General features: G+C 37.1%; 1 protein-coding gene across 1 annotated transcript; it reads right to left on the bottom strand.

The window, feature by feature from the left end:
• Positions 1-33830: 33830 nt before the first annotated feature.
• Positions 33831-35009, bottom strand: LOC109135229 (uncharacterized mitochondrial protein AtMg00810-like). Its single transcript, XM_019249962.2, has one exon. The coding sequence runs from the start codon at positions 35007-35009 to the stop codon at positions 33831-33833; it is 1179 nt and encodes a 392-aa protein (XP_019105507.2).
• Positions 35010-72089: the final 37080 nt, after the last annotated feature.

Below are 72089 nucleotides of genomic sequence, written 5' to 3'. Positions count from 1 at the left end.
GGTAGCTGAGTATGTGTCTAAGTGCTAACCTGTCAGAAAGTGAAGATAGACCATAAGAGACCATGGGAAAGTTCAATCGTTAGAGGTTCCTGGATGGAAGTGGGATTCTATTTCTATGGACTTTGTGACTGCCTTACCCAAGACGAGAGTGGAAATGATACCATTTGGGTTATTGTGGATAGACTAACCAAGTCCGTCGTGTTCATACCTATTAAGGAGACATGGAAAAAGAAGCAACTCGCTAAGACCTATATCAAGCATGTAGTGAGATTGCATGGAGTTCCAAAGGACATTATTCTCATCGTGACTCTAGATTTCTATCTAATTTGGAAAAAGGTCCAATTAAACCTTGGGACAACATTAAAATGAGTACCGCCTTTCACCCTGCGACCGATGGTCAGACTGAGAGGACTAATCACTATGGAGGATATGTTGAGAGCTTGTGCATAATTTTCAAGGAAGTTGGGAGGACCAATTAGATTTGATTGAGTTTTCTTACAACAATAGTTACCATGCGAGTATAAAGATGGCACCTTTTGAGGCTTATATGGACGGAATGTAGAAGTCCCATTTGCTGGAATGACTTAGTGAAAATATGTTTTGGGGACTGAATTTATTGAGGAGACCGTCAAGAATGTCAATTGATTCAGGCTCGAATTCAAGCTGCGCAAGATAGGCAGAAAGTTATGCAGATTTAAAACGCGAAGATGAGTTTGCTGTAGGTGATAAAGTATTCTGAAAGTATCACCCACTAAAGGCGTTATGAGATTTGGGAAAAAGGGCAAGCTAAGTGCTAAATATGTAGGCCCATATGAGATTTTGGAGCGCATTGGGAAAGTAGCTTATAGATTGGCATTGCCAATGGAGTTTGAAAAGATGCATGATGTATTCAATTCTCCAACTTAAGCGCTATATCCCTGATGAGCGTCATGTGTTAGAGCCTGAAAGAGTTCAGATAGATAGTAGCCTCACATATGAGGAAAGACCTGTCAAGATTCTCGACAGGAAAGTGCGTAGTACGCGCAACAAGGATGTTCATATTGTCAAAGTTCTTTGGTCTAACCAGAGTCAGAAGAGGCAACGTGGGAAGCCGAAGAGGATATGAAGAAAAAGTATCCAGACTATTCCTTGAGGTGAGTTACGAGGGCTAACTCGTTTTCTTTAAGGGGGTAGAATGCGATAAATTTCGCGCTTTTGTCTATTTTTATGAGATTTTCATGCATATGTATGCCTATGTGGGCAATTTGCACATGTTAGTGCAAAAGAATAGAGTCTCCGCATAAGAAAAGTGTTCATAAGTAACACAAGTGTTTTAAAAATGGGAAAGTGCACAGAGGCACTACCTTTCTTCAAAAGTTTTGAAATGTTGAGTTCAAACTTTTGAAAGTACGAGGGTTTTGTGTTAAGTTTCGGGACGAAACTTCTTTTAAGGGGGGTAGACTGTAATCCCCCACAATTTTAAAGGATTTTCATAAATATGTTAAAGTATTTATGTAGTTATATTTAAATCCAAATGAGTTTGGAAAATGATTTGACTTTTAAAAAGGGTTGACTATTTTAAAAGTCAACTAAAAATATTTTTCATAGCTTAATAAAATTTAATTTTTAATTAAGCATGTTTTAATAAGAGTTTAATTATTAAAAGTATTTGAAAAGAAGCTTAATGGAATCGAAAGCCCAAAAGTGATAAAAAGGGAAAGGTATTTGATGACTAAAGTCCTAATGAGCCCATCTTATTAGTCATCAAAGTTTTATTATTGAAATCTCTTTTCCTAAGCCCAAAAGGAAAGCCTTATTTAAATATCCTAAAAACCCAAATTTTACCCTACACTTATTTCTCTCTCCTCTTCACGTGATCTCTCTCTCACTCGCTTTTCTCTCTCTCTTCTCCTTTGTGCGTCGTTCTTTTTTCTTCTCAAAAGTTGTTTCTTCTTCTCGCTAAGTAACGTTTCTTGTTAACAAGAAACGTCACAAATTCTTTTCAAGAACCAGTATTGCTGCCGCCGGTCCCTTTTGCTGCATGCTGTCGCGCCCTTCCTTCTCCATTGTTTGGTTGTTTTTTCTTTCTCCTCTCTAAGATTCCATTAAAGTAATAGTTTTATATTATTTTATTATTATTAGCATGTTTATGATTTAAATTATATTTTAATGCTAAAAATATTTCGGCATTATGTTATTAGTATAATAAATTTCAGATTTATATTTAAGTTTATTTAGTTTTTATCATGAAATTATAGTTTTTAGGGTTTTTAATCACTAGAAACTATATTTATAATATAAATCATGAGATTGGTTAGTATATAATTTTATATGTATTAAATATATTTTAGAAGATTTATAAATTTTATAAATGCTGTAATTCCAGAAAATAAGTATTTTAAGGGTTTTAAATGATTTTTAATCATTAGAATAGTTGTACTATACTAGGGATTAAAAATAACGAAAGTTTGTACGTAAAAACGATTTTAAAACACGTTTAAGGGGTTTTGATCGTTTTAAAGTTGCTGTAAATTTTTAGTTCAAGATATTTATTTCATTATTTATTTTCTAGGCGGAGATTTCATAGTAGGAGACTTTTAGAGCGTAAAAGTGGCCTACAGATTTGTTTATACAAGGTACGTACATGTCTACGTGCTATATGATTTAGAACATGCTCTAAGATGTTTTATTTATTAGTATCATGTATAGGACTCTATTTGTTCATATTATGATTTACTGGAATTGTTTTACATGTTATTTGCCGTGTGCTACATGTAAACTAGAAGTATTTATGATATAAATGTTTGTATGGAAGTTTGATGCAAGCAGAATAAGTCAAGTTCATTTATTAATTCGTGAGTGAATTAATGTAAGTTAGATTGAATCATGTTTACATGGATTCTTGAGTATTATTATTATCTTATAAGAACCGTGGATCTTATTTGGTAAGTGAAGTTATACCTATATAAAGGTAAAGTTTACTGTTGGCTAGGTTCAACAGGTAAGTTAGTAAAGTATAAAAAGAAGTTAAAGGAGTCTTGATTGATAAGTTGTGAACACTTGTTAATCCAAAGATAAAAAGGAATTCTGTTATGATTGTGTGATTATTAGTTATGTGTTATTTTCTTGGTTGGTGTCTACTCAGATAATAAAATATATTCAACGTAAAGTGAAACGAGAATAGGTTATAGACTTTAGACTGATGCACGTCTAGAGTTGGACACTAAGGGTCGGAGTACATGGTGGTAGTCATGGCTTTTCTGGATTGGATTATCACCATTCCTCATTAGTTCAAAGGTTCCTCGATATCGCAGGTCATTTTGGAATATGTGGTAGCTCCCTATTTCCTATTTTCAGGTTGAGACAACTCGTCCAATAACTATTGCATTTAAAGAATAAATAAAGTTTAGAGTCTAGTTCAGTAAGAGTTGTCTGCAGATTATTATATGTTTTATTATTGTTTATTCCTGCATGTTATTTTGTAGTATCATGTTTAGGATTATGTATGTCTGATATGGAGTACTCAGCTTTGCTGATTACGTGCTTGTTGTGTTTGTGATCATGGCTTTGCCTATTGATCCTGTGGTGACCCTTCGGGGGAGCAGAGTCAAGACAACATTGACATTACAGGTTCGCAGATGCATCTCATTGGGAATCTGGAATGGAGAGGCTCTTGTATTACTAGTATCATTTATGTTATTTTCGTAGGAACTTATGTTTTTAAACAATAGTTTTAGGTTTGTGTGTGTTAGTTTCTGACATTGTTTTTGGTTTCATAAGTTTTAATAAATCTGTTTTAGAAAGTTGTTTTCCGCTGCAAAATTCTGAGTAAGCCGAAACGTTATCACACGGGCGATAATGCCTGGGTAATTCTCTAAGGGTTATTATAAAAGTATTTTCTAGAAAAGAGAATTATCGGGGTGTTACAGAACTTGTAGAAGCAAAGCTCATGGTGGGCTTGGGTTTAGAAATATCCATGTTTGGAATGTGGCTAGTATAGGGAAGTATGTTTGGGCTGTGGCTCGACATGCTGAGAACCTTTGGGTGAAATGGATTCAAGCTGTGTACCTGATGGATGCAGATTGGTGGGATTACTCTCCAAGAACCAGTGGCAGCTGGTATTGGAGGCAAATATGTGCAACTAAACAAACATTGCAGCAGTACTTTAGTAGGGAAGAATTCTATTCTATGAATACTTACTCTACTAAACAAGTATACCTTAAGATGATGGAGCAGCTGGAGCTGGAGCATGTTCATTGGGATCATATGGTTTGGAATAGGATTAACACTCCAAAACACACGTTCTCATGGCTAGCTATTCAGACTAGACTATGCACAAAAGAGAAATTAGCTCAGTTTGGTGCCAGTAACTCAAATACCTGCAGTATATGTGATATTGATGTGGAATCCCATGCTCACTTATTCTTTAAGTGTGAATTTAGTAGAAGGCTAGTGAGTGAAATTAAAGAGTGGATGGGGATTACAACTAGAACTACTGATCTGGTTCGCCTTCAGCAATGGATTCAGCATATCCAGAAGACAAAGTTCAGGAGGAATGTGTGGTATGTTAGCCTTGCTGCTGCAATATACTTCACATGGCAATGTAGAAACAAGGCTTATTGGAATCAAACTGTTCCTAATCCTAGGCATGCTTTTAATTGTGTCAAACAAACTGTTAAGCAAAAAGTAATAGATGTTATGCCACAGAAAGTTTCTAGTGTTGATCAGAATTAGTTTGTAAGATTGTAATGGATAGTCTTTGTTGCTCCTCTAGGCTTAGGGGTCCAACCTAGTTGGTTCACTTTGCCTTGAGGGTGTTGGATGTATTGTGTTTGAGCAATAATAATATTACACTTATCAAAAAAAATTGTACAGGAAAATAACAGTTTGGAATGTAAAGTGTTATATGAAATAGTGTAAAATGTGGTTGTTCATGGTTGCGTAAATTCAATGAAATGTGTATTGTGTTTTTCTTCCCAGCTCAGCCGCCTTTAAATAACCTTGCTCCCTATTTCAACATGCGCCCAAGAATATCGGATGCAGTTACCTAGAATCTTGGGATGATATCCTTGCTCCTTTGACACGATTATTGACCATTTCCATAATTCGACTAGACTAGATAAACTAATTAGGACTTAGTCATCCTTAATCTTCGGCAGCTGGTTACTCTCTAACCGAGTTCATGCGTCACAACAGGGTTGCTTGTGTCAACGTTACTTGTTCGGAGTGCTAAAGACATCCTGTAAAATTCAGCCATAACAGTTTGACCCCAAGTGTTAAAATAGGGAAAACACAAGGAGTCATGAAACAATTACAAGAGTTTCTAAGGGATACCCTACATACTGAAAACATTTGTTACCACGAATTGTTATTCAAATAGGATAGTTGTCATAAAGATAAGAAAAAAGGAAAAGCGAGTAAATCTGCTAGAGATATCTCAAGAGTCTCTAGAGAAAAATAAAATTTCCTACAAAAGATAGATTATAAACCAACAATCAACATTTTTCCATTTCAAACTAATGTATCACATCTGTTGTTAACAAAACCGTGCGAATTGTGTGTAAAGTCAAGCGCAAGATTTTCTCTCGAAAACTACACAAACGCTTGAGCTTCTCTAGAAATTTTCAAGAACCCTTGGCCGAACAATTCTCCTTCACCAGGTAACTTCTAATGCTCTTAGCTCCGAATTTCGTAAATTTCATTATCTTCGTCTGAATTAGTGGTTCTGAATAGGCGTAACATTAAGAATTATGTCACGAACCAAGAGAAAGCTAAGACAAAAGCGAAAGAAAATGTAGTAGAAGAAAACGCATATATAGATCAAGAACAATCTACCATGTTTGAAGATGATCTGGTGCTTTTTAGACTTAGGGAACTTACTCACTAACAGCATATTAACAAACGATTATCCTGAAGAACGCCCTAAAGATTGTCCTAGTGACTAGGTCGTGTTATACGGATACCCTTTCAAAATTGGATTTAGGTTGCCCATTTCCCCAATAGTCAAAGATCTACTACAAGTTTTTGGGATAGGTCCTGGGCAATTGATACCCCAAGTGTGGAGAGTTTTCAGCGTAGTAGACAGAGTGACAGCAAAGTGGGAGCTCCCTTTTACCCTTCAAGATTTACTCTACTGTTAAGAAATTAGGGTTAATACTATGAATCGTTTGGCGCTTCACGTAAGGGTGAAAATAAATGCTCTAGTTGATGGTATGCAATCAAAAGACAGAGGCTTAAAATATCACTATCTACTGTTAAGACTAGATCTGCTAATGCTGCTTGTTGCTCTTCCTTACACAATTCTGAGTCATGCAATAAGGACTACAATAACACATCTCAGCATATTGGATCATGTAACTCTCTAGAAGAATGTACTAACCAAAACTGCCCTTTTCTGTTATGATAAGCCGCCCTTTTCTGTTATATTGATGCCATCTCATCAACCCGGGCATTATAGCTTAGTCCAATCAGAAATCAATAACATTGTATATAAATAGCAGAATCTATCATTGATGATGTAATAATCTGAGTTTTATCTCAGAGAGAATGTTCCTTCCAAAATAAGAAAGATATTACATAACTTCTTCTTCAAGCTTTATTACATAGCTCCAATGGAGTTCTTATTACAAATTGAATCATATCAATAAAATTGACATGGTATCAGAGCAATAGGTCACTTAATCACTTCATTTTTTTTTCTTTCTCTCAAATTTCTTCTTTCTTTCTTCAAATCACAGCAATGGCGACTGAATCTCCCTCAAATTCTTCACAAATCGATCCTTCTTCTGATCCTTCTACTCCATATTATGTTCATACAAGTGATTCGCAATTCCGCATTTCAAATGACAAATTCAATGGTTCTGGTTTTAATGACTGGAAACGAGCTGTTATAATCAGTTTATCATCCAAAAATAAACTTGGATTCATTGATGGAAGTATCTCTAAACCTGAGGTTGATACTAGCCTCTATAAGTGCTGGTTCAGAGTCAATAGCACTTTAATTTCCTGGTTTATTCAAGCACTTGATACTCATATTGCTAGGAGTATCCTATACTTTGATTCAGCACAGGAGATCTGGAACAACCTTTAAGAAAGATTTGGCCAAACAACAGGAGCATAAATTTTTTCTCTACAACAGCAGATTGCTGACATTCAACAAGGAACAAATTCAATTTCATTATTCTTCACAAAAATAAAAATGCTATGGGACGAATTAGATGTTGCAAGTCCTCTTCCTCTTTGCAGTTGTGATAAATGCACATGTCAAGTAATTAGGAGAATCCACAAGATGCAAGAAGAGGATCGGTTAATACAGTTCTTGATGAAGCTAAGTCCAGAATTCAACAATGTCAGAGGCAATATCTTGATCCAAGCACCTCTTCCTACAATCTCTATGGCTTACAGGTTGCTGATGCAAGAAGAAAGACATAAAGAAGTATATCAGGCCAATCACGCCACTGATGATGCTTCAGTTTTCTTGGCTAATAAGAGAAGATATATGGATTGTTCTGGAAATACTGGAAATAACAGTCCATGGAATTACAACATGTTTAATTCTGGCAATAATCAAATTATCAGATCAGGAGGACCACAAGGCAACTATATGAGAAGATCCAATTTATTTTCTGATCATTGCAAAATCAAAGGTCACACAAAGGAGAATTGTTGGAAGATACATGGTTATCCACCGGAAATTAAAGAGAAATGGAAAGGCAAGAAGATAGCTGCTATGGTTCAGGAAGATAATCATCATTATGTCTCTCATGGAACTGGTCAGCCAGCTCCTCAAATTACTGCTGAACAATACACTCAACTCATGAGTCTTCAGGAGCAAAACAAAGCAGGAGCTCCAGACAAAACCACTCCTGAAAACACTGCTTTTGTAGCAGGTATGCAATGTTTATTATCCTTTGATCATGATGCTTGGATAATTGATAGTGGTGCAACCAATCACATGACACATGACTTGAGTAAAATTGACAATTATGTGAATGTTGAGCATTTGAACAACCATATCACCATACCTGATGGTACCAAAGTGCTTGTCAAACATAAAGGAACTGTGAAATTGAGTAATGAACTTGTTTTACATGATGTTCTTCATGTCCCTGATTTTCAGTTTAATCTGATATCAGTAAATAAAATGTGTAAAGATCTGAAAGGCATTATTTCATTCACTGATCATGCTTGCTTTATTTAGGGCCTTTCACAGACAAAGCCTTTGAAGCTTGGTAGTCTGAGAAGAGGCTTGTTCTATCTGGATCTGAATGATGTTGTGAAGAATGGTTTGTAAAATTGTTGTGTTGCAGATTCTGGAAGTTTTGAGAACACTGTCAATCAGTATGTAAATAGTTCCAATAAGACCATAGAAGCTGCTAAACTTTGGCAACTTGGTCACATGTCTTTTCATCATTTGAACAAAGTAGTGACAGACTTGGATGTAAAGTCATGTATAGATGCATGTTTTTGTCAAATTTACCCCTTAGCTAAACAACCCGCTCTTCCTTTCCCTACTAGCTATTCTAGAAGCAATTGTATCTTTGAGTTGCTGCATCTTGACCTCTGGGAACCTTATAGGGTTTCTACTCATGGAGGATGTACCACATTCTTGACAATTGTGGATGATTACAGCAGAATGTGCTGGGTTTTTTTCTTGAAAAATAAGAGTGATACTTATGAAGTGTTTGTTTATTTCTTTGCTTACATTATTAATCATTTCAAGGTAGGTGTCAAGCATGTTAGAACTGACAATGCCTTAGAATTGTGTGAGGGTAGAATGAAGAAATTCTATAAAGATAAAGGCATTTCACACTAAAGCTCTTGTCCTTACACCCCACAACAGAATGGAATTGTAGAACGAAAACACAAACACGTTTAAGAAACATCAATAGCCTTATATTTCCAGTCCAAAGTACCTATCAAACTTTGGGGAGAGTGTGTAAAAACTGCAGTTCATGATATAAACAGAATGCCATTGTCCAGCAACAATTATCTCAGCCCTTTTGAACTTCTTTTCAACCATAAACCTAGTCTAACCTATCTTAGGGTGTTTGGTTGTCTATGTTTTGCTAACACAACTAAAGCTCATCGACCTAAATTTGCTCCAAGAGCTGAACCCTGTGTTTTCATAGGATATTCAAGTAGTCAAAAAGGCTATAAACTAATGAGTCTGACTACTAACAAAATTTTTGTGAGCAGGAATGTCAAATTTCATGAGAAACACTTCCCATTTCAATACAAACCAATACAATCTTCTACAAACACCTTCAAATTTTTTTTACCAACCACTACTCCTATCACCACTTTCATAGATGATTTTCCTTTATCCATTCCTTCACAAAATCTTCATCTTGAATCCACACATTCCACTCCTAATCCTTCTCCTTCCTTGCATCTTACCAATAGCCCTTCACAGATCTATAATATTCCTATTAGTCCACAACATGAATCCAATGATTCTCTTGTAGATATTTCTCAACATCTTAGCTCCTCCATAAACTCAGCTCAGTCCACAGATGATATTTCTAGCCAGTTGTAAGTTGTTCTGCCTCGATTTCTTAGTCGTTCCACAAGACCTCATTCTTTACCTAAATGGACTTCATATTACATCTGTCATTCTGCACAATAGGAAGATCCTCACTCTGGATCTATCCAGCACTGGTGTGCTTTAATTTCCTACATTGACTTTCCCCCAGATCACAAGTCTTTTATTGACACAGTAAGTGAAAGAAGAGAGCCAACTTCCTTTACAGAAGCATCTCAGTATGATGAGTGGGTTGAAGCAATGAACAAAGAGCTCAAATCTCTTGATGACAACTAAACATGGGACCTAGTGAATCTACCTACGGGTAAGAAAGCAATAGGATACAAATGGGTTTACAAAATTAAGCTCAAGGCAGATGGTTCAATTGAACGTTTCAAGGATAGATTGGTTGCTAAGGGTTTTAACCAAAAGCAAGGAGTAGATTTTGATGAAACCTTCTCCCCTGTAGTAAAGATGTCCACTATTAGGGCTATCATTGCTATTGCAGCAACCAAAGGTTGGAACATCTACCACTTAGATGTTAACAATGCGTTTTTACATGGAGAACTAAAGGAAGAAGTTTTTATGCGAGTCCCAGAAGGCATGGCTAATCCTGACAATAAGGTTTGTTTGTTAACCAAGTCCCTGTATGGCCTTAAGCAAGCCAGCAGACAATGGTTTGCCAAACTTCATCAGGAGCTTTTACTTCAAGGTTTTGTTCAATCTCGAAATGATTATAGCATCTTCATCAAAAGGCATGGGTCCAGCTTTACAGTGGCAGCAGTGTATGTTGATGACATCATTGTCACTGGCAATGATGCTGAGTGTGTTCAACAGCTTAAAGCACACTTACACCTCCTGTTTGGAATCAAAGACTTAGGCAAAATGAATTACTTCCTTGGCATTGAAGTTGGTTATTTGAAGAATGGCATTAGTCTAAGTCAGATGAAATTCACCAAGGAATTACTTGAGGCATCCCAGTTCACTCACTTCAAGAATGTTGTAACTCCATTACCTTTGAACCTATAACTCACCACTGAAGAAGGTGATTTGTATCCAAACCTAGAGTATTACAGAAGCCTTGTTGAAAAGCTTAACATTCTCACCAACACCAGGCCAGATCTTTCTTACATTGTACAGCATTTGAGTCAGTTTATGCAACAACCAAGGGTACCTCATGTTCAAGCTCTCTATCATACACTTTGTTACATACATCACACCATTGGTCAGGGAATTCTCCTTAATGGCTCATCTCAGTTAATTTTACAAGCCTATTCATACTTAGATTGGGGTTCTTGTATTAACACCAGAAGATCAATCACTGGCTAAATCTTCTAGTGAAGCTGAATATAGGGCCATGAGTTCTGCTGCTAGTGAAGTAACTTGGCTGGTCAGACTCTTAGAACAACTCCAGGTTAATAAATTAAAACCTGTCACACTTCATTTGGATAATCAGAGTGCCATTCACATAGGCAAAAACCCAGTTTTTCACGAGAGAACTAAACATATTGAAGTAGATTTGCATTTCACACGAGATAAAGTTCTAGAAGGGTTAATTCAACTCACTTATCTTCCTACAAAGTCCCAGCTTGCGGATGTGTTTACCAAGGTTTTACCCTCTCATCATCATAATCATCTATTGAGCAAACTAGGCATGATTACCATTCCTAGTTATAGGGGGGATGTTAAGACTACATCTGCTAATGCTGCTTGTTGCTCTTCCTTACACAATTCTGAGTCATACAATGAGGACTACAACAACACATCTCATCATATTGGATCATGTAACTCTCTAGAAGAATAAACTGACCAAAGCTGCCCTTTTCTGTTATGATAAGCTGCCCTTTTTTGTTATATTGATGCCATCTCATCAATCCGGGCATTATAGCTTAGTCCAATAAGAAATCAATAACATTGTATATAAATAGCAGAATCTATCATTGATGATATAATAATCTGAGTTTTATCTCAGAGCCAATGTTCCTTCCAAAATAAGAAAGATATTACATAACTTCTTCTTCAAGCTTTATTACATAGCTCCAATGGAGTTCTTATTACAAATTGAATCATATCAATAAAATTGACATCTAGATGTGAAGAAATCGTCGGTAGGAGAAGTTAGGAAATTTAATGGAAGGAGGTTAGAACATGGAAGGTTCGTAAGATCTTTGAACTCTCTGATTATTGTGTCGTTAGCATTATCCTTACGTCGTTTCTTGTGCAGAATTGAATCCAAGATTCTTGAGTCATCGCGACGTATCTGAAAAAAAAAAGTGTGAGCAATTCATTAAAATTGACGCAGAGGAACAAACGTTCAAGAAGGTCGTTATCCCTAAACAAGGAAGTTCTACGTTTCCTACGTTCAATACCCCCAACGTTTTTGTACCATTTGGGGCTTTACTAACGTCACATATTCTACTTACTCTAAGCCAAGAAGGGTTATGGAGAATGGGGCCATAAGCGAGGCCTTGAAGAAGAGATAAAGAGCTCAGAAGGACAAAGATCATACAACTGCGAAAGCCGCGTTGTCGTCTTCAACAACATCTGAAAAGGAACAATTTGTTGTTGACGTTGATGATGACGAAACTGACATTCCAACCAAGATACATAAGTCAGATTTTCTTCCTCATACTTCCAAAGAAGGTCCATCCTATATTATCATAGTCCCTAATGATTTCATGTCGCTGGATAGGTCAATTTGGCGTGAAGCAGAAGGATTCCTCTTTCCTCGCAATGAAGAACACTTGTAAAATTGTCCCATGTTGTGGCTAATGTCGGACGCTTTTTGTAATAGTCTGCACTTCCGAGCTGCTAGCTCACCACACTTAATATAAACAATTCTCGATTAACAATTAATAAACCTTTAATTACGTTTACTTTACAACGGAAACATAACCTATATCATACTACTCCCTCCGTTTCACAATATAAGGCAACCACAATGTTCGAGGTCGAACTTTGACCATTATTTACTCTCTATTTATGTTGATAGAAACTTTTTAAAAAATTATATTATTATAGTATCTTTCAAGACGAATCCAAAGGTATAATTTTTATAATTTTTGTTTATCGTGTTTGAGAGAGATTTGTGGTCAAAGCAAATTTTCGTAAAACGTGAATGCCTTATATTTTGAAACAGAGGGAGAATAAAATACTATACTCGATTCCCAAACAAAGAATATTTTATACTCAAATAAATACTTGAATACTTCTAGATACAACATCAGAATCATTAATCTAATTACAACTTCATAACCAACTCTCTCTTTCACTCCACATCGAGCCTCCGACATACACTTGCAAATTACAGCAGAAAAATACAAAACCAACACAAGACTAAAGTAAGCGGAAAACTCAGTAACTTTACTTCATCCCGTCAAAAACTATTTTAGTTTGCAAACGTTTTCCATACAACTAACACTCAAGCTTGGTAATTGTTCGAACAAGAATTCATACATTAAATATATTGCTGGCATAACTCAATCACTTAACACAAAACGCCGACAAGTCGAGGTTTATAACATAACATAACTTAACATAATATCCGGCCTTTTCTGGTCGTAACCGAACTTATATATTGATCATTTTTCTCCACTTGTTCCTGGCCCACTTTTCATCTTAGTTCATAAGCTATGCCAGCTAAAACAATTAAGAAATCATTTTTTCATTATCATACTCGAATTATATTCCAAGAAACATAACTAAATCATATTCCACAAATCCACACATAAAAATGAACCTATAACCATGGCCATGGCTATAAACAATGTATGATATCAAAAATACAATGTAACACACACGAGCATCTTAAATACATTTTGCTTAACATAAGATTACCTCAATTGAAAACCAATTTTTTAAGATGTAAATCCAATAACTCAGCACCTTTAAGCTCTTTTTATGTGATTCTAAGAGTTAAATCCTTGGGAAAATGTATTTTATTTTGTGATTTTATAAATAAATTCAGTTTTGAATCTTTTTATAGGTTAGCAATATCGGTTTGTTGTTGAGGTGCATTATTATAGTGGAGTTGAAGCTAGAGTTTGTGATCGAGTAAGGTATTATCTAATCTACTATTTGGTATTGAAGATGATTTGTTGTGGGCCCCGACCCACAGGTCCAGGATAGTTTTAAAGGTTATGTTTCCACTAAAAGTGAATATAATTCGAGGTTATTAAGTGTTAATTGAGATTTATGAATGTTAATGGTGATTAGTAACAGCTCAGGAGTGTGGGCTATTACAACTTTGATCTTCTCTTTCAGATTGGTTGTCTACTACTTTTGACGTTCCCTTCAACTTTGGTTTGCTGAACGATAGTTGTTTTTTGGTTAGGCTTCAAAACACTTTTTGATGACAAAGAAGGAGATGAATTCCATGATCAGGAATCGACAGTCGATGATAGATAGAGCTGAGAAGAGAGAAGCATCGTCGAAGGAGAAAGAGGTCATCAAAAGGCCAACCTAAAGGTCCTTGCTGCTGAAGAAAAATCAAGGAAGAAAGACGAAGACTTAAAGGCGATGAGGGAGAAAACTAAGGAGGCAGAGGATTATCTACCATCAAACACCAGAGTGGTGGAAACGTTGCAAGTAGAGGTCGCAAGTTTGAAGGATGAATTGGATGGTCTGGACGCTAAAATTACCACTCGTGTATGGTCTAAGATGATGTACTAGTCTGTGATGCACCATACGTTATCGTAGAAACGTAATGAGAATATTGACCTTTACCAGAAGTGCGTCGATCCTATGAACGACCTCATCGACGCAGAGAAAGCTTCTAGAGCGACCGCTGAATCTTCTTTAGCTGATGCCCCAAAGGATGAAGATATTAACATCTCCAGCACCGCTTTCATTACTTCTGATCCCCAGGAGAATAATCGTATGGAAACAAAAACTGTGTCAGAGGCGCTGGCCTGTGACAAGGATCTTTTATGTTATTCGTGTGAATAACCACACCTTCTCTTTCGTAAACAATGTTATTTTGATTTTGGGTCACTCATGGGAGTGACCATAACTTATGTTTATTTTGGCAAGTCGTGGGAATGGTATAACGTTTTGTGTTTATCTTATTCAAACAATCTTTATTCTAAACATATGGCGTGTTGTTCTATGGCTTTTTTGTATGATAATTAGGCGCTTCGAAAGCCTTTCCATGTCGTATCGATTAGGTGTCATGAAAATTGAATACACATAAAACAAATTTACTTACTTGTCTTGAGCAGGTTGAGTGTTTATGACACTGTCAAACTTTTGTGAGGTGACTTTTTGTAATAGCGTATGATGCTGAAGTAACTTTATTGGTGTTGTTTGGAACTCTTTGTCATTCTAATTAACTATATTGTGTTAAAGTGACACATAGTAATATTTCATCACTTATTGAACGAAAAGGAAATAAAGTAAAATAAAGTAAAATGATGCATGAGGATATGATTGTAGCTGGAGTACGCGTCCATGAACGTCAATAGCTCGTGCCCTGCTGTTGCATCAACCATTGCGTCTATGTGGGTAAGCCGGAATGGATCCTTGGGACAGACTTTATTAAGATTCGTGAAGTCTATGCAGACTCTTCACTTACCGTTTCCTTGCTGACAACAATAGCGTTCGCTAACCAATCAGGATATTTGACTTCCCATACTTTACTTGTGTCGATTAATTTTTGGACTTCGTCCCTTAATATTTGATTGCGTTCAAGAGCGGATTTGCTCGATTCTACTTGACTGTCTTATGGTCTAGATCGACGTTCAACTTATGGGTGATGACGTCTTGACTTAAAGCTGTCATATCTTCATGCGACCAAGAAAATCAATCTTGGTTAGCCTTTAAAAACTCAATTACCTATTTTCTGAGTTCGGACAACTATGATGCGCCAATATGAACGACATGATCGGGAAAGGCTAGATCAAGCGCAACTTCATCTACTAGTTGCTCATCGGGCTCATCAGAAGAGGATCTGTCTGTTAATCGCTAAATTGACGATTTGGCGGGAGGGAGCGATGAACTATAACATTCTTTGGCTGCCTTTGGCTTGGCTTGTTTTCTTGAACGCCCCACTTTGTTAGATACTTTAGCATCTGATTATATTTTGATGGGACTACTTTCATCATATGAATTCACGGCGTGTCGAGGATGACGTTGCACGCGGATTGGCAGTCTATGACGTTGAATTGGGTCTGCAGGTTGATGCCTTTGTCGAAGGTTGGCAAGGTAACGTCTCCGACGGTTTGTTGCGCTTCTGCGCTGAAACCAACCAGGCTTTTTTCGTTTTTGAAGAGAATGTTGGTTGAACTTCCACCGTCGACAAACACGCATTGTAGCAGGTAGTTACTGACGCTCAGGGATATAACGAATCCATCATGGTGATCCTCGTCACATACATCATCGTTGTCTTAGGTAATGGACATCGTCTCTAATTTTCGCTCGTCATGTCAGCTGTAAGACTTAGGAACTTTGGGCGAGGGGGATCCTTCTCTTTCTAGCCGCTTGGCTGCTGAGTATGTTAGTTCGCAAATGTTATATCCACCAGAAATAACATTGATTACCTTAACATGAGTAGGCGACGCAGGCGGATTTGGCTTGGCAGGATTCCTATAAAAGGATGCTTTCCCCTTGTCGCTGAGAAGATCCTGGAGATGTCATGTGTTAAAAATGCATGCGACCTCTCTCCTGAGGGCGATGCACTCTTTGGTCTTATGGCCATGGTCGTGATAAAATTGACACGATCACAAAGAACAGACGCTCCAATTTTGGTCAAGGCATTGACAACACCTCCGACATCAATGAAGAAACCATATGATTCAATACCGGGATAAGCGTTGGTATCAGCTTTGGCTTTTGTACCTGCACATTCCGACACATCGTGAACATTATGTACCTGAGTAGCCAACTATATGGATGAGGCATCCAGTTATGCTTCTTGGGCGTGAACGTCTTGTGATAACGCGAGCCTTCAGATACATGACGCGTCGAGACTATGTTGAGGATTGCATCGCTTCTTCCAATCGCATCTGCACCAAAGCTCTACACTTCACCTCTTCAGGCGTCGCACAAGGGTACTTGGTGAGACGGTTGTACAGCTTGGATATGAGGATTAGTCCTTTCCTGAAATATTCATTGGTAGTTTTAGTACCTATGTCTTTAATATATACCAAAAATTTCTTTATTAAAACTATTACAGTAATCTGGTACTAGTTCTCCTGGCTTTTGGATGACGCCATAAAGGTCACTAGTCTGCTTCTCGATACTACGATCACCTTCGAATTTGCTATAGTACTTCTTCACCAGGGTTGAGAAGTTGCCAATGCTTCCTGGTTTGAGGGATCTGAGCCATTTCAGGGCAGGTTCGGTCAACGTATTAAAAGTAGAAGGCGCTCTTGTGGGATCCTCACGGACATAAAAGATTGCAGTCCGAATCGCTCTGAGATATTTGTAGATGCAAGCTTCGACCAGGTGCCAAGAAATGGACGCTCCTTGCATCCGCTGCTTCTATTGTACGACGTGCTCCGCTAGGTCAGTAGATCTGTTATAAGTCGCGGTCAGAATGATGAGAAGGTTGATATTTTTCGGCAACGCTGCCTTAGCGATCTCTTCCACGAACGGGGACGTGATATAACCGTCACGATGCTCGACGATACTTGGAGATGGGCTCCAGAAAGTTGAGAGAGGAGACACATCATCTGGCTACCCTGCTTTTCAATTATAGCCATCGTTTTGGCCATAACGTCGCCTTCATTGGGCTGATAAACCTTGGGGATGTTTTCGTCTTCGCAGGCTTCATCGTCTTCGTCTTTTTCGCACTGAGAACTTTCTCCACCGTTGAGATATTGCATAAATGAGACGTCTTTTACATTTTGCCACGTCGCTGCTTGGATCCGTTGGTTTAGCGTAACTCGTCATGCAGATTTTAGACTTGCTCTTTTAGCGAAGTTAATTTAAAAGTCAGTGAATCATTATCCTTCTTCATCTACTCCGTTTTAGCTTTCAATTTCTCAAAGGCAACTTGCATTTCTTTAGGAGCCATTAGAAAGAACGATGATGATGCTTGATTAAAAATAAGAATCAATGAGAGATTTGGTTGTAGGCCCCACGGCGGGCGCCAAATTATTTATGCAGATTTTTGTCACAATGACAAATATCAAGTTTGGGACGACAACGACAAGACCAAGACGACGACAACAAGACCAAGATGACAAAATGAATGTAAAAAAACACGGATGGATGTGAGTCCACCAATCCATCATAAGAAACTGACGTTCAAGATGAACGACATTCAATACACCTTAAGATGGTTATTATAAGTATAATAATTCTGTTGCAATGTAAAGGAATAACAGCTTTGAATTTAAAGTGTTTGATGAAATAGTGTAAACTATGGCTGCTCAAGCTTGCGTAAATTCAGTGGAATGTGTCATGTGCATTTTTCCCCAGCTTTGCCACCTTTAAATAACCTTGATCCAGATTTCAACGTGCGCCTAAGAATATCGGATGCAATTAGCTAGAATCTCGACATGATATCCCCGCTCCTTCGACACAATCATTAACCATTTCCATGACTCAACTGGCTAAATTAATTAGGACTTGGTCTTCCTTAATCTTCTAAAACTTGTTACTCTCTGACCGAGTCCATGTGTCACAGGTTCAGCCAAAGACATCAACGTTACATGTTTGAAACGTCAAAGACATCCTGACCAATTGAGCCATAACAGTAGCATACACCAGAGCAGAGAACTTTACAAGTTCTGAAGCTAACTAATATCACTATCATCCAGTTTTTGTGCAATCTATTCCCTACTCTTTGTTTGACTATATATTCTATATGATTTACAATCTGAATTACAAATTTTACTTGCATATTCCAAAGAACACTATTGCGTTCATGTCAAATGGTATAAAAAGTGGCAATAATACTCACGCTAATCACTTGTTTTAACCAAAGTCAAACATTACCTACATCTTCTCTTAGTCCAGTCTAAGAGGCTTGTGAGGTCTCTAGCAGTAGTTGAAATGCCCCGCCATATTTTAACCAAAGTCAAATCTCTATTATATAAGGGAAGGGGGAGCAATGGTGTCCTCTTTTGAAACGCCTATTTTGCCCCCCTTCCCTTTCTAAATTACAAAAGTAATGTCAAAATCAAAATCCGCACTCAAAGAAAACTACCGAAAATAAATTTACAACACCCACTCACAAATCACTTAAAAGAAGAAACTTTACAAATCACCCATACAATTGAGAAAATCACGTTATAAAAATCACTCAAATAATCAGGAAACTTTATTAAAACTTAAAATTAACATAGAAACTAAAACTAGCTAATAACCTAGAACGTCAATACATACAAAAACATTTACCAAAATTAACTTACAAATCACTATTCTCAAGAACCATTCACAATTAATGGTGGATCATGATAAAAAATAGAGGTGTATTTTTAGTGAAATCATAATTTAGAAGTTAGACAAGACAAAAAATTATTTACTTTTTTATAGTGTTTTCTATATAGAATGAAACTTTTACTTATATTTGGACCTATTTTTTCTATTATATAATAGCAATTAATTATCAAGGTAAAAAGGTTTATGTAAAATTTCATTCAAGAATTAAAGTACAACATATCTCTATTATACAAGGGAAAGGGGGAGCTATGATGTCCCCGAATGAAGAGACTATGTTACCCCCTTCCCATTCTAAATTACAAATTCACTTACAAATCAAAGGGGGCTTCAATTAAAAATATCAAAAATATAATTGTAACAATCACTCACAAGTCCACTAAAATCATAAAATTGCATAAATTTACGTTATGCAAATCACTAAAATGAGGAAACTTTACAAAAACTTAAAAATTCACTTACAAACTACAACATATGAAAAAATTGACTTGAAATCAAAGTGTCTATTTTCTTTACAATTTATGAAATATTGTACTTAATTCAAAAATCAACTAAAAAATTATAATATTAGATCATAAATAAATTCAATAAATTTTCTATTTTGTTCATAGAATTTAACTTTGAAAAGTAAAAAAAAAAAAAAGAATGGTGAGAGACTTGAGTGACATAAACTAAACCAATCAAATTTTGCAACTAAAAATAATTATACTTCGTATGTCTAATTAATGTTCAAATTTTGACTCTTATGTCGGAAAAAATCGAGTTTTTGTTTTGAAAAAAATTCAAGCACGCATCGCGTGCAAAAAATTCTAGTATTACATGTTGTATGTACAATCAAAACAGATGTTGATGGTCCTCTATTGCCCTATCACAGATCAAACATCTGTCATGGCCCAACCGACGCAGATCCTCGGCCCACAAATCGTAAAGCCTAACCAAACACGTCTAACCTAAATAAACTAATATCTCTTCACACCACACTCTAAATCTCTCTCAAGCGCTCGCCTTCTGACATTCTATTACTCTCACTCCGTCATGCCCCTTCTAACATTCCGTCGAATCACTCTCACACACTTCGGCTAGTTGAAGCACTTCGGCTTTCTTGCCGGCAGGTTTTTACTCTTTGTATTAGCGTCGTTTGCCAAATTTTGATTTGGAGCCTTTGGCTTCTTGCCGGTATTGGTCTTCTTTTTGTTTCACTTCTCGAAATTGCTTCTCGAATTCTGCTGCATTTTCGAGCTCTTGCTTCCTCTCCTTTCCTATTTACTCCCATCTTCTTCAGCGAGCGAATCTTCAGCAATGAATATTGCTTTGGCAGGTTCAAATTTTTTAGAATTTTTAAATCTAATCGTTTTAGTATTTATCCAAGTCTAGACTTTCGTGTTTTCAATTTTAGATCTGATTTTCTATTTTAGTTTTCATATAGGAAAATTCGTATTTTTCATTTTTAGATCTGAAAAATAAACTTGCTACTAACTTAGATCATGCAATTGAAAATAGTGGCCTTCCGCTTTTGTTTTTATTTTTATTTTTATATATGATTTTTTTGTTTACGTTTTTGGCATTTTTAGGGTTTATTTTTAGATCTAGAATTTTCTTTTCAACTTTCAGTTCTGAAATTCTTATTTTCATTTTCAGATTTGGAAAGTTTCTTGACATTGATAGGTACTCTTATTCCCTAGGTACCTAAAAGGAAGGCTACCAATTTTGAACTTAGAACTATCCACAATTCTCTTCATCTTCTGGTCTGTCATCCTACACCCATTAACATTTGACTTGACAGGGCTTGCCTTAAGAACAGCGGTATCGGTAAACAAATTCAAGGCTTGCAAAATCATTTGCACAGATCTGTGGTCAACTTTACAAAACAATATTAAATCATCTGGACTCAAGACTGTAGTAAATAAAAGACAAGTCGTACTGCATCAACAAAAAAACTATGATTATTCATACCAAGAAGTGGAATTTAAATTGAACTTAGGGATTGTCATCAACAAAATAGTTGATGGTATCCACTATAATTATTAATGAAGATTGACTATGGTTTTTTAGAGAATGGAAATGGGGAAAGTCGTTGGATGTCAATATTTGGTTATTTCGGTTTCACATTTTTTCTTGCTAAGATAAGAATTGTATATATGAACACGAATAATAAAAACCTACCACCCTAACAAAGGGGAGGAAACACGACTCTTCAAATAGAAGAGCAACACAACTAATTATACACTAACACAACATCACTGCTCCTATAATTGTATAAACCAACTTCTATCTTTCAGTGCAATTTCCTGAGGTAAGTGCACAATATTCAATCCCCCCCCCCCCCCTCTTGTATTGTTCCAAACAAGTGCATAACATCTTCAATCACCATTATATTATGGACAATGTACCTCCCATGTACAAAACCACCCTGATTTTCAGGAATGATATCAAACCCTCTTTAATCTCCCACAAATCACCTTAGTGATGTATTTGTATAGTGTGGTGCAACAGGAGATTTGTCTAAAATTAGTTGCATTATTTGGGCATTTACTCTTACGCACAAGAGTAATAACAGTAGCATTCAACTCCTTAAGTAGTTTCCTACTTCTAAAAAAATCCAAAACGACATCAAAAATATTAGTACTGATGATCTCCCAAGCATGTCTAAAAAAATGTGTCCCAAATCAATCTGGGTTAGGTGCCTTCTCCCGAGGGATTGAAAATAAGGCTTGCTTAATTTTTTCAACAGTATAAGGTGTTGAAACACTATGCTCATCAGTGAGCATTGGACCACTCTGTACCGAGGAACTACACTTCTTCTATCTTGCTGAACATTATTGAGGAGGTGTTGATAGTATGATGAGAAAGCTTCCTTCACAGCTGCAAGATCATCCGTCCACACTCCACCACAGTTTTATACCGTAAACATGGTTTTGAATTCTTCTATATTTTATACTTTGGTGAAATACAACTGTATTATCAACACTATCTCTACGCCAATTCAATTTTGATTTCTGTGTCAGAAAATCAATTTTTGTTGTATGTTTCAACTTACTCATTCACAGCTTGTAACTTATCATCAACTAAATGTGGTTATTTTAGCCTCAGTAGTCAAGATGTCTTGATATGCCTTAATGTTATCAGCCTGAATATCATTAGAGCCTTTCTTATTAAGCTACTTCAAATCTTTCTTTATGTGCTTTATCTTCTAGACAAGAACATACGTCTTAGTCCCTTCCATTACTGCATTCCAACATATACTAGCCAAGTTATTAAAATCCTCAAAAAGCTTCCACATAGTAAAATACTTGAAGGGTTTCTTGCCATCTGCGACTTTAGGATACACAATTAACAAAGCTGGTTAGTGATCAAAATCACCCTCTTCCATAAACCTCCCTCAGCAGAATCATAAACATCAATCCAAACATGGTTAGCTAGAATGCTATCCAGCTTAGTTTAACTCAAGCATTGTCAGCTTACTTATTATTCCACGTGTAAAAATCACCACAACATTTGGTATCATCTAACCCACAATCAAACATACATTTATTAATATCCTCCATTTGACTATTTCTCACAGTAGCACTAATTCTCTCAGCAGCATTTTTTATACAGTTAAAATCACCAAACATAACCCAAGGCATCTGAGTATGAACTTGCGTGATCTCCTCCTACAAGCTAGCTATTTTTGTGCTTTCATTATATGCATAAATGAATGTGCAGAAAAAATCAGGGACACCACTGACTGGTTGAATATAGCAATGAATCAGTTGATCAGTGCCTTTAACAATTGTTACATTGAAAACACCAGGCTTTCAAGGAAGCAAAATTTTTCCATTTGGATGAAAACTCAAATTGGAATTAAAACACCACCCTTGAAACATATATTGACAAAGTCTAACCATATTAGCAGCCTTTACCTTAGTCTCCATGAGCCCCACTAAGCCAATAGAATGTTTTTAAATAAAACCAGGAACATCTTTTTGTTTACTTTGGCTTTTACATTCATCTATTATATATTGTATAGTAAACTTATTGTATGGGGGCTGACTAAGCTACATACCGGTCCACATGGCTGATAAGAATTGGCATGGTCAATGCATTTATCATAGAACCATTGAGCAGGTTGGGGAGGAGGAAGAAGAGGAGATGCAAGAAACGGACATGCAACAGCCAAACCAACCAAAAGAAGAGGCGAGTACAGGCGCAGGGCACCGGTATTAATGAGAAACTCTCCTTTCTCCATGGTCATCCTTCAAGAGCCCATGGAGAAGATCAAATTGCGGACATGCAAATATGACGACAAGATTGATCCGGAGGACCACATATCGGCTTATGAGGGACACATGCTACTATACACTGATACCGACTCGGTATGGTGTAAGGTGTTCCCCTCTACACTAATTGCGCTTGGCGAAACGTGGTTTAAGAGTATACCACCGGCAAGTGTTTTCGACTTCCGCCAGCTCACTTCCATATTTGTTACCCATTCTGTCAGTAACAAACGCAGAGAGAAGACTACCGGCTAGTTGATGTCCATCAACCAAGGAGACTCTAAAAGCTTGAGGGACTATGTAGGGCGCTTCAATGCGGAAGCTGTTACCATCCCCAGTCTACAACAGGAGGTAGCGGTCTTAACCCTGATGACAAGTCTGAAAGAAGGGTCTGGCTTCATAAGCTACATGGGTCTCAAAAAGCTGACGAGCCTAATAGAAGTCTTAGGCAAGGCAAACGACTTCATCGGAGGACAGGAGTTTGACAAAGAGGCAGCTGCTAAGAGGCCGACATGAGATGTGAAGGAAAAGGCGAAATCGCAAGGAAGACAGGTATCGAAAGGACATAAAGCTGGACAATTTCGGGAGGAGGGAGGAAAGTAATACGGTAAAGAAGGGTCATGAAGGGAGACCTGATCGATATCGCAAGTACACTCCTCCGACGATGTCTCAAGCTGAGATATACGAGCTCCACAAGAAAGACGATAAGTGGCAGCGGCCCAGAAAGATGTACTATAAGGGCCGGGATAAATCATAGTGGTGCGAGTTCCATAAGGATTATGGTCACATCACTGATGATTGTAAGGACTTGAAAGACGACATCGAAGATCTGATAACGAGAGGATACTTCACAAAGTACCTCGCAAAGGTGGACCGGAAGTCCCCGTTCATAGAAGATGAGAGCGGCGTCAGAAAGTCAGTAAAGGAAAGGATTACTGAAATCCATGTCATCTCCGGAGGACCAAAACGTGGGGGAAGTATACACGGTGCCAAGGCCAGTCTGAAGGAAGTTAGGCACCAAGTGAATTATCTTAATACCGGGCAATGGCCGGCACCCCCAAACATGTCGCCCGTAGAGCTCACGTCAGAGGACGCTAAGCGAATCACTTACCGCGATGATGATCCCTTGGTAGTATCTCTGCAGATCTCGACAGCGATGGTCCATCGCATGTTGGTAGATGGCGGAAGTTCCGCCAACATACTATACAAAGAGATGTTCGAGAAGATGGGCCTCGAGGCATAATGTATGAAGCCAGTCTCATATCCCGTAATAAGATTTACAGGGGCATCTATCGTCCCGGAAGAAACCGTCAAGCTATCGTTAAAGCTAGCTGAAGGATCCCATTCCAGGGACATGATGGTGGAGTTTCTGGTCGTCGACATCCCGGCAGCCTACAACGCCATCATAGGGTGACCTCTGATCCATGAATCATAAGCAGTGGTCTATACCTACCATTTGACTATGATTTACATGTCAAACGAAGGTAAGCCAGAGAAAATCAATGGGAATCAAGAGTCCGCTAGGGCTTGTTATCTGACGACCCTCAAAAAGTCTGATCACAAGCGACCAGCAGAGACACCACCGTCGGCAAGAGAACGACGCGGGACGGAGAACAAAGCAAAGAGACCCCTATCAATCGAGAACTTCGACTGAAGGCGGACAGACCTGCCGCGACTTAGCTCGGAATGTGAGATAGAAGAAGTAAGCCTTAAGCTGGAAAGGCCGAAAAGAACGGTAAAGATAGGAGAAGACTTGGCAGCTGAAGTCAAGATCAACCTGATAATCCTCTTGCGAGGCGACGCCGACATCTTTGCCTTCTCTGCAGATGAGATGCCGGGAATTGACCCAGCATTTATGGTCCATAGGTTGAACATCAACGAGGACGTCAGACGGGTAAAGTAAAAGAAAAGGAACTTCTCTTCAGAAAAGAATGCGGCCATCAAAGAAGAGGTTAATAAGCTGCTAGTGGCAGATTTCATCGAGCCTTGTGATTTTCCGGAATGGTTGGCTAACGTGGTAATAGTCAAGAAGGCCAATGGGTCATGGCGGATGTATGTAGACTTCCCCGACCTCAATAAAGCTTGACCCAATGACTGTTATCCCTTGCCCAAGGATCGATCAACTGGTAGACTCCACTAGCGGCCACGCTCTGCTGAGTTTCATGTTAGCCTTCTCCGGGTAACATCATATCAGCCTGCTAGAATCCGATAGAAGCAAAGCGGCCTTCAACAATAATGCAGGGGTATATGCCTATAAAGCTATACCTTCTGGTCTCAAGAATGCCAACGCTACTTATCAAAAGCTGGTAGACAAAATCTTCGAGTACCAGAAAGGTCGTCATGTGGAGGTGTATGTTGATGACAGCATTGTGAAAAGCCTCACGGAGGAGACTCATGTCGTTGATATAGGCGAGACATTTGCAACCCTTCGAACACACAAAATGAAGCTTAACCCAAATAGATAAGTGTTCGGAGTGAGATCCGGGAAATTTCTGGGCTTCATGGTTTGCGAGAGGGGGATAGATGCCAGCCCTGACAAGATACGGGCCATCAGTGAGTTGCTGGAGCGAAAGAGCATCCGGGACATCAGAAGCTAACAGGCAGGACGGCAGCCCTCACCAGGTTCGTTTCAGAATCGGCCGAAAAAGCCCTGCCGTTCATCAAAGTCCTTACGGGGAATAAGAAGTTCGAATGGGGGGATGAGCAGAGAGAGGGTTTCGAACAGGTCAAGGAGCACTTCAAGAAGTTGCCAACGATAACCCGGCCGGAACTTGGAGACAAGCTCCAATTGTACGTCTCAGTATGTGAAAAGACGGTAGCTGCAATATTATTAGTAGAGAGGTAGGGGCAACAAAGCCCCATATATTTCATAACCCATGTCCAGGCTGGAGCTGAACAGAGGTATGAGCTGTTGGAAAAGATGAATATGTCGTACTCATTTGCGGCAATAAAGTTGAGGCCATACTTCAACTCACATACCATTCAGGTCCTCACTAATCAGCATCTAGAAAAGGCTCTCCACAAGTTCGATACGATCCGCAGGCTGCTGAAATGGGCACTAGGGCTCTGAGAATTTGAAATTGAATATCGGCCTCATACGACTATCAAGGCCCAAGCATTGGCGGCGTTCATTGTCAATACAACTTATGCGGAAATATCAGACCCTGTCGGCACTTGGCAAATAGCAGTTGACGGCTAAGCTGCACAAATGGAAGTAAGAGCCGGCGTAGTGATGACGTCCCCAGAAGGGGAGATTTTCGAATATGTCGTTCGGTTCAGTTTCAAGGCCTCTAATAACGAGGCAGAATACAAAGCACCCCTGGCCAGAATAAGTCTGAACATTGCGGCTGGTGCCAAGAAGATTCTCATGATAACCGATTCCCAGCTGATATCAAGTCAGATTGAGGGCACATACGAAGCACGAGTGCCCGTCATGAAAAAATACCTGAGTAAGGTCAAGAGCTGACAACCGGATTGCAGAGCTTCGAGGTAAAGCTGGTACCGAGAGTAGAGAATATGGCGGATGATGCCCTATCCAAGCTCGCTAGCTTAAGTACCAGCGATAAGAAGGGGAACGTCATGGTAGAGACACTAACGGAGAGGGGCATTGACACCTCCCCATCCACTGTAAACACTGTCTGTCATGGTGTAGATGGTACGATGATATACTGGCCTACAAACTGACTGGTACTCTACTGGAAGATAGGATGACGACTACGAAGCTTAGAAGGGACTCGCCGTGGTATTGCATCTTCCAAGGCCATCCATACAAGGTGCGTGACGGCCAACGACGCCATAAAGGTAATCGAAGAAATCCAAGAGCAGGATTCTACGTACTGGCCAACCATGCTGACAGACGCACAGACCTACGTAAAAAAGTGCGTTAAATGCCAAAGGTTTGCACTGATAATTAATCAACCAGCTAATGATCTGCAGCCAATCCTCAACCCGATCCATTTCGCTTAGTGAGGGATGGACATCATAGGGACATTCACACCGGCATCTGGGGGAAGGAAATTCCACATTGTAGGCATTGATTACCTCCCAAAATGGATCGAGGTAGAACCGACCGCGAAGATCACTGCTAACCAAGCGAAGAAGTTCATGTGCCGGACGTGATCACCAGGTTTGGGATTCCTATGGGAATTGTCATGGACCATGGCGTCCAATTTGATTGTGGCCCCATGAAGAGTTTTCTAAGCCCATACGACATCAAATTCGCATATTCATCAGTATGCCACCCTCAAAGCAATGGCCAAGCAGGAGCCGCCACACAATCAGATCCTGAATGCACTAAAGAAGAGGCTGGACGACTTAAAGGGTGCATGGGCAGACATGGTTCCGGCTGTACTATGGTCAAACATGACCACTAATAAGGAAGCCACTGGTGAAACACCCTTCATGCTGGCTTTTGGGGCAGAAGCGGTGCTGCTGGTAGAGGTAGGACTGCCTAACTGGCGTATCCTAAATTACGACCCAAAGCTGAAGGAGAAGCTGCACAAGGAAGATCTGGACCTCTTGTAGAGGTCCGACTAGCCACCGAACTCAAGTCAGCAGCATACAAGGATCGGATTAGCAGTGCCTATAACAAGCGAGTGCGAAGCCGACTAATTGTGAAAGCAGATCTGGTACTCAGACGCACAACAACTACCAACAAGGAGCATATTGACGGAAAGCTCACTGCCAATTGGGAAGGACCATACCTCGTAAAAGAAGAAATCGTCCCAGGAGCCTTCCCGGCTAGAAGACATGTCCGGAAAACTACTGAAGAACAGTTGGAATGCTAGCGTTCTGAAGAAGTACTATGTCTAGATAGCAATCTCATAGCAATAAGGCATTGTTGCCAATAGTTTTAAATTACTTAACAGTGGGCATTGTAGCCAATAAACACATTTCTAACTTTCTAGGCAATAAATCCGGAGATGTCGGGAAGAGCCGTTTTACTTAATAAAATGAGCATCTTCTAATCATGTGTGTCAACAAGTTCTCTAACGGTCTATGACCTACGTGGATCTGTCGTTAGTCGAATCAAAGTCCCCTGACGGTCAATGACCAATCAGGATTTGCCGTCAAGATTAACCCCTAAAAGACGATCAATCACCAGTCAATGACCTTAGTGGATCTGCCGGATTGAGTTGTTATACAAAATATTCTTAACCGGTCAATGGCCTTCCTTGATCTGCCAGATTAAGCAAATAAGCATTAAAACCTAACCAGTCAATAACCTTCATGGATCTGCTGTGTTAATTAGAGTGGCTAACCGGTCCATAACCAATACGGATCTGCTGGGTTCTACAATTTTCGAAGAAAGAATAATCAACAAAACATTCACGTTACTGAAAATAGAACCGACTTGCAAGTTGGGTAAAATGGATGCATGTATTCATTAAAGTTTGTGGTTACACCCTAAAAGTCTAAATCAGAATACCGGCCATAGGCGCCCGGGTTTACAAGGAAGACGGAAAGAAAAATAAATTCTATTTTTAGGCTTCCTTTTGCTCCTAAGTACCGACAGCGGTGTTGGTAGCATGTTGGTCCTATTCCTCCTCGAACTCACAACGCGGGTCAGTGTTGGCAATATCAGCCTCAGTAACCCTGATGTCTAAGACCTCGCCCTCAACTAGGAGTTCAAAATCCTGACGACCGTGAGCTTCCTCTACTTGGGACCAATCAGAGTCAGGGAAAGTATGCTTAACGCATCTCATGGCCGCGGCCCAGCCACCATTATACTGGTTGAGCAATCTAGCGACGAAGTTCATAGACTTCCGATATTCTGCCACTGCGCTGTGTTCTCGGTCGATGGCCTCTTTGTTTGATACAATGATGGAGTGCCCTTCGATCGTATTGGTGGCGTCCAGGTCCGCCCTGACCTGGGTCATGTCGGTCTCAACCTTTTTCAGGTTCACCTCCGCATTGACCAACTCCGACTTCCGGTCAGCCAGCTGCTCGGCGGTGAGCTAATGGGCCTCCACCTCAAAATGATAGGCCCCCTGGAAATGCCGATAAAGATCGCAGAGTTCTTTACCGAATTTCATTGCCTATCCAAAGGAAAAAAGAAAATCGTTAGCATGTTAACAATTCAACCGGCAGATAAGCATAAATTAAACTCACCACGGCCAAATTATGAGCGTCAACCGCAGTAGCGGCCTTCACCTTATCGACAGACATGTCGTACTTTAGTTGAAGGCCCTGTAGCAGCCGGTATCCCAAGTTCCCACCTTCCAGAGGGCGATCCAGCAATAATGACTCATCGTCTAAGACGTTGAGCTTTGGCTAGAACATCGACCCGTCCTTAACAAGAGAACGAGTCCACCTCAGAGCGTTCAAGGAAGCCCGTCTTCCTTGGTTGGTAATCATCGCCGTCAGGGTAAGCTGCTTGTAGATGGTCGATCGAATGGAAGAACTGCCCACCTGGGCCACCCGGCCTTTCATCAGAGGGGCAAGAGCAGCATCGCCCCCCTTGTTGGCCGGTGCAGCGGCAGTCGATTTGGAAAGCCCCTTGACGGGCTCCTTTGTCGGCTCGTTAGCCGGCTTCTTAGACACCTTCTCACGGTTGCCTTCAGCCTTGCGCTTTAAGGGCGGCAGGCTCGATTTTTGATAAATCAGGGGCATAGAGTCCCTGTCATCTTCGTCACTACCGACTCCTCGACTGGAGCCGCAACCTTGCCTACCACCTCGACCACCGATGCTGATGGGAATAGAAGTGAATCGGCAAGCTGGCTTGGGTGGCATGTTGCTAATTGGTTCGTATACGTAGTTATAATTAAGATGCAACGCCTCCCGGATGTGATGCTCCCAGCCTATTAACGAAGAAAAAGGATGAATTAGAAACATATTCAGCACATATGACATCTACAAGAGACAAAGCGACCAATAAAACCCACCATGGGGGTCGGTAGTACAAAAACCCAGTGCAAAAAGGGCCGGATCAAAATGTACTTGACATGAGGAAGCCAAGTGAGCGGCATCGGAATCTTTTTCTTTCCCTTCTGAGCTGGTATGGTAGTGGCCGCAAAAAAGTCATATGCCTCCTTCTCCCGTCCACTCATCCCTCTGTCAGGGATATGCTCCCTCTAGGAACGGGGCTTGGTCCATTGACAGCGTAGGGGAAAGTCGACAGATACCTTTACCCAGAAAAAATGCTCCCTCCAATGCTTTAAAGAGGTCAGCTTGGGGTAGACTATCAACTTACCGGCCTTTTTATATAAGTACATCCAACCACCCCAGCCTTGGTCTTCGCCGCCCCGGGACCTTTTTCATTTCCCTTTCCCTTTACCCTTTGCCGAACCATCATCCTTGATCCAATGAAGTTTACGGAACAGGTTCAGGGTCTCCGAGAATCCTTTATATCGGATTACCCAGGCGTAGGCAATCAAGTTTAGCCATCCTAGTGGCGTCAACTGAGCCAAAAAGATATTCCAAGCTCCAAAATTTTTTAACGATAAAAGGGTCCAAGGGAAAACGAAAGCCGAAATCTAGCATGTGTGCATATATCGCTACATACCTGGGAGGACATTCTGTTATTTTATCTCCTTTTATCCCCTTAACAAGAGATTTATTCCCGTTGCATATACTCGCCAAGGCGTCATCGATCTCCACGGCAGCGGCACGACCGGCCTTGTTGGGAGGCATTTACTATTCCGCCAAAGCCTCCTCATCAGAGTCGGTCGGAATATCTTCATCTTTTTCGGCCTCTAAAGTGATGGACTTCTAATCTGACAACAAAGAGCGGACAACGCTCTCGACGTCATCAAATTAACGGGCGACGCCTCTCCCGGGGTCCGAGATGGCCCAACTCTAGCCTCACCTTTGGTCGTCATGCCGGCTGGCCTAGACGATGAAGCTTAACATGGGGGGAATAGTTGAGGGGATCGAGTGTTCGGCCATTCCAACCATGGTCCCATACTGGACGTACACCGGCACCCCTAAAGCATTTTCTAACGATGCCACATAGCCAGGAGGTATTAGGGTCATGGCGATGTTTGGTTCTACGTTCGGCATCAATATCTATTACTGGTGAGCAAGCAAAGACTACAAAGTTGGAAGAGATACTACTATCGGAACTAAGGTCACTATCGGTCATAACGGAAGGACTTCCAGATATATTTTATGAATCAGAAGCAGAAGACATATTGATAATTTAAGACGGTATGAAAGATAAGGAAAGTTTTTTGTGGAAATACCTGGAAGCAAGAAGTGGAAGAAAGTACGAACCGAGAAAATGAAGGATGATGAGAAGTGAGGAGCGGAGGTCACCCAAAGCGTATTTATAGAATTCATGGCTTAGATTACGCGACTCTTCGCGTTCCCGTCCTTGATCACGCCACGTGTTAGGAAGCACGAAAACAGCTGTGAAGCAATTTCTCATAATGAGCTCTGACAGTAGCCACGCGCATCAAGGCGACGATTGGGATTCCCACGCAACGATCAACTTTCCAACGCTATTTCATGTCAGCTATGCCATGGCGATTAAAATTTAATAAGTAGGATACGACTCTATCAGACATACCGGATTGGGGGCTAGTTGTATGGGGGCTTAATAAGTTCCATACCGGTCCACATGACCGATAAGAATTGGCATAGTCAATGCATTTATCATATAACCGTTGACTTTGTCGTACCGGTTCCTCCAGGATACCTAGGTGGTACTCCTCCCTGGGACATTCTCACATGGGCCTGGGCTTGATCCAGTTTAAATCTAGATGCGCCTACGGGCCTAAAGATAAACATCAATACAGGATTAAGTTTATCCCAAAGGAATATACCTACGTCCAACCAATAGGAGTAGAGTACTACTTGGGCAATGACTCTTGCCGGCTCCTATAAATACCCCGTTGATATGAGTCATAAGATACGTTCACAAACACATTCATACTCCACTTGAGAGCTACCGGTTTACTCGTTACTGACTTAGGCATTGGAGGGGCTTTCCTCAGATCAACCCCTGATGTTAGTTTACGTGCTCTGCTTTGTAGGACATCGAACCGGCTTACATTTACCCAGAAGATAGCGGTTCATACGCTACTATTTATTCCATACCAGAATACTTGTAATTTGGTAATATTAGTCCTAATCATGTTTATTATTTAGAAAACTCAGTGTTTTACATATTCTCGTTTTCATATTTTTGTTTCTAAGTTTCAATAAAACTTCAAAGATATAAACAAAAAGGATAACCAACAACTGTGAATCATCCAAAAAAATTCATGAAGGGAATTTTTCTTACATGCGATATCTATCTGGAAACTTAGGATTATCTTAAAACTTAAAGAAATTCGGCAATTAGCTAACAAACTAGAACAATTAGGTGCAGCTTCTTTAAGCATAGAAATTATCAAAGAAGACGGCCAACCATTATTTTTGTTTTTGAGTATTTCAGTGACGGCTTCTAGCTCAGCTACTTTCTCGGACAAAGCTAAAGAGGCATCATTCAACTAAAAATTGTATAAAATGCAGGCAAAGTAGTATGTACTATTTTCGTATTAACTTTTAAGATGAAGTATGCTTTAATGCTTTTGCAGATTCGAATGAGCATATACTCGCGTGATTATTTGTCAAGGGAGGTGGTTCAGCATTTAGATATCCAAAACGCGTGCATCAAAAACTCCAAAAAAAAAGAAGAAGAGACAAATATAGAACTAAATATACACGTATAAATACGTATTCGAAGGTCCCCCATTTTTTTCATCCTTCACAAACTACAACACATTAAACATATAATTCAAAATAAGAAAATGTCGTCTGCAAAATGGAGCAAACTAGTTCGGACAGAGAGTTTATTAGATGAATATAACATTTATTTTTCTCATGTATTGTCGCCGTTGAAGAAGGACAATCAAAATGCTGGGCGTAGTATGAGTGAAGCGGTTAAGCCGCAGCAACGGCAACACCAGCAGCAGCAATGGCAACAGCAGCAGAATGGGAGCAGGAATGTCAGTGGTAAAGGCAGTTATGCAGATGTTGATGCAGCAGCAGAGAAATTTATTAGAAGGAAGCATCAGAATTTCGAGCTAAGCTATTGGAAAACTACACATAGAAAATGATTGGAGTGTGAATGATTTTATGTTGTATGCATGGAAGTGTTGGAGTAAACTTTTGTTATAACTTTTTTTTTTTTAATTGTTACGAATCTGATTAATCAAACTCTGCTTTTTGCAAATCACATAAGTGATCAATAAACCTTACTATGCAAGACTGCTTGGCTAAAAATCTCTTTAGCATGAAGGTGCAATAAAGAAATCGCATTTTCGCGATCTCAATTATTGGGGTATTCGTTAGCTCAGTAAGACAAGACAGTTTTGCATTTTTTTTTTTGTTAAGCATATAATTTATGTAAAATTGTTTTACCAATTTAGTACAACATACAACCTTAGCACAAACAGAGAACTACCTAGGTTTTACAATTGTGAGAAAGTATCCTATTAGAGATAGGATTTATCTTAAGTAGTATTTTATCTTATTAACAATTTATGAAGATTAACTTCATATGTTCAGAGAAATGATTGAGAGAAGAGAGAAGTAAAAATTTGTATTATTGTATTTCTTATTGTACAAAGAGAGAGAAAGATCAGAGCTCTATTTATACAAAGGTTTGTTAGATAGTTAGTTAGGAGTAATAACTATCTTGTAACAACCATAAGCTGATGTGGCTTATATTATTATCCACATCAGCATTACATGCTTTATTATTAAGCTCCAATACCCCCCCTCAAGTTGGAAGGGATAGTAGTAGACATTCCTAACTTGTGAAGAAGAACATTGAGCTGTTTAGAGGGAAGAATTTTAGTAAAGATATCAGCCAATTGTTTCTGAGTAGGAAGATAGGTGCGATGAATCAGACCTTCAAGAACTTTCTCTCTAGTGAAGTGACAATCAATCTTTATGTGTTTTGTCCTCTCATGGAAGACTGGATTCTTGGCTATGTGAAGAGTTGATTGGTTGTCACAGTGGAGAGTAACAGGCTTCAGATTAGTAATGCCCAGATCCTCTAACAACCTGACAGCCCAGGTTACTTCTGATGCAGCAGCTGCCATAGCTCTGTATTCAGCCTCAGAAGAAGACTTGGATACAATGCTTTGTTTCTTGGATTTCCAAGTAATAGGTGAACCACCAAAAAGAAGTATATAACCAGTGATGGATTGCCTAGAATCTGGACAAGCTGCCCAGTCAGAATCAGAGAAAGCTTGTAGGCATAAGTTGTCACTGGCTTTAAGCATGATGCCTTGACTAGCTGTGCAAGCAACATATCTAAGAGTATGAAGCAATGCATCATGATGGGATGTTCTTGGATTCTGCATGAATTGACTAAGATTCTGAACTGCATAGGCTAAGTCAGGCCTGCTTGTTGTAAGAAAATTAAGCTTCCCTACTAATGATCTGTAAGTAGAAGGATCATCCAGTAGGTCTCCAAGGTCAGCATGTAACTTAAGATTGATGGGAAGAGGAGTAGAAGCTTTCTTAGAAAGATCAAACTTGCAGAAAGAAAGAAGTTCCTTTGTAAACTTGCCTTGGCTTAACAAAATACCAGAATCTGTATAACCCACTTCTAGACCAAGGAAATAGTGCAACTGACCAAGATCCTTGATACTGAATTCATGATGCAAATTAACCTTAAGAGCCTCCATTTCAGCAAGATTATTACCAGTTACAAGTATGTCATCAACATACACTGCTGCAATACAGATATCTTCATGATGCTTCTTAATAAACAGACTATGATCATAGTGGGATTTCACAAAGCCTTGAGCAAGAAGAGAGTGAGAAAGCTTGTCATGCCATTGTCTAGAAGCCTGTTTAAGTCCATAGAGGGACTTAGTGAGTTTGCAAACAAGCTTATGTGGATTTGCCATTCCTTCAGGCACTCTCATGTAAACTTCTTCTTTTAAATCACCATGCAAGAAGGCATTATTCACATCTAGTTGAAATAATTGCTATTTCTTGCAAGCTGCCACAGCTATAATAGTTCAAACTGTGCTCATTTTAACCACTGGACTAAAGGTCTCTTCATAATCAATCCCATATTTTTGATTGAAACCTTTAGCAACTAAACGAGCTTTGCACCTCTCTAATTCACCATTAGCTTTGAGCTTAACTTTGTAGACCCATTTAGAACCAATTGGTTTCTTACCCTTTAGAAGTGGAACCAGATCCCAAGCGTTGTTTTTCTGTAAAGCTAAGAGTTCAGCAGACATAACATCAATCCATAAAGGATCAGTAGAGGCTTCAGAGTAATTAGAAGGTTCAGTTAAAGTACATGCTTGAGAGATGAAAACTTAATGTTCAAAAGGAAATATATGATAAGAAACAAAGTTACACCGGCCAGTAAGGAGAAGGTAGAGAAGAAGTGGAAAGACAATGATAGTCTTGTAGGTAAGAAGGAGGATGGTGTTGTCTGGTAGATTTTCTAGGAAGTGAAGAAGGTTCGGGTGTGGGGGAAGATGAGTAAGGAACAGCAATAGGTGTAGCAAGAGAAGAAGAGGAATCAGGTGAAGTGGTAGTAGAAGTAGAAGGGATGTGAGCAGGATAAGGAGAGGGAGAATCATGAGAAGGGAAAAATGTAGTTGGTGAAGAGAATTCAGGTGGGTCATGAAAGATTGGGGAAGAACTAGAAGGAAGATAGATGACATTTGTGTAGTTAGTTGTAGGTGTAGAATGTTTATGAAAAAGATGATATGGAAAGTGTCTTTCATGAAAGTAAACATCCCTTGTGACACTAACCTTGTTAGTGTCAATGTCAAGAACCTTATATCCCTTATGCTGATCAGAATAACCAATGAATACATAAGGTTGAGCTCTAGCATGAAGCTCAGATCTACTATGTTTAGAAGTAGAGACATAGCATAAACAACCAAAGGTTCGAAGATGGGAAAGATTAGCAGCTTTGCCATATAATCTGAAGTATGGAGTAGCATGATTAATTGCTTTCAGAGGCATCCTATTGATCAGATAAGAAGCACACATGACACAATATCCCCAAAATCTATCAGGCACTCTGGACTGAATGTATAAAGCCCTCGCAGTCTCCATAAGATGTTTGTGCTTACGTTCTACAACTCCATTTTGCTGAGGTGTATCACTACAACTTGTTTGAATGAGAATACCAAGATGATCATAAAGCTGTTTCATGTCACCTTCACACAATTCACCAGCATTATCTGATCTAATGCATTGCACATTTGTATTGAACTGAATCTGAACCATTTGCAGAAAATTCTTCATGACAAAAACACAATTAGATTTATATTTCAAGAAGTGTACCCATGTAAACCTGCTAAAATCATCTACTATGGTGAGGACTTTGTTACAACCAGAAGGTGTATTAACAGAGTGAGGACCCCAAACATCAAGGTGTAACAGTTCAAAAGGTTTAGTTGTTTTTATTGAGCTTCTAGGAAAAGGTACACGAGTTTGCTTTGCCTTGGGACAAACTTGACAAATGATGTCATGACAAGACTTAGGATCACAAGAAATAGGAAGAAAATGTAGTTTGTTAAAAGGCAAATGGCCTAATCTAAGGTGCCACAGCTTAGCATCATTAACAGTAGCTAGACAAGTCTTATTGTATGTAAGAGAAACAGCAGCAACTTTGGGAAAAACCTTGTGATCTTGAACATTATACAATCCAGCCTTGAGATTACCAAGATGAATCAACTTCTCGTTCTGAGAAACAAAGCATTTATCAAAAGTGAAATGTAATTCACAATTCATATCTTGGCATAACTTGTGCACAGAAATGAGATTGAACTTGAATTGAGGCACATGTAACACATTATGAAGTATAATGTCAGAAGTTAACATGACTGAACCAATGTGCTTTACTGGTATTTTACTTTCATCAGGAATAGTAACGAAATTTTCAGAATCATGTATAAGTCAGAGCAAATGTGGTCTGTTGCACCACTATCAAGTAACCATTTAGAGTCAGAGCAAGACAAGAAACATAGACTGTTACCCGCCATCATAGCTTGTGCTCCAGTGGTGGTTGATTGAGATTTAAGCATAGTGATAAGTTGATTATATTGATCCATAAAGAGGGAAAGACCAGGTGAATCATCAACATCCATAGCAATAGTTTCTTCATGAGTAGATACAGCAGCAACTCGTTTATCTTTGAACCCTTTGAAATTGGCTGGATAGCCATGAATTTTGAAGCACCTATCAACACTATGACCTGGAACCTCACAGTGAGTACAATAGTACTTGGAACCAGGTTTATCAACCTTAGTACGTCCATAACCTTTGAAAGGTTTCTTGAAATTGTTGCTGGTGGTCTTTACATTGTTTCCAAATGATCTATGTTCATAATATCTTCGTTTATCTGCTATAAAAGCCATGGACTCAGTTTGTGAAGAAGTGGTAGATGAAATTTCCTTGTGTTTCTCCTCCTTAGCAAACATCCTAAAAGATTCAATAACCTTAGGTAATTTCTGCATCATGAGCATGTTTCCTCGAATTATTGCAAACTGATCTGTCAACTTCATAATGAATTGAATGATCATTTTTTCTTGATGCCTTTCAAGAAGTCTCTTAGTTAAGTTGCAAGAGCATTTATTACAGGTACAATAAGGCAGAGGATTAGCCTCATCAATTGCATCCCAGACAGTCTTGATACTAGTAAAGAACTCAGACACAGATTGAGTTCCTTCTTGATGTATGTCAGCTAATTTTTGTTCTAATGCATAAATCTAAGCCAGAGAAGTGTAACCAAAAGGTTCTTCAAGGTCCAACCATATATCTCTAGCAGTTCTCATAAACATAACACTACTAGCTATGTTTTCATCAAGATTAAACAAAATCCAGGAGCAAACTAGATCATTGCATCTTGACCATGCTTTATATTCAACAGATATCTCATCAGCAGGAGGTTTGTGACTTCCATCTACAAAACCAACCTTATTCTTGGCTGAGAGAGTGAGCAACATGGCTCTTTTCCAATTAGTATATCCTTCACCATTAAATTTGAAGGAAACTAATTGAGCAGAATGTGAATTAGAGGGATGAATATAGTATGGACTATTCGGATCCTGATTTAAAGGCATATTAGATGATGTGTTTGTGCTTGAAGAAGTAGTCATTATGAACAGATTGAGGAACAAATGAAGAAAAGATGATGAAATTTTGAGAAACAAATGAAAAATGAATCTGATATTGAGAGTTTTAGGAAAATGTAAGATTGCTTGAAATTGGCCTGAAATTTCAGAAAGATTTCAACAATTATTACAAAATCAGCAAGATTAAAGAAGAAATTCTGTAATATACAAAGAATCTAGCGTGTGTGAATCAAAACAAGAAACACACCTTGATCAAAGAAATTTTGAGCTGAAATTCTTCTGATCACCTTTGAATTTGCAGAAAAAAGAATTTCAAAATCAATGCGGAAGATTCAGTGAAAATATGTCCTAGAATTCGATCATAGCTCTGATACCATGACAATTTATGAAGATTAACTTCATATGTTCAGAGAAATGAGAGAAATGATTGAGAGAAGAGAGAAGTAATAATTTGTATTATTGTATTTCTTACTGTACAAAGAGAGAGAAAGAGCTCTATTTATACAAAGGTTTGTTAGATAGTTAGTTAGGAGTAATAACTATCTTGTAACAACCATAAGCTGATGTGGCTTATATTATTATCCACATCAGCATTACATGCTTTATCATTAAGCTCCAATACTTATATTAACTAGATTAATTCAAATTAGTTCTTGGTCCTATAGGGTGTATATATATCGTTGAATTAAGGAATAGAAAGACGACATGACTTGATTAAAACTTAACATCATATCGTAGCCAAGGTTGGGTTTGAATTTATCTAGACCGCGATTATGGACAACTTACATGTGAGGGAGTGTGTTGCGCCCATGAACCACTCACACAATAAATAATTTTATGATACAGAGGTGTACTTCGTGAAAAAGGTTATGAGAAGCTGAAAGGGGAGCAACAAATTCTAAAATGGGACATAGTGGTGTGGAATAGGCTGAGTGTGCCAAAGCACACATTTATCTCTTGGTTGGCAATACAGGAAAAGTTTCAGACAACTTCCAATCTTGTTTAGTTTTGTGTTATTGCATCTGATACCTGCCTTATTTGTGGCAATCATAGTGAAACTCACCAACATTTGTATTTCAAGAATTTAGCTTCAATTTCTTGAAGATGCTTAAAGACTGGTTTAAGCTCTTGCATCAGACTGATGATATGCAACAATTGATCAGGATAATATATATACAACATATTAGAAAGTCAAATGTTAGGAAACGAGTGATGTTAGCTGGTTTACTGCCTTTATTTGGTCAGCTTGGAATTTAGTCTATTATTAGTGTGTCCCTAACATAGAGCAAGGGGTGAAGCAAATTAATATTAATACTAGAGCTAGGATACTAGCTGTAATGCCTCATAAGCTAAGTAGGAGATATCATGCTTAGTTTTTAAATATGTGACGATACATTGTATGTAGTTGCCTATATGGCTTGTTACCTGCCTGACGATACATTGTATTTAGTTTTTAAATAAGTTGATGAAGCACTTTTCTACAATCTTGTGATGCATATCTTACCACCTTACATATCCTCATTTGTATGGACTTCTCAGCAACATTTTCTCCTTGAGCTTTGGAGCACTTTTCTATATAATACACATTATCAGTTTATGATCAGTCAGAATTTCAGGACATCCTTTTTACGATGACTAGTTACGCCATATGCACGGTTTTTTATCGTTATTTTAGGGAAAATTTGCACAAAACCACCTTAAGTTTTCACTTATTTAGAAACTTCCACCTTTATGTTTTTTTTTCCCTAAATTTACACCTAAACTTTACAAAACCTTTATAAACTCCCACCACTTAACTGATATTTTGCCAAACTCCGTTAGTGGTGGGACCCACATCAGTTATTTCTTTGTTTTTCCCTCCAAGCAACTCACTTCCCTCATTCATCTCTACAAAAATGTTGTCTGGAACCCTGAAATTTACCCAGATTTCAAGAGAGATGAATGAAGAGAGAGAGAATTGGAAAAAAAAAGGAAAACTTAATGGTGGGAAGAGGAAGACGACATCATTTTTAGAGAGATGAATGAGGGAAGCGAGTTGATTGGAGGGAAAAACAAAAGAAATAACCAAAGTGGGTCCCACTACTAATGGAGTTTGGCAAAACCCGTTAAGTGGTGGGAGTTTATAAAGGTTTTGTAAAGTTTAGGTGGAAATTTAGGAAAAAAAAACATAAAAGTGGGAGTTTCTTAATCAGTGAAAACTTAAGGTGATTTTGTGCAAATTTTCCTTATTTTAGAGCCACAATTTTTCTCCAATTGCCTTTTTTTTTTTTAGAATTTTAACATTTTGGCTTACTCTTTTGCCAAAAATCCTTTTCTTCATCACCAATTTTGTCTCAATTGTTGCATTTGAAAATATTTTGGCCCCTTGGAGATCAAATAGTGGAGTAAAATGTGTTGTAAATATTAAATAAAAAATAATATTATTTTATCTGGTGGACGCCATTCATAAAATAAAACAAATAATGTATTTTATGCATAGATACATGGAAAAGACTTTTGGGAGGGGGAGCAAAGTTAACTTTCCTTTCTGAAATTTGAGGCAAAAAGGTAAAAGAGATAGAACAAATCAAAGAATCATATATATACAACTCGTTAATATATATAATATATATATTATATATATATATATATAATATATATATAATATATATAGGAATGAGATCTCGTGAAACTATCTTTAGGCTGAAAACTGAAAACAAGGGTAACTTTTAACCCCTTTAGGGTAACTTTTAACACTTTTAGGATAACTTTTGCCAGTTTTGGGGTAACTTTATTATATTAAGGGTAGTTGTATATATTTGAAGGATAACTTTATTTATTATAAGACTAAATATTACCACTTTTAGGATAATTTTACCTTTTTAGGCTAACTTTTAGCAATTTTAGGGTAATTTCAATATATTTCAAGGGTAACTTTATGCACTTTTAGGGTAATTATATTGCGTGTTTATGAAATCTTATGGTTCATTACTTGGATGTTGTTGCTTTCTCTGATGTAAACTGATAATTTTAATTTTCCTAATCTTTCGTTTCATGTGTATTGTCTACTTTTTACTTTTGGTGTTCTCTCTGTTATTTTTATCTTGTTCATTATGGTGTAGCATACTCTGTTTTTATTAGTTTCCAAAAATTGTTATTAGTTGCTGTATTAAAGCTCTTTGTTACCCCCTCTCACTACATATATTTGGCGAAATTCATACAACCTATTAGCTCAATTGGCAAAACATTGTGTAAGACACAACGATGTAGGTTCGAATCCTTCATAGGTTTAACTATAATCAAAGTTAAAATAAGTTACCCTTAAAATCTAAAAAGTTGTCCTAAAAATGGTAAAAGTTACCCTTAAAAGTGGTAATAGTTACTCTTATAATAAATAAAGTTACCCTTGAAATATATAGAACTACAAATTAATAAAGTTACCCTAAAACTGACAAAAGTTACCCTAAAAGTGTTAAAAGTTACCCAAAAGGGCTTAAAAGTTACCTTGTTTTCAGTTTTCAGATTAAGAGCTGTTTTCAGCGGATCCTACCCCTATTATAATATATATAATATATATATATTATATTATATATATATATATATATATATATATATAATATATATATATATATATATATTATATATATATATATATATATACATTAGTATGATTCTTCTTGGTAGATAAAATTAACAATTATGATGATGTTCGCTGGCTCATGACATAGGATTAGTACAATAATATTAAATACTCCAGTTAGCAAATGCATATGCTTTAAAGATGCTTACGTGTATATGTCACAATATCAGGCGCCGATATATAAATGGAGAAATAGATGCGACGTGGGTTTAGAATTAAAATATATGATAGAATTGCTACCTAGTTATTGTTAGCATCTGCATATGAAAAACGTGCTGCACATTGATAATTTACGAAATCAATGAAGTTAAATTTCAAACCTAACAGCGCCTATATATATATCTTTCAAAGAGATTATTTTCTCATCACGAAATGTCATACACATCACCGAGTAAGGTAGTTCGCACAGTGAGCTTGTTAGATGAATCCAACATCTATTTCTCTCATGTCTTTTCGGAAACAACGCTAAATCAGCAAGTTGGTGGTAGGAAAGTTTATGAAGATATTGATGTCGAAGCAGAGAAGTTCATTAAGAAAAGACATCAGAAGTTTGAGCTTAGCAAATGGATTGCTAAGTAATGTAATGTTGCCTAAATGTATATGTTATAGTTCTGCTTCTCTCCTACTGTTCCCTTAACCCAGTGGACGATCTTCATGATTATTTTTCTTTCCGGGTCGCAATATGAATACAAATATATAGCTTGAATTGTTGACTGCCATCTATTAAAGTTACCTTTTCTTATACTTGCTCTGTTTTCTTAATGGAGCGTAAGATATCGTTTTTTATACTATTCATGAACGACTTTGTTAAGTTATCTCACATCATTATATAAGAAAAAATGTAGATAGTCAATTAGGTCTGTTAAATTTGTCTCAATCCAAAAATTCAAAATATCAAATTTATATAAGTTTCACTTATACGCAATTAGAGATATTGACGTCCAAAAAATCGTCTCCACAAACATGAAAAACAAAATAGTATAATAAAAAAAGAGGTAAGTGCATATAACGCAAATTTTTCTAGACTGCTTTAGTGTTCTAAACTTTTTAATCTTTGGAAAACATAGGCTGTATTTTTGTCACACTAAATGAAGTTCAGCTAAAATTAATAGTTAAGAAGGTAATATGTGAAATTAATAAGATGCTAATGATAAAGAAAAGAACATGGAAGTTCTGGTATTTTACATGCTCGATACCAAGTAAGTAAGAATTGAACATTTGGCATTAATTCGAATGTATTTGGCATCTACAACTAGTAGTGTCAAAACAGCTTCTCAAATAGGTCATGGGTATACTCACAATGAACCAAGTCAGACCCAAACAAGCCAGGATTCTAATAAACAATTTGTGCCATAACTTGTATGAGTGTATCAGTTATCTAAGAAAGCCATGAAGATTGAACATTCGTGAAAGCTTGAAGAACTTGAAGATATGGAAGCTTAGATTTTGTTATACTCTTAATTATGTAATGTAAAGTATTGGAACCTTGTGTTAAACTTTGTGCTAAAATTAGAAATGTCAAATTAGAATGGTTATTTATTTTCTTAGAGCTAAGAAAATAGGTAAGCATATTAATTCCATATTTCTATATAAAAAGGGAATCTTAGTTTCAAAATTTAGATATCAAAGAAAACATTTATAAAAAAGATTTTATAAAAAACCGATTTAAATAAGAATTTATAAAAATAAAATCGATTTGAAAAAGGAAAAGGAAATTGTAAAAATCAATTTAAGAAAACAAGTTTGGAAAAGAATTTCGAAAAAAAGGAGTGTTGATAAAGTAAAAAGATAACAAATTTGGTTATCAAAGTTTTAGATAAACATTGATTTAAGAAAAAACTTATCTTTTTAGAGTTAAAGATAAAGATGAAGAAGATAAAGTTTGTTTTCTTAAAGGAAAAAGGTTTTATCTCTTAAATTAAGGGTGAAAGAAAACATATCTTTGAGAAGATTTTTGATCAGTCCATAAGCTATAAAATGGAATATAACTCAGTTTCGTAAGTCACATTTTCAGAGAATTAAATCGGAGATTTCGAGAGCTGAAAATTGTTTCCTGAGGCATATAGTATAGCACAGAGTTCCACTCAGCCTAGGTTTCTAAACAACGATTGTAACAATCCTCTATATGCTTGAATAAGAAGCATCCTTTTGAGGAATCATTCGTTCTGTAATTTTCATCATCATAGAGAGTAGCAACTTAGGGTTAAGTGTTGGGGAGCACTACTAGAGTTAGTAGTGGAGGAATCTTATTGTATCAAGAGATTGATATTATAGGATTCAAATAATAAAAGAATTTGGTTCGTGTGGATGTAGATCTCAGAGGTGAGATTGAACCACATTACATCTCGTGTTTGATCTATAATTTCATAGTTTGTTATGCTTTAGTTTTCGCAAAAATACGAATCGGAGAATTTCGAGCGAATAGCACAGTGCCATAATAGAGTTTTTGCGAAAAGCGATTAAATTTAGTCACTCAATTCAAACCCCCCCCCCCCTCTTCTTGAGTGTCACCTTGTGTTCCAACATTATTCCATTCTATTAGTCTAGGACGAACACTTAAGCAACTACAAGAGGGGGGGTGAATTGTAGTTGGAGAGATTTTCAAACTTTTTGCGGAAATAAAAGAATGATTAAGTAAGAAAAAATAATTGCATGAATTAAGAAAGAACTAGGAACACGAGATTTTTACAAGGAAAACTTCCTAGCCCAATAGGAAGAAAAACCATGACCACGAGGATTTTGACTCAATTCTCTTTAATAACTTTTAGGCCAAAAGACTCTCTTTTGTACAACCTAAACTTGGACCAACTCTGTTCCTCTAGGAACTACTTCCCTGTCAGCCTGTTCTCCCTGAACAGTTGACTTCTCCCTTGACTTTACTCAAAGTCTTTTCTCTTTCTCTCTTCTCTTTCTCTTTCTCTTTTCTCTCAAAATGATTACAGACTTAGATTCACTCGACCAATCTATAATACATCAATTTCTAAGAAGAAGAAAACCGAATGTACTTTCTCTAAGAATATTACATAAATTCTATAAGTATATTTGAGAACATTACAAAAACTCTATTTGTAGGACCTTTTTCTTCTTGAATTCTTCTCCACGATCTTCTCAAGCTCTTCTCCATTATCCCACGTAGCTTCAGCCACTTCTCCACAATATATCCGTTGATAATTCCGTTGGCAGTTGGCTTCCTCAAATGTAGCCACTTATCCACGTTCACACGCCTTAAAAATAGATGGTTGTTGTGGTTCCTAAAATGTAGGAACTACCTCAACGTTCTATTTTTAAGCGCATCCTTAGGTTAGTGATTTGCGGCTCCTAGATTGTAGGCAACCGAAAGATGTTGCACACACACTAACTCAACACAATATTATGGAACCTTAATATATTCAATTTTGCTACATCCATAATATTAAACGAATATCACAAATAAGTTATAAACAACTTAATTTTGATTAAACACGTAATCAATTCTTCATAAGTTATTTAATATGTTATTTGTAAATCTAAAGATAACTAAACTAATTAAAACTAGAAAGAATAAATCACAGAAAATAGAATAAACAAAAACATAAAAATAAATCTAAGACATATAAAAATTACTTCTAACATAATAAACTAAAAACCGAATTAATAAACTAAAATCATGTAAAAGTTAATTATTAATTATATGTCATTATGAAAATAGTGAAATAACACATTCTATTAGTAGAAGTCCTGATTGGAAGAAGCTTTTTATGGCATTGAGAACGTGGGACCCAATCAAAGACCAATGTGCTTTGAAGAATTCAGCTGAAGAGCCAGCAGAACCAGGGGATTTATTATGGCTGATATCAAACATGGCATCTTGGATTTCGTGGTCGTGGAAAGGAGCAATCAATCCAACTATTGAGCGGGTAAAAGTTGTGGTAAGGCCACACAGTATAACTAAAAATCAATATCAGCACTATGAAGCAGATTGCAATTGCAGGGAGGAGTCAACAGCATATAAAGATCGCAAATGTTCCACAACTAGGTTAGCAATATCCTGTTGGTTATCCCACCATTCTTGGCTAGTATCCAGAAGCATATAAATATAGTTATTCTTTCGGTGTCGTCTCATAATATGAAAGAAGAGCTTAGATAGGAGATCCCCATGCATTAGCTGATTATCCTTTACTCGTTTAGACCAATAGGAGAAAGCAAGTTGTGCTTCTTGTAAAACCTGCTGGCACTGGGACATGAGATGATTGACATGGTGAAGGGAGGTGAGGTTACAACCAAAGGAGGATAGTTGTTCAGACAAACAGCGCCAGTTAATTCCCTAAAAGAGACGACTATCAATGAACCATTTCTTAAGCCGATGTTGAAGTAGATGTAGACGACACAAACATGCATAGAAGAGCCGCTCCGAATATCTTTAAGATTGACGGAGTGTTTCCAATTTGTGAATTCTTCACATCCTCTAATCATTGTGTCACCACCCAACTTATCACTATAATTATCAACTTAATTAATATTACCGATGATTAAGTAGTTGTGTTGGAACCCTAGGGAACACTCAAGAAGGGGGGGTTGAATTGAGTGGTGAAATCTAATCGATTTTCGCAAAAATCCTTTTGTGGCTCAGTGCCTGGCACTGTGCCAAACACTCGTAAATCGCTGTTTTGAGTTTTTGCGAATAATACACTAAAAGTATTAGATTTGACACGTAAACACAGGATATAACGTGGTTCAATCTCACCTCTGAGATCTACGTCCACAAGAAACAAAACTCTTTATTTCTTTGAATCCTAAAATATCAAATCTTGATACAATAAATTCCCCTACTACTAACCCTAGTAATGACTCCCAACACTTAACTCTAAGTGTTGACACTCTCTATAATGTTAAAGTTACAAAGAAAGAACGATCCTTAATGATGTGCTTCTTAGTCAAGCAAATAGAGGACAATTACAATTGTAAAATAGTAACTTAAATCTAACTCGCTCAGTGCCGGAGGAAATAGTTTTCAGCTTTTAATAGACTCGATTTTTTTTCTCTGAAAACGTGAGATTTAAAAGTGAATTATGATTCCCTTTTATAGGACTTGGTTGGACGAAAATCATTAAAAATATCTTTATCTTTTAATCCTTGATTTAAGGGATAAAACTTTATCTTTTTCTATCTTTATCTTTTAAACTAAAAAGATAAGTTTTCCATATTAGATTTTCTTTTAACTCAAAGTCTGTTTATATCTAAAAGTATTTTCCAAATCCTTTTAGAAAATCTGAAAACATGTTTTATAAAACTCTTTTTATAAAAATCTTTTTTTTAAAACACGTTTTTATCAAAACCGATTTTTATTAAAATCTTTTTCAAAAACTCTTTTTATCAAAACTGATTTTATTAAAATCTTTTCAAAAACTCTGTTTTTTCAAAACCTGATTTTTATTAAAATCTTTTTCAAAAACTCGTTTTCCTTAATCCCTTTTATTTCTGATTTCGAAAACTATTTCCTTTTATATAGTATATAATTTTAATATAATTATTTACTTTCTTAACTCAAAGAAAATAATAATTATATAACTTTATATTTCTAATTTAGCACATAGCATATCACTAAGTTAGAGCATATTACATTTTAATCTAAAGTAACTATTCTAAGAAATTATAAACTAGAACTTCATTCTTGATTCTTCTTTTCTTCAAAGTCTTCGTTTATCAATTTATTTCTTCATGCATCTGTTGCAACTGTTACATACTTTCATGCTACAATATATTATATTAATTTCATCATCAAAACATAACATGTGCATAAAACATAACATGTCATGCACAACAAATTCCCCCTTTTTGATGATGACAAACCATGAATATAATATTGTTAAATAAACATTTGTTCCCCTTAAAGTATGCATATTGACTTTTGTTCCCCCTCAAACAATGCATGGATTGATTATTGACCCTTTTAGAACCTATCCGTACATCAGATTAATAGCTTTCAATTATTCACTTGTCCCCACATGCTCATTTATATTTTATTCACATTATCTCAACCTAGGATATCATCATGATTCTAGTCAATATTATATGCTTTCTTTTCCCCCTTTTGTCATTCTCAAAAAGTAGCAAAAAGACAAACAAGCATGCACATAGTCAGAATATATCCAAAATAATCCAATAGCTCAACTAAGTGAGCTAGTGATGCTGGTGCTACAACCACACACCATTTCACAATCATCAGAAATATCCAAAGAAACATCCAAAAGTACCAAAATAGTTTAACAAAAACTACAAGTTATCGAAAAAAAAAACTACAAAGCATCATCAAAAGTTCAAAGGAGGACTATGAAGGGTTTAGGGTTTTGACATGAGCTGGCGGTGTCTTTGTGCAGCAATGGTGTCACTGGCACGTTGACGGGCTGAAATCTGCTGCAACTGTCTCCGCATCTCGCGCACCTCTTCCCCGAGCTTCAAACAACCTACGCAAGCCTCCTTAGGAACACATCCCCGAAAATCCTTCTTGACCAATTCACCATTCAGAACACATAAGTCCATCTTGTTGAGCATCCAAGCACTCATAACATTAGTACAGGTGACCCCCTTAGTGTGTGGACAAATCACATCAAAGGCCTCAAAGACCTTAGTAAGCCATAAACCATAAGGGTAGTACAAAGAGGATTGAGGGAGGTTTTTCATATGTTGAAGCATAAGGTGAGGAAGGCTGATAGGAATGTCATGAATCATCAACCACAGCAAGACCTGATCCATTATGAGACACTCGCCTCGGTTTTCAATGCGGGGCAAAATAAACTTGGTAACAAATTTTGTAGTAGCTTATGTGGGGTTGATAGGCGTAAACAGAAAATATTTGGGCGTGGGGTAAAGGCTGGTCAGATAAGGTACGACTAATAGTGGCGTTGTCAATCCCAAACAGCAACGGCCAGGATTGGTAGGGTAAATCTGAAAATCCACTCGAAGGTACTCCCAAAATTTGAGCCAGTTCAGTTATAGTGAGAGTTATCATAGTACCATTGACATAGGAACTTAACACCAAATCCTCATTCACAGCAAGATTCTGATAAAATTCAGCAATTTCGTTTTCATACACCCCAGCAGTATAATCCATCAATTTTACCCATCCTTGTGATTGTAAAGCATCCAAGAAAAACTTAAATATCGGTTGTTTAACCCAATCAGTGGGAAAAACACGACCGGACAAAATTTTGACAGAAGATTCTTTCGGTTTTTTAACAGAGGACTTACCGGAAGTGGACGCCTTCCGTTTTCGCGATGGAGACGCGTCGGAGGTGGCAGCGGAAGTGGACTTGGATGCCGGAAAATGCGCAGATCTCGTAACCGGTTTGCGCGGTTTCGGATTGGTGGTGGAAGGGCTTTTTGTGGTGGAGTTTTTTGAGGCAAAGGTTTTGAAACGACGTTTGGAGAAGGTGGGTTTTGGTGGAGAAGGTGGGTTTTGGTGGAGAAGGTGGTGTTGACGGCTGTGGAGGCAGTGGAGGAGGAGACGGAGGAGGTGAAGGTTGTGGTGGAGGTGTCAGTATTTTCAGAGGAGAGGACGGGGGTGTTGGGGTTGGAGAGGGAGTCGGTGGAGCAGCGTTTTTCTTGAGAAAACGCCGGCGGTGAGCCACCGTTTTCCTTCCCATGGTGACGGTTGAGTTTGAGGAAGAAGAAGATGGAAAATTTTTAGGGTTAGAAAGAGAATGCAAGGAACCGGGTAGGTAGAGTTAGTGGGGGTTGGGTTTATTTTGAAACGAAGAGGTTGGTGGGGGTTGGGTGATTTGGTTGTGAGTTTAGGTTGTAGTCCACTTATCTCTTCTAATTGTAATGCCTTGCATAATTTTTCGAAAAATTTTGAAAAACAATTTTTGAAATTATTTTAGTTTTATCAAAGCAACATTAATAGAGATTTTCGAAAATGTGATACTTTTGTTGGAGTTTTTCATGGAATTTTTTCTGAAGCAACTTAGGTGTCAGTGATCAGGACATCATCAATAGCCTTTTCAGGAGTCTTGAATTAAATCAAAAACATCTGACTTAGTGTAGGTATAATCTTTCGAACTCATGAGCATGTAAAGGGATCAAATAAGCACATAAATCAACTAGGCACTAGAAATCAACCCCAAGGCTAATCTAAGTTTTTCTAATCTTTCACCAGCAAGTGTTTTAGTGAAAATATCAACTATTTGGTCTTCAGTACAAATAAATTCAAGGGCTATATTACCTTTTTCTACATGATCACGTAAAAAATGATATATGATTTCTATATGCTTTGTACGTGAATGTTGAACAGGATTTTTAGAGATGTTTATGGCACTTGTATTGTCACACATAATGGGCACATTATCAATCAAAACACCAAAATCTCGAAGTTGTTGTCTTACCCATAATAACTGTGCACAAAAAGACGCGACTGCAACATATTCAACTTCTGCAGTGGAAAGAGCCTCGGAATTTTGCTTTTTGGATGCCCATGAGATTAAGCAAGGGCCTAAGAAAGTGGCTGTTCCAGAGGTACTTTTTCTATCTACTAAAAATCCTGCATAATATGCATCAGAAAAACCAATCAAGTCAAAGTTTCCTCCTTTAGGATACCATAGATATAGGTTATTAGCCTCTTAAGTATCTAAGGATTCGTTTGACAGCTTTGAAGTGAGACTCCTTTGGACATGATTGAAATCTGGCGCAGAGACATACACTGTGAAGAATTCTGGTCGACTGGAAGTTAAATAAAGAAGAGAACCTATCATACCTCGGTAGATTGTTTCATCTACTTTCTTACCATTTTCGTCCAGATCTAACTTAAGTGCAGTAGGTACAGGTGTAGGATAAGTCTTTGATCTTCCATACCATACTTCTTCAATAGTTCCTTCACATATTCCTGTTGATGTATCATGATGCCATTATCCAGTTGCTTGATTTGTAAACCTAAGAAGAAACTTAATTCTCCCATCATAGACATTTCAAATTCACTTTTCATTAGTTCAGCAAAAAATGACATAATAATTCTGTAGTTGCTCCAAAAATAATATCGTCGACATAAATTTGAACAACTAGCAATTCTTCCCCCTTACTTTTCAGAAACAATGTCCTATGTACTGAACCTCGTTTAAAACCATTTTCCATTAAAAAGATAGATAGGCTTCATACCAAGCTCTAGGAGCTTGCTTTAAACCATAAAGTGCCTTATCAGTTTGTAAACATGTTAGGAAAATTTTGATCAATAAACCAGGAGGTTGTTCACATACACTGTTTCTTTAAGTACCCGTTTAAGAATGCAGTTTTGACATCCATTTGAAAAAGTTTAATATTTTTAAAAGCTGCAAAGGATATCAAAATTCGAATAGCTTCTAAACGGGCTACAGGGGCAAAGGTCTCATCATAATCAATTCCCTTTGTTGGTTAAAGCCTTGGCACACTAGTCTGGCTTTATTTCGAACAATCATCCCACTATCATCCAGTTTGTTTCTAAAAACCCATTTTGTTCCAATTACTGATTGATGAGTGGGAGAGGTTCTAATGCCAAACTTCGTTTCTTTTGAATTGATTCAACTCATCCTGCATAGCCAAAATCCAATCAGGGTCAGTCAATGCAATTTATAATTAGAGGTTCATTTCAGATATAAAAGCATTGAAAGCACAAAAGTTATGAAGAGATGACGAGTTTGGACTCCCTTTGATATGTCAGTGAGTATTAGGTCAGTGGGATGTGATCCTTGGTGTTTCCACTTGTTCGGAGTGATATTTTGTTCTGTGGCTCAGTGCCTTGCTCTGAGCGTTCACTGTTGTTTTCGCTTCTTCAGCTTCTGTTGGTTCTGCCAACATTCTTCTTCGACAGTTTCAGTTACCTCTTCTGCATCTTTTCATTCGTCGCAGTTGTTGTTTGTTCTTCAGACTGTGCCATGCTCTGAGCCTCAGAACTTGTTTCAGGTTTGTTCTCATCATGCTTTGTCTCGTGACTCTCTAATCAGTCCAATAGAGAAGTCTTCGTCATCATCTACCTGCACATCTTGTAACTTTTATCAGATTCATCAAATATGACATGGACACTCTCCTCCATACGCATTGTTCTTTTGTTGTAAACTTTATATGCTTTGCTATGAGGAGAGTAACCAATGAACACTGCTTCATCACTTCTTGGATCAAACTTACCCAAATTATCCTTGCCATTGTTGTGAACATAACAAGTACATCCAAAACATCTTAAGTGAGAGATATTTGGTTTCCTACCTTTGATGAGTTATATGGAGTTTTATTCAAGATGGATCGTACTTTAGTTCTGTTATATATATAGCATGCAGTACTTACTGCCTCGGCCCAAAACTTCTAGGTAAGCCACTTGTAGAAGCATGGTTCGAGACATGTCTTCTAAAGTACGATTCATCCTTTCTACAACTCCATTCTGTTGTGGTGTTCTTGGTGCAGAGAAATTATGATCAATTCCATTGTCATTGCAAATTTTCGAAATCTGTATTTTCAAACTCAGTGCCATGATCAGTACGGACAGACAGCAATTTACAATTTGTTTGATTTTGAACTTTTCGAATGAAAAGAAAAACATCAAATGTTTCATCTTTCCCACCAATGAATAATGTCCAAACAAATCTAGAGAAATCATCAACAAGTACCAACACATATTTGCTACCACCTCTACTCCTTACACGCATTGGGCCACAAAGATCCATGTGAATTAGTTCCAAGGGTTTAGAGGTGCTAACAAATGTCTTTGACTTAAAAGATGATCGAACATGTTTGCATCTAGCACATGCATTACAAATTGTTTCCCAATCAAAGTTTATGGATGGTAAACCATCTACTAAATCCATTTTTCTCAATTTGTTAAGCAGTCTAGAGCTAACATGTCCAAGTCTTTTATGCCAAAGTAGTGGATTATCTTGTAGGGCACTCATGCATGAAATTTTTCATTAGGTAAGGTATCTAGACAGATTATATACATTGTTTAATCTTTTACCTTCCAATATTACTTCCCTAGTTTTCTATTCAAGATTTGGCACAAATTTGCTGAAATTCAACAACATTACCTTTATCACACAGTTGTGATATACTTAACAAGTTGTGTTTCAGTCCATTTACCAACATAACATTCTCGATGGAGTGTGTTAGAGATTTGCCAATTGCCTATTCCAATGATCTCTCCCTTTTTGTTGTCGCCAAATGTAAACACCCTCCATTTGGGCTACTAGTGAGAGAATTGTGTTTTGTCACCGTCATATGTCTTGAGCAACCACTGTCGAGATACATAGGTTGCTTCCTCTCACTTTACCTGCCAAGAATCACTTGTTAGTTTTAGGAAGCCATATTTGCTTGGGTCCCTTTTTCTTACGTTGAGCATCTATAATGTCTTTTCTAACCCTGATTTGAGTAACATGTTTAATATTCTTTGCAATTCGATTTTTCTTTTTGTTGCAGTCGTCAATTAGATGACCATTATTTCCACAACAACTGCAAATTAGATATTAAGGAAGAACCACGTATTTTTCTCTTTAGAAAGTCTCTTTCGAAGGGTCTGGCACTAAGCCTGGCACTGGGTTGCTGGTGAGAATATCCTAATCCTTTTTTGTTCATGTTGTTTGTGGTGCAAGTTAAATAATTTAGAGCATTCATCCCATTAGTCCATTTTTCGTGCATCTTTCGAGCAATAGAAAGTTGTGATTCCAAATGTTCAACTGAGGTATTCAAATCACTACTTCTTTTTTGGGAAATCTCTAAGTCCTTTTTAACTTTATCGAGTTCTTCTCTTATCTTTTCATCACTAGGTAACGTGAGTGGAACAATTTCTGATTGTTGTCTTGAGTTCTTAAGTTCATTCAATTCGTGATTTAAATTTTCAATTTGTTCCTCAAGACTAGATTTTTCAGCTTCGAACTCAGTGACTGGCACTGAGCTATTTACGAGATTATCAACTAGAGTCTTTTCTTGTTTTAGTGTGTTTATCTCTAAGTCTTTCTCGTCAATCCTTTTCATCAGAGTTTTGTTTTCTTTCAGTAATTCCTTATATTCTATTTCTAATCTAATTTTTAGCCTGGTCAAATTTTTTGCAATCTTCCAACGTTATATTGATATGTATATGATTTTGTAGTGAATGATATTGAATGAAAAGGTATTGAAATTATAAAGTCATCTGAATTATCTCAATACAAGTGCCTAGATTTTCTACATAAATGTAAATTATTTGTAGATTATGAAAGACACGCATGGAGCAGGTGAAACAGATTGGAGAAGCGTATAATAATATTGAAATATTGTTTTTTTCAAAAAAAAAATAAAGGTTAAAGAGACCACCTTTTTCTTTCAGGTGGTGTTTTCAGGAATGATTAAAAAGACCACCTGCATATTAAAAATGATTTCTTTGTAAGATAAAAAAGACCATCTATCTGTAAAATGTGGTGCCTTATCCTTCTTCTTTTTTTCATATTTAAATTCATAAATAACCATTTATTTTAAGGAAGTGGTCTCTTCTATCAAATTAAGAAACCACCCTCAATAAGTGGATATTTATCCTGAGAGACCTATGAGCTGAAGACCACCTCTCATGTGGTCTCTAAATGAGATTTTAGGGGGTCTCTTTAGGCTTTTTTGTAGTAGTGATTGACAGCGTAGGGGAAAGTGGACAGGTACCTTTACCCAGAAAAAACGCTCCCTCCAATGCTTTAAAGAGGTCAGCTTGGGATAGACTATCAACTTACCGGGCTTTGTATACAAGGACATCCAACCACCCCAGCCTTGGTCTTCGCCGCCCCGGGACCTCTTTCATTTCCCTTTCCCTTTACCCTTTGCCGAACCATCATCCTTGATCCAACGAAGTTTACGGAACAGGTTCAGGGTCTCCGAGAATCCTTTGTATCGGATTACCCAGGCGTAGGCAATCAAGTTTAGCCATCCTAGTGGCGTCAACTGAGCCAAAAATATATTCTAAGCTCCAAAATTTTTTAACGATAAAAGGGTCCAAGGGAAAACGAAAGCCGAAATCTAGTATGTGTGCATATATCGCTATATACCCGGGAGGACATTCCGTTATTTTATCTCCTTTTAGCCCCTTAACAAGAGATTTATTCCCGTTGCATATACTCGCCAAGGCGTCATCGATCTCCACGGCGGCGGCGCGACCGGCCTCGTTGGGAGGCATTTACTAATCCGCCAAAGCCTCCTCATCAGAGTCGGTCGGAATATATTCATCTTTCTCAGCCTCTAAAGTGATGGACTCCTAATCTGACAACAAAGAGCGGACAACGCTCTCGACGTCTTCCAATTAACGGGTGACGCCTCTCCCGGGGTCCGAGATGGCCCGGCTCTAGCCTCACCTTCAGTCGTCATGCCGGCTGGCCTAGACGATGAAGCTTCGCATGGGGGGAATAGTTGAGGGGAGTGTTCGGCCATTCCAATCATGGTCCCATACTGGACGTACACCGGCACCCCTAAAGCATTTCCTAACGCCACCACATAGCCCAGGGGAGCGACGCGTAATGCAGGCTCCTCATTAGTTCTACCGGAGGTACTAGAGTCATGGCGATGTTTGGTTCTACGTTCGGCATCAATATCTATTACTGGTGAGCTAGCAAAGACTACAAGGTTGGAAGAGATATTACTACCGGAACTAAGGTCACTATCGGTCATAACGGAAGGACTTCCAGATATATTTTATGAATCAGAAGCAGAAGACGTATTGATAATTTAAGACGGTATGAAAGATAAGGAAAGTTTTTTGTGGAAATACCTGGAAGCAAGAAGTGGAAGAAAGTATGAACCGAGAAAATGAAAGATGATGAAAAGTGAGGAGTGGAGGTCACCCAAAGCGTATTTATAGAATTCATGGCTTAAATTATGCGACTCTTCGCGTTCCCATCCTTGATCACGCCACGTGTTACGAAGCACGGAAACAGCTGTGAAGCAATTTCTCATAATGAGCTCTGACAGTAGCCACGCGCATCAAGGCGACGATTGGGATTCCCACGCAGCGGTCAACTTTCCCACGCTATTTCATGTCAGCTATGCCATGGCGGTTAACATTTACTAAGTAGGATACGACTCTATCAGACATACCGGCTTGGGGGCTAGTTGTATGGGGGCTTAATAAGTTCCATACCGGTCCACATGACCGATAAGAATTGGCATAGTCAATGCATTTATCATATAACCGTTGACTTTGTCATACCGGTTCCTCCAGGATACCTAGACGGTACTCCTCCCTGGGACATTCTCACATGGGCCTGGGCTTGATCCAGTTTAAATCTAGATGCCTCTACGGGCCTAAAGATAAACATCAATTGAGGATTAAGTTTATCCCAAAGGAATATACCTACGTCCAACCAATAGGAGCAAAGTACTACTTGAGCAATGACTCTTGCCGGCTCCTATAAATACCCCGTTGATCTGAGTCATAAGATACGTTCACAAACACATTCATACTCCACTTGAGAGCTACCGGTTTACTCGTTACTGACTTAGGCATTGGAGGGGCTTTCCTCAGATCAACCCCTGAGGTTAGTTTACGTGCTCTGCTTTGTAGGACATCGAACCGGCTTACATTTATGCGGAAGATAGCGGTTCATACGCTACCATTTATTCCATACCGGAATACTTGTAATTTGGTAATATTAGTCCTAATCATGTTTATTATTTAGAAAACTCAGTGTTTTACATATTCTCGTTTTCATATTTTTGTTTCTGAGTTTCAATAAAACTTCAAAAATATAAACAAAAAGGATAACCAACAAGTGTTAATCATCCAAAAAAATTCATGAAGGGAATTTTTCTTACATGCGATATCTATCTGGAAACTTAGGATTATCTTAAAACTTAAAGAAATTCGGCAATTAGCTATCAAAATAGAACAATTAGGTGCAGCTTCTTTAAGCATAGAACATATCAAAGAAGACGGCCAACCATTATTTTGTTTTTGAGTATTTCAGTGACTGCTTCTATCTCAGCTACTTTGTCGGAGAAAGCTAAAGAGGCATCATTCAACTAAAAATTCTATAAAATGCAGGAAAAGTAGTATGTACTATTTTCGTATTAACTTTTATGATGAAGTATGCTTTAATGCTTTTGCAGATTCGAATGAGCATATACTCGCGTGATTATTTGTCAAGGGAGGTGGTTCAGCATTTAGAAATCCAAAACGCGTGCATCAAAAACTCCAAAAAAAGAAGAAGAGAGAAATATAGAACTAAATATACACGTATAAATACGTATTCGAAGGTCCCCCATTTTTTCATCCTTCACAAACTACAACACATTACACATATAATTCAAAACAAGAAAATGTCGTCTGCAAAATGGAGCAAACTAGTTCGGACAGAGAGTTTATTAGATGAATATAACATTTATTTTTCTCATGTATTGTCGCCGTTGAAGAAGGATATTCGAAATGCTGGGCGTAGTAAGAGTGAAGCGGTTAAGCCGCAGCAACGGCAACACCAGCAGCAGCAGAATGGGAGCAGAATTGTCAGTGATAAAGGCAGTTATGCAGATGTTGACGCAGCAGCAGAGAAATTTATTAGAAGGAAGCATCAGAATTTCGAGCTAAGCTATTGGAAAACTACACAGAGAAAATGATTGGAGTGTGAATGATTTTATGTTGTATGCATGAAAGTGTTGGAGTAAACTTTTGTATTTTTTTTAATTGTTATGAATCTGATTAATCAAACTCTGCCTTTTGCAAATCACATAAGTGATCAATAAACCTTACTGATGCAAGACTCCTTGGCTAAAGATCTCTTTAGGATTTATCTTTAGTAGTATTTTATCTTATATTACCTAATAGATTAATTCAAATTAGTTCTTTGATCCTATAGGGTGTATATATATCGTTGGATTAAGGAATAGAAAGACGATATGACTTGATTGAAACTTAACATCATATCAGAGCCCAGGTTGGGTTTGGATTTATCTAGGCCGCGATTATGGACAACTTACATGTGAGGGAGTGTGTTGAGCCCATGAACAACTTACGCAATAAATAAATTTGTGATTTAGAGGTGTACTTCGTGAAAAAGGTTTATGAGAAGCTGAAAGGGGAGCAGCAAATTGTAACATGGGACATAGTGGTGTGGAATAGGCTGAGTGTGCCAAAGCACACGTTTATCTCTTGGTTGGCAATACAGGAAAAGTTTCAGACAACTTCCAATCTTGTTTAGTTTTGTGTTATTGCATCTGATACTTGCCTTATTTGTGGCAATCATAGTAAAACTCACCAACATTAGTATTTCAAGAATTTAGCTTCAATTGCTTGAAGATGCTTAAAGACTGGTTTAAGCTCTCTCATCAGACTGATGATATGCAACAATTGATCAGGATGATATATATACAACATAGTAGAAAGTTAAATTTTATGAAACGAGTGTTGTTAGTTGGTTTACTGCCTTTATTTGGTCAGCTCGGAATTTAGTCTATTATTAATGTGTCCCTAACATAGAGCAAGGGGTGAAGCAAATTAATATTAATAGTAGAGCTAGGATAGTAGCTATGATGCCTCATAAGCTGAGTAGGAGATATCATGCTTAGTTTTAAAATATGTGACGATACATTGTATGTAGTTGCCTATATAGCTTGTTACCTGCCTTAGGTAGGGAGTCCAACCTAGTTGGTTTGCCTCCTTTGATATGATTTTAGTTATAAGATTGATGCTTCATTAATCTACTTTCTTACTTAGCAAAAAAAAACTTATTAATGTTCTTAATTTTCTAGCCATTCCAGCAATAAAAAATGGAAAGTTCACCAGATGGATGTACATAATGCTTTCTCACATGGTGATTTACTGGAATAAGTGTATATGAAGATTCGTCCTCGATTTCAAACAGTAATTTGGTTTGGAGGATGAAAAAATGATTGTATGATTTGAAGTAGGCACCTCGTTGGTTTGCGAAAATTGCAGCCACACTTATTGGTTTAAGTAGTCCTCCTTAGACTATTGAGTGTTTACTCTAACTAGAGGGCATATTCAAATTAATATTCTTATATATGTAGATGATATGATTGTCGCATGCAATGGTTAGAAAGCACTACTAAACATAAAGCTTATTTAGGAAAGTGTTTTACGGTGAAAGATTTGGGCCTTCTAAAATAATTTCAAGGCTTAGAGGTTTCTTGTAGCCCCGAAGGAATTTTTATGAGTCAGAAAAAACATGTCGTAGATATCATAACTTAGACTAAATCGTTAGGATGGTAGGCCCTAAACCTGCAGATTTGCTTACAGATGTAACCATCAACTTGCAGTGGCAGAGGGACCATTGTTTGATGATGTGGAGAAGTATCATAAACTCATGGGCAAGTTTATTTATCTGGTTGTGACTAGACCTGATTTGGTGTATATAGTACATATTTTGTCCCAGTTTATGGAGGCATCAAAGGTACTACATTAGGATGCATCCCTTCTTGTTGTGCAATATTTGAAGAAGAATCTAGGGCAAGGTATATTGGTTCATTTTGATAGTGACCTACACCTAGAAAAATGGTATGATTCTTATTTCGCTAGTTTTCCTATTACTAGGCAATCCTTGATTGAGTGGATGGTTTGCTCTACTTGGATATTCTTGGATGTCGGAAGATCAAAGCAGCCTATAGTTTCTCCTTTTTTTGGCGGAGGTCGAGTATTATTCTATAACTGTTATGGTTTGTGAATCAAAAAAAGGCTCAAGTTGTTATTGGGTGATCTAGGGATTAAGAATCCAAGAGTATGCGTCTTTAGTGTGATATTCAGTCTGCATTATATATTGCGAAGGATTCCGTGTTCATAAATGCACAAAAAACACTGAGGCGAATTTGTTGGAACACAAGGTGACACTCAAGAAGGGGGGGGGGGTTGAATTGAGTGACGAAATTTGATATTTCTATATTTAGCACATAGTATATCACCTAATTCAAGCCTTTTACATTTTTACACAAAGTAACTATTCTAAAGGAACATATAAACTTGACTTCAATCTTGATTCTTCTTTTCTTCAAAGTCTTCATTTATTAATTCCTTTCTTCATCTATCTGTTTCAACTGTTACATACTTTCATACTATAACATATTATATTAATTTTCATCATCAAAACATAACATATTACATGCACAACAGAATTTTTTTTTGACTTGCGGTGATCGAGGGTCTAATTACTCCCTAATGTTCATACCTAATATCAACTTACATACATATTCACCAAAACCTTTGGCAGGACTCGGTTTGAATATTTATCATGCATATCGGACGTTCGAAAACTACACGATCCCACTCAAGGGAGTGTTTTTTTTTGCTAATTAAGTTAGCCCCAACAAAACTGGACAGACCCGATATCTACATCCCTTTTATCCATCCTCTATCATTATCCTTCACCCAATTATATTTAACCTCTTTCACTGTATTTCTATTGTGTTGATAGTATACTCCCACAGAGCCAAGTTTTTGTTTCTCCAGATCAAGTATACTGCAGCCACCACAACAGCTATAATGACAAGTTTTTTAAAAACTTCAAGCCCGATTACCTGTCTTTGATCCATCTGCACAGTTGGTGTATGTTTCTCCGTCTTACACCCAACACAGTTGTACAACATGAATGCATCTGGAGCTAAACGCACAATTAAAAATCGATGATTTATAAGCAGTGATCAGAGTCAATCTCCCCAAAGAACTTCAGTCTTGATCTAATTTTCAACCTATCTTGAATAGCAACCCACATAATAAATTTGTGTTTAGGTAGAGAATACCTATTCGACACAAATCTATTCCATTGTACCTACTTTTGAGTAGTACATGTAGCTTTGTACATGTAATTAGTATTATAAGGCATTGAGTTCCTTGCACCCTATTACTGATGAGTTGTTTTGCCTTGGAAACATTCTTCCATGCCCAGCTGGCATTTTTCGGGATCTCCTACGAACTTCAATCATTATCTTGGATATACACACAATTCACCCACTTAACCCAGAGTTTTTCCTTGCCTTGAGCTATGTGCCAAGCTAATTTGCCCAAAACAAAAGTGTTCCATAACTCCAAATCCCGAAATCCATGCCCTCCACCATTTTTGGGCTTGCAAATGTTCTCCCAGGCCACTGCATCTGGCTTGCTGTCATTGTGGCTCCCTGACCCTAAAAAGAATCTGCAAATGGTATTAACTTCCTTGAATACAACATTGGGAATGATGAAGAATTACCCCAAGTAAACATGGATGCTCATCAACACACTAGTCACCAGTAAGCTTCTAGCTGCAAATGACAAGTTCATAGTTTTCCACGTATTGAACCTGTTTACCATCTTGCTAATTAGGCTTTGACAATCACGGTCCTTGAGTTTAATAGTGGATATAGGAACACCCAGATATTTAAAAGGCAGGATGCCAACAGAGAAATCACTAACATTTGTCACTCTTTGTATCTCTTGCTCTTTCATTCCTGCATAATACACTTTAGATTTATCTATCTCGAGGGGAGTGTTTGAGATAGAATTTATCTTTAGTACTATCAAGAATAATATAATCCTGAAGAAAAGAAAAAAGTACTCGTAATAAACAAATAGTAGCACAACTCAAGAGATTCTTTTTTTCATTTTGATTTTTGCTAATATCGAGTGAATATATATATTTTCATGAGTTTATGGTTATTAGGTGATTTTAATTGTTATGCCTATTAATTTAAAATAACATTTACTCATTTCCTACTTTAGTCCATCTTCCATTAAATAGTATACTGCGTTAGATGACATGGTCCCAACAATTTCATTTTATTTCTCTAAAACCCCGCCAATAATAAAGAAACATCAGCCCCACACTACTATCTATACTAATATATTAAAAAGCATTCCTAAGAAAGTCTATGTGCCACGTGTCACTCCTCCCTTTTTTCTAGCATTATGTTATTATCCATTCAACTAACAATCAAAATGCATGGAGGGGGATTCGAACACTAGACCTCCTAAGTTGAAAATCTCACTCATTACCATCTTAGCTAGCAATGAGTTGTGAGATACCTCTCCATATTAATATGTAAATCCCTCATTTAAATATGAAAAATTAATGAAAAAAGACAGGAAAAAAGAGTTTGAAACTTTCTCAAATGCAAATAAAAAATAAAGTACTCAATGTATGGAGCCGGGGCATCGCCCGGGCGACACGCTAGTTATTTGAAAAAGTTGAGGCTCACATCTCACTAGTTAAGTACTACTCCCTCCGTCCCAAAATATAGTTCTCATTTCCATTTTAGGTGTCCCAAAATATAGTTCCCATTTCCATATTTAGTTTCACATTTTTTCGTAATTTGTCTAGAAAAACCGTGTCCCATCATTTATTTGCTTCTTCAATTTTGTTTTTTCCTTTGTTTATTGAACCAAAATGTTACAATTAATGCTCTTTCACCAATTATTCTCCAATCTCTCTCCTAAAATCACCTTTTCCCATACAACATTTATTTAAATAAACAAAAAATCTTTACTATCCCTCCTATATTTTACTCGCATAAATTACCATGAAAAAAGGAAAATGAGAACAATATTTTGGGACGGAGGGAGTATAAAACATATGGGTTAAACTATATTGATTAACATGAACGGATATAGTACTTACCTAGAAAGTAGGAACAAGTGTCCCACTAACTTATCGACTAACACTTGAAAATAAACACATGCTATTTGACTAAAAAACAAATATTGTAGGCATAATGTTAGAAAATAAATAACCTACTCATACAATGTGTCAACTAAACTACAAATTACTTATATATTAATCCAATAACTTTGAAGCATAATTGAACACCGTCTTGCTTCAAAGTTGATGAAGCACTTCTCTTCAATCTTGTGATGCATATCTTACCACCTTCCATATCCTTATTTGTATGAACTTCTCAGCAACATTTTCTCCTTGAACTTTGGAGCACTTTTCTATAGAATACACATTATCAGTTTATCACTCACAAGCCACAATTTCAGAACATCCTTTGTAAAATGACCAGTTACGCCATATGCACGTTTTTCTTCTCGTTATTTTAGAGCCCACAATTCTTCTCCATATTGCCTTTTTTGAGATTTTAACATTTTGGCTTACTCTTTTGCCAAAAATCCTTTCCTTCATCACCAATTTTGTCTCAATTGTTGCATTTGAAAATATTTTGGCCCCTTGGAGATCAAATAGTGGAGTAAAATGTGTTGTAAATAAAAATAATATTATTTTATCTGGTGGACGCCGTTCATAAAATAAAACAAATAATGTATTTTATGCATAGATACATGGAAAAGACTTTTGGGAGGGGGAGCAAAGTTAACTTTCCTTTCTGAAATTTGAGGCAAAAAGGTAAAAGAGATAGAACAAATCAAAGAATCATATATAATTACAACTCGTTAATATATATATATATATATATAGGTTTAAGTTCATATGAGAACCACCCTTATGGTGAGAACCGTGAGAACCACTTATTTTTCCTCATTTTACGAAGATTTTGATCATTTCATAACATTTTTGCTCATTTTTTGTTTCACTTATTTTATGGTTTTGCTCGTTTAACAATTTTATGCTCATTTATCAACGTTTTTGCTCATTTTACGTTTTGCTGATTTTACTTTTTTTTCTCATTTAACTTTTTTATGCTCATATTACGTTTTTCTTCTTTTACATTTTTGTTCATTTTACGTTTTTGATAACTTATTGTTTTCTACTCATTTTGTGTTTCTGCTCATTTGTTACTTTTTTTTTGCTCGTTTTAGGAAGTTTTTGCTTATTTTAAGTGGTTCTCACGGTTCTCACCATAAGAGGGTTCTCACTAGAACCCAACCCTATATATATATATATATATATATATATATATATATATATAGAATTGGGTTCATATGAGAACCACCCTTATGGTGAGAACCGTGAGAACCACTCATTTTTCCTCATTTTACGAAGATTTTGATCACTTCATAACATTTTTGCTCAATTTTTGTTTCACTTATTTTATGGTTTTGCTCATTTAACAACTTTGTACTCATTTATCAACGTTTTTGCTCATTTTACGTTTTGGTCATTTTACTTTTTTTTCTCATTGAACTTTTTTATGCTCATTTTACGTTTTTCTTCTTTTACATTTTTGTACATTTTACGTTTTTGATAACTTAATGTTTTATACTCATTTTATATTTTTACTCATTTGTTACTTTTTTTGCTCATGTTATGAAGTTTTTGCTCATTTTAAGCGGTTCTCACGGTTCTCACCATAAGAAGGTTCTCACTAGAACCCAACCCTATATATATATATATATATATATATATATATATATATATATATATATAATATATATATATTATATAATATATATATATATATAATATATATTATATATAATATATATATATATATATATATATATATATATATACATTAGTATGATTCTTCTTGGTAGATAAAATTAACAATTATGATGATGTTGGCTGGCTCATGACATAGGATTAGTACAATAATATTAAATACTCCAGTTAGCAAATGCATATGCTTTATTGTTACGTGTATATGTCACAATATCAGGCGCCGATATATAAATGGAAAAATAGATGCGACGTGGGTTTAGAATTAAAATATATGATAGAATTGCTACCTAGTTATTGTTAGCATCTGCATATTAAAAACGTGCTGCACATTGATAATTTACGAAATCAATGAAGTTAAATTTCAAACCTAACAGCGCCTATATATATGTCTTTCAAAGAGATTATTTTCTCATCACGAAATGTCATACACATCACCGAGTAAGGTAGTTCGCACAGTGAGCTTGTTAGATGAATCCAACATCTATTTCTCTCATGTCTTTTCGGAAACAACGCTAAATCAGCAAGTTGGTGGTAGGAAAGTTTATGAAGATATTGATGTCGAAGCAGAGAAGTTCATTAAGAAAAGACATCAGAAGTTTGAGCTTAGCAAATGGATTGCTAAGTAAAGTAATGTAGCCCTAAATGTATATGTTATAGTTCTGCTTCTCTCCTACTGTTCCCTTAACCCAGTGGACGATCTTGATGATTATTTTTCTTTCCGGGTCGCAATACGAATACAAATATATAGCTTGAATTTTTGACTGCTGTCTATTAAAGTTACCTTTGCTTATACTTGCTCTGTTTTCTTAATGGACCGTAAGATATCGTTTTTTATACCATTCGACTTTGTTAAGTTATCTCACATCATTATTTAAGAAAAAATATAGATAGTCAATTAGGTCTGTTAAATTTGTCTCAATCCACAAATTCAAAATATCAAACTTATATAAGTTTCACTTATACGCAGTTAGAGATATTAACGTACAAAAAAGCGTCGCCACAAACATGAAAAACGATATGGTATAATAAAAAAAGAGGTAAGTACATATGACGCAAATTTTTCTAGACTGCTTTAGTGTTCTAAACTTTTTAATCTTTGGAAAACATAGGCTGTATTTTTGTAACACTAAATGAAGTTCAGCTAAAATTAATAGTTAAGAAGGTAATATGTGAAATTAATAAGATGCTAATGATAAAGAAAAGAACATGGAAGTTCTGGTATTTTACATGCTCGATACCAAGTAAGGAAGAATTGAACATTTGGCATTAATTCGAATGTATTTGGCATCTACAACTAGTGGTGTCAAAACAATTTCTCAAATAGGTCATGGGTATACTCACGATGAACCAAGTCAGACCCAAACAAGCTAGGATTCTAATAAACAATTTGTGCCATAACTTGTATGAGTGTATCAGCTATCTAAGAAAGCCATGAAGATTGGACATTCGTGAAAGCTTGAAGAACTTGAAGATATGGAAGCTTAGATTTTGTTATACTCTTAATTATGTAATGTAAAGTATTGGAACCTTGTGTTAAACTTTGTGCTAAAATTAGAAATGTCAAATTAGAATGGTTATTTATTTTCTTAGAGCTAAGAAAATAGGTAAGCATATTAATTCCATATTTCTATATAAAAAGGGAATCTTAGTTTCAAAATTTAGATATCAAAGAAAACGTTTATAAAAAAGATTTTAAAAATAAAATCGTTTTGAAAAAGGAAAAGGAAATTGTAAAAATCAATTTAAGAAAACAAGTTTGGAAAAGAATTTCGAAAAATAGGAGTGTTGATAAAGATAAAAAGATAACAAATTTGGTTATCAAAGTTTTAGATAAACATTGATTTAAGAAAAACTTATCTTTTTAGAGTTAAAGATAAAGATGAAGAAGATAAAGTTTGTTTTCTTAAAGGAAAAAGGTTTTATCCCTTAAATTAAGGAGTAAAAGATAAACATATCTTTGAGAAGGATTTTTGATCAGTCCATAAGCTATAAAATGGAATATAACTCAGTTTCGTAAGTCACATTTTCAGAGAATTAAATCGGAGATTTCGAGAGCTGAAAACTGTTTCCCTGGGCACATAGTATAGCACAGAGTTCCACTCAGCCTAGGTTTCTAAACAACGATTGTAACAATCCTCTATATGCTTGAATAAGAAGCACACTTTTGAGGAATCATTCGACTGTAATTTTCATCATTATAGAGAGTAGCAACACTTAGGGTTAAGTGTTGGGGAGCACTACTAGAGTTAGTAGTGGAGGAATCTTATTGTATCAAGAGTTTGATATTATAGGATTCAAATAATAAAAGAATTTGGTTCGTGTGGATGTAGATCTCAAAGGTGAGATTGAAGCACATTACATCTCGTGTTTGATCCTTAATTTCATAGTTTGTTATGCTTTAGTTTTCGCAAAAATACGAATCGGAGAATTTCGAGCGAATAGCACAGTGCCATAATAGAGTTTTTGCGAAAAGCGATTAAATTTAGTCACTCAATTCAAACCCCCCCCCCCTCTTCTTGAGTGTCACCTTGTGTTCCAACATTATTCCATTCTATTAGTCTAGGACGAACACTTAAGCAGCTACAAGAGGAGGGGTTGAATTGTAGTTGGAGAGATTTTCAAACTTTTTGCGGAAATAAAAGAATGATTAAGTAAGAAAGAAATAATTGCATGAATTAAGAAAGAGCTAGGAACACGAGTTTTTACAAGGAAAACTTCCTAGGCCCAATAGGAAGAAAAACCTTGACCACGAGGGATTTTGACTCAATTCTCTTTAATAACTTTTAGGCCAAAAGACTCTCTTTTGTACAACCTAAACTTGGACCAACTCTGTTCCTCTAGGAACTGGTTCCCTGTCAGCCTGTTCCCCCTGAACAGTTGACTTCTCCCTTGACTTTACTCAAAGTCTTTTCTCTTTCTCTCTTCTCTTTCTCTTTCTCTTTTTCTCTCAAAATGATTACAGACTTAGATTCACTCAACCCAATCTATAATACATCAATTTCTAAGAAGAAGAAAACCGAATGTACTTTCTCTAAGAATATTACATAAAATTCTATAAGTATATTTTGAGAACATTACAAAAACTCTATTTGTAGGGACCTTTTTCTTCTCGAATTCTTCTCCACGATCTTCTCAAGATCTTCTCCATTATCCCACGTAGCTTCAGCCACTTCTCCACAATATATCCGTTGATAATTCCGTTGGCAGTTGGCTTCCTTAAATGTAGCCACTTATCCACGTTCACACGCCTTAAAAATAGAGTGGTTGTTGTGGTTCCTAAAATGTAGGAACTACCTCAACGTTCTATTTTTAAGCGCATCCTTAGGTTAGTGATTTGCGGCTCCTAGATTGTAGGCAACCGAAAGATGCTGCACACACTAACTCAACACAATATTATGGAACCTTAATATATTCAATTTTGTACATCCATAATATTAAACGGATATCACAAATAAGTTATAAACAACTTAATTTTGATTAAACACGTAATCAATTCTTCATAAGTTATTTAATATGTTATTTGTGAAATCTAAAGATAACTAAACTAATTAAAACTAGAAAGAATAAATCACAGAAAATAGAATAAACAAAAACAGAAAAATAAATCTAAGACATATAAAAATTACTTCTAACATAATAAACTAAAAACCGAATTAATAAACTAAAATCATGTAAAAGTTAATTATTAATTATATGTCATTATCAAAATAGTGAAATAACACATTCTATTAGTAGAAGTCCTGATTGGAAGAAGCTTTTTATGGCATTGAGAACGTGGGATCCAATCAAAGACCAGTGTGCTTTGAAGAATTCAGCTGAAGAGCCAGCAGAACCAAGGGATTTATTATGGCTGATATCAAACACGGCATCTTGGATTTTGTGGTCGTGGAAAGGAGCAATCAATCCTACTATTGAGCGGGTAAAAGTTGTGGTAAGGCCACAAAGTATAACTAAAAATCAATATCAGCACTATGAAGCAGATTGCAGTTGCAGGGAGGAGTCAACAGCATATAAAGATCGCAAATGTTCCACAACTAGGTTAGCAATATCCTGTTGGTTATCCCACCATTCTTGGCTAGTATCCAGAAGCATATAAATATAGTTATTCTTTCGGTGTCGTCTCATAATATGAAAGAAGAGCTTAGATAGGAGATCCCCATGCATTAGCTGATTATCCTTTACTCGTTAAGACCAATAGGAGAAAGCAAGTTGTGCTTCTTGTAAAACCTGCTGGCACTGGGACATGAGATGATTGACATGGTGAAGGGAGGTGAGGTTACAACCAAAGGAGGATAGTTGTTCAGACAAACAGCGCCAGTTAATTCCCTAAAAGAGACGACTATCAATGAACCATTTCTTAAGCCGATGTTGAAATAGATGTAGACGACACAAACATGCATAGAAGAGCCGCTCCGAATATCTTTAAGATTGACGGAGTGTTTCCAATTTGTGAATTCTTCACATCCTCTATAATCATTGTGTCACCACCCAACTTATCACTATAATTATCAACTTAATTAATGTTACCGATGATTAAGTAGTTGTGTTGGAACCCAAGGGAACACTCAAGAAGGGGGGTTGAATTGAGTGGTGAAATCTAATCGATTTTCGCAAAAATCCTTTTGTGGCACAGTGCCTAGCACTGTGCCAAACACTCGTAAATCGCTGTTTTGAGTTTTTGCGAATAATAAACTAAAAGATATTAGATTTGACACGTAAACACAGGATATAACGTGGTTCAAGTTTATATCTAAAAGGTATTTTGCAAATCCTTTTAGAAAATCTGAAAACATGTTTTAGTAAAACTCTATTTTATAAAAATCTTTTTTTTGAAAACCTATTTTTATCAAAACGCGATTTTTATTAAAATCTTTTCAAAAGCTCGTTTTCATCAAAACCTGATTTCTATTAAAATCTTTTCAAAAACTCGTTTTTATCAAAACCTGATTTTTATTAAATTATTTTCAAAAACTCGTTTTCCTTAATCCCTTTTTATTTCTGATTTCGAAAACCTATTTCCCTTTTATATAGATATATAATTTTAATATAATTATTTACTTTCTTAACTCAAAGAAAATAATAATTATACTAACTTTATATTTCATTTTAGCACATAGCATATCACTAATTAGAGCATATTACATTTTAATCAAAGTACTATTCTAAGAAATTATAAACAGAACTTCATTCTTGATTCTTCTTTTCTTCAAAGTCTTCGTTTATCAATTTCTTTCTTCATGCATCTGTTGCAACTGTTACATACTTTCATGCTACAACATATTATATTAATTTTCATCATCAAAACATAACATGTGCATAAAACATAACATGTACATGCACAACAAATTCCCCCTTTTTGATGATGACAAACCATGAATATAATATTGTTAAATAAACATTTGTTCCCCTTAAAGTATGCATATATTCTTTTGTTCCCCCTCAAAGAATGCATGGATTGATTATTCACCCTTTTAGAACCTATCTGTACATCAGATCAATAGCATTCAATTATTCACTTGTCCCACATGCTCATTTATATTTTATTCACATTATCTCAACCTAGGATATCATCAAGATTCTAGTCAATATTATATGCTTTCTTTTCCCCCTTTTGTCATTCTCAAAAAGTAGCAAAAAGACAAACAAGCATGACATAGTCAGAATATATCCAAAATAATCCAATAGCTCAACAAGTGAGCTAGGATGCTGGTGCTACAACCACACACCATTTCACAATCATCAGAAATATCCAAAAAACATCCAAAAGTACCAAAATAGTTTAACAAAAACTACAAGTTATCCAAAAAAAAACTACAAAGCATCATCAAAAGTTCAAAGGAGGACTATGAAGGTTTAGGGTTTTGACATGAGCTGGCGGTGTCTTTGTGCAGCAATGGTGTCACTGGCACGTTGACGGGCTGAAATTTGCTGCAACTGTCTCCGCATCTCGCGCACCTCTTCCCCGAGTTTCAAACAACCTACGCAAGCCTCCTTAGGAACACATCCCCGAAAATCCTTCTGGACCAATTCACCATTCAGAACACACAAGTCCATCTTGTTGAGCATCCCAGCACTCATAACATCAGTACAGGTGACCCCCTTAGTGTGTGGACAAATCACATCAAAGGCCTCAAAGACCTTAGTAAGCCATAAACCATAAGGGTAGTACAAAGAGGATTGAGAGAGGTTTTTCATATGGAGAAGCATAAGGTGAGGAAGGCTGATAGGAATGTCATGAATCATCAACCACAGCAAGACCTGATCCATTATGAGACACTCGCCTCGGTTTTCAATGCGGGGCAAAATAGACTTGGTAATCAAATTTCGTAGTAGCTTATGTGGGGCTGATAGGCGTGAAACAGAAAAAATTTGGGCGTGGGGTAAAGGCTGGTCAGATAAGGTACGGCTAATAGTGGCGTTGTCAATCCCAAACAGCAACGGCCAGGATTGGTAGGGTAAATCTGAAAATCCACTCGAAGGTACTCCCAAAATTTGAGCCAGTTCAGTTACAGTGAGAGTTATCATAGTACCAAATCCTCATTCACAGCAAGATTCTGATAAAATTCAGCAATTTCGTTTTCATACACCCCAGCAGTATAATCCATCAATTTTACCCAGCCTTGTGATTATAAAGCATCCAAGAAAAACTTAAATTCCGGTTGTTTAACCCAATCAGTGGGAAAAACACGACCGGATAAAATTTTGACAGAAGATTCTTTCGGTTTTTTAACAGAGGACTTACCGGAAGTGGACGCCTTCCGTTTTCGCGATGGAGACGCGTCGGAGGTAGCAGCGGAAGTGGACTTGGATGCCGGAAAATGCGCAGATCTCGTAACCGGTTTGCGCGGTTTCGGATTGGTGGTGGAAGGGCTTTTTGTGGTGGAGTTTTTTAAAGGCAAAGGTTTTGAAACGACGTTTGGAGAAGGTGGGTTTTGGTGGAGAAGGTGGTGGTGACGGCTGTAGAGGCGGTGGAGGAGGAGACGGAGGAGGTGAAGGTTATGGTGGAGGTGTCGGAATTTTCAGAGGAGAGGACGGGGGTGTTGGGGTTGGAGAGGGAGTCGGTGGAGCAGCGTTTTTCTTGAGAAAACGCCGGCGGTGAGCCACCGTTTTCCTTCCCATGGGTGATGGTTGAGTTTGAGGAAGAAGAAGATGGAAAATTTTTAGGGTTAGAGAGAGAGTGCAAGGAACCGGGTAGGTAGAGTTAGTGGGGGTTGGGTTTATTTTGAAACGAAGAGGGTGGTGGGGGTTGGGTTATTTGGTTGTGAGTTTAGGTTGTAGTCCACTTATCTCTTCTAATTGTAATGCCTTGCATAATTTTTCGAAAAATTTTCAAAAACAATTTTTGAAATTATTTTAGTTTTATCAAAGCAACATCAATAGAGATTTTCGAAAATGTGATACTTTTGTTGGAGTTTTTCCTGGAATTTTTTCTGAAGCAACTTAGGTGTCAGTATCAGGACAGCATCAATAGCCTTTTCAGGAGTCTTGAATTAAATCAAAACATCTGACTTAGTGTAGGTATAATCTTTCGAACTCATGAGCATGTAAAGGGATCAAATAAGCACATAAATCAACTAGGCACTAGAAATCAACCCCAAGGCTAATCTAAGTTTTTCAAATCTTTCACGAGCAAGTGGTTTAGTGAAAATATCAGCTATTTGGTCTTCAGTACAAATAAATTCAAGAGCTATATTACCTTTTTCTACATGATCACGTAAAAAATGATATATGATTTCTATATGCTTTGTACGTGAATGGTGAACAGGATTTTTAGAGATGTTTATGGCACTTGTATTTCACACATAATGGGCACATTATCAATCAAAACACCAAAATCTCAAGTTGTTGTCTTACCCATAATACCTGTGCACAAAAAGACGCGACTGCAACATATTCAGCTTCTGCAGTGGAAAGAGCCACGGAATTTTGCTTTTTGGATGCCCATGAGATTAAGCAAGGGCCTAAGAAAGTGGCTGTTCCAGAGGTACTTTTTCTATCTACTAAAAATCCTGCACAATCTGCATC

This window comes from Beta vulgaris, chromosome 6 (assembly GCF_026745355.1).
Source record: "Beta vulgaris subsp. vulgaris cultivar EL10 chromosome 6, EL10.2, whole genome shotgun sequence".
Classification (NCBI taxonomy): Eukaryota; Viridiplantae; Streptophyta; class Magnoliopsida; order Caryophyllales; family Amaranthaceae; genus Beta; species Beta vulgaris.
Note: the sequence above shows the minus strand (reverse complement) of the source record. Positions and strands in the feature narration are given on the sequence as shown.

Coding starts and splice junctions, on each gene's coding strand:
- LOC109135229 (XM_019249962.2), bottom strand. CDS start 35,009: ATGAGAGTGCCTGAAGGAATGGCAAATCCACATAAGCTTGTTTGCAAA.